The 72,089-nt window shown below is 32.5% G+C and overlaps 6 protein-coding genes, 1 non-coding gene and 1 pseudogene across 9 annotated transcripts; 6 read left to right on the forward strand and 2 right to left on the reverse strand.

The window, feature by feature from the left end:
- Positions 1 to 3,835: 3,835 nt before the first annotated feature.
- Positions 3,836 to 4,962, reverse strand: LOC129881412 (putative phytosulfokines 6). The gene is made up of 3 exons (XM_055955618.1): positions 4,752 to 4,962; positions 4,587 to 4,660; positions 3,836 to 4,144 (listed from the first exon to the last, which is right to left on the reverse strand). The coding sequence occupies exons 1-3, from the start codon at positions 4,849 to 4,851 to the stop codon at positions 4,034 to 4,036; spliced, it is 285 nt and encodes a 94-aa protein (XP_055811593.1). The 5' UTR covers positions 4,852 to 4,962; the 3' UTR covers positions 3,836 to 4,033.
- Positions 4,963 to 18,297: 13,335 nt separating this feature from the next.
- TRNAL-AAG (transfer RNA leucine (anticodon AAG)) lies at positions 18,298 to 18,378 on the forward strand. The gene has a single exon. It is a non-coding gene; the product is annotated as a tRNA-Leu (tRNA).
- Positions 18,379 to 20,409: 2,031 nt separating this feature from the next.
- LOC129882101 (gamma-tubulin complex component 3) lies at positions 20,410 to 23,913 on the forward strand. The gene is made up of 2 exons (XM_055956252.1): positions 20,410 to 22,980; positions 23,074 to 23,913. The coding sequence occupies exons 1-2, from the start codon at positions 20,483 to 20,485 to the stop codon at positions 23,381 to 23,383; spliced, it is 2,808 nt and encodes a 935-aa protein (XP_055812227.1). The 5' UTR covers positions 20,410 to 20,482; the 3' UTR covers positions 23,384 to 23,913.
- An 11,455-nt stretch (positions 23,914 to 35,368) lies between these two features.
- LOC129881413 (PAN domain-containing protein At5g03700) lies at positions 35,369 to 37,469 on the forward strand. Its single transcript, XM_055955619.1, has one exon. The coding sequence runs from the start codon at positions 35,576 to 35,578 to the stop codon at positions 37,049 to 37,051; it is 1,476 nt and encodes a 491-aa protein (XP_055811594.1). The 5' UTR covers positions 35,369 to 35,575; the 3' UTR covers positions 37,052 to 37,469.
- A 2,061-nt stretch (positions 37,470 to 39,530) lies between these two features.
- LOC129881414 (uncharacterized) lies at positions 39,531 to 43,065 on the forward strand. The gene is made up of 4 exons (XM_055955620.1): positions 39,531 to 41,136; positions 41,437 to 41,546; positions 41,892 to 42,095; positions 42,168 to 43,065. The coding sequence occupies exons 1-4, from the start codon at positions 39,531 to 39,533 to the stop codon at positions 42,960 to 42,962; spliced, it is 2,715 nt and encodes a 904-aa protein (XP_055811595.1). The 3' UTR covers positions 42,963 to 43,065.
- A 6,183-nt stretch (positions 43,066 to 49,248) lies between these two features.
- LOC129881965 (uncharacterized) lies at positions 49,249 to 59,553 on the reverse strand (annotated as a pseudogene).
- A 2,389-nt stretch (positions 59,554 to 61,942) lies between these two features.
- LOC129881416 (uncharacterized) lies at positions 61,943 to 63,612 on the forward strand. Of its 2 annotated transcripts, none has more exons than XM_055955621.1 (4): positions 61,943 to 62,016; positions 62,307 to 62,392; positions 62,484 to 62,645; positions 62,716 to 63,612. In XM_055955621.1, exon 4 carries the CDS (start codon positions 62,992 to 62,994, stop codon positions 63,478 to 63,480), a length of 489 nt encoding a protein of 162 aa, XP_055811596.1. In that variant the 5' UTR covers positions 61,943 to 62,016; positions 62,307 to 62,392; positions 62,484 to 62,645; positions 62,716 to 62,991; the 3' UTR covers positions 63,481 to 63,612. The 2 variants fall into 2 exon arrangements, with proteins under 2 accessions (XP_055811596.1, XP_055811597.1); XM_055955622.1 differs by having other exon boundaries at positions 61,949 to 62,016.
- A 2,096-nt stretch (positions 63,613 to 65,708) lies between these two features.
- Positions 65,709 to 70,808, forward strand: LOC129882102 (tyrosine-protein phosphatase RLPH2-like). Of its 2 annotated transcripts, XM_055956254.1 has the most exons (5): positions 65,709 to 66,267; positions 68,587 to 68,736; positions 68,808 to 68,883; positions 69,632 to 69,699; positions 69,929 to 69,950. In XM_055956254.1, exons 1-4 carry the CDS (start codon positions 65,739 to 65,741, stop codon positions 69,651 to 69,653), a joined length of 777 nt encoding a protein of 258 aa, XP_055812229.1. In that variant the 5' UTR covers positions 65,709 to 65,738; the 3' UTR covers positions 69,654 to 69,699; positions 69,929 to 69,950. The 2 variants fall into 2 exon arrangements, with proteins under 2 accessions (XP_055812229.1, XP_055812228.1); XM_055956253.1 differs by lacking the exons at positions 68,587 to 68,736; positions 68,808 to 68,883 and adding an exon at positions 70,365 to 70,808 and having other exon boundaries at positions 69,929 to 70,108.
- The last annotated feature ends 1,281 nt before the right edge of the window (positions 70,809 to 72,089 follow it).

The following is a 72,089-nucleotide window of genomic DNA, read 5'->3' on the forward strand; positions in this document are numbered from 1 at the left end:
ATTCAAAGATAAATAAATAATCTCAAATTTTCCCAAAACTGGTTGTCACGTATACAAGCCACTAATACATTGACGAAGTACGAAAGAAAAATACAGTCACAATGTCTTTGTCTTTAGAATAGGACTAAAAATATATTAACAAGTAAGAGGTGTCCGCTAGATGGATGTAACAGCTACCTCAACACTCGGAATGATAGCCGTGGATGTAGTAGAAAACAGTAGGAGATCAAGCAGGTCCGGGCTCACACAACCTACACAAGTGTAGAAGCAAAGGGTGAGTACCAAACAACACGGTAGTCAGCAAGTGGATAACTAAAACAAAGCAAAGCTTAATAGATACAAGTACTCCTGTCCTCCCAACCGAACCTCCTTAACTACAACCTGCATAAAACCAGCCCAACTCTACACTTGTACAATAACAAAAACAATATAGTCCACGAATACTCAACAATGACCTCATCAATGAATCATATCAAGTCAAGTCAACATATACATAGCAATGTAGGGATAAACACAAATTCACAAATATCAGAAAGGTGCAATGCAATGCAATGAAATGATACATGTCTGTCCTATCGGTACACATCCGCTGAATCATAGTCCGGAATCCATGGGGGACATTTCTGTCCATGTAACCTGCCACGGAACGTGTGGCCCGTCCCCTCAACATATATATCTTGCCACGGAGCGTGTGGCTCGACCCCTTTATTTCATAATACCTGTCACGGAGCGTGTGGCCCGACCCCTTTTGTTTCGTATCATTTTCAGTCTCACATAATATGTCAGAACCAATGCAATCAATTCATGTTCATATAATTCACGATAATAACATGACAACAATAATAAGTTTTCCTATCTCACATCAACATAGTCATTTCACATGTCCAAAATAAACCCACAATCACAACATATCAATTTCACCAATACATGTCATTAGATCACCATTTTATATCCCTTATCTCAATTTTTTAAGGCCAATCATATAGTCAATAACCCAGTCCAATTCTCATTACCCCCAATACATATAACACGGAAATACAAGCACCTACAAGCTTAAACTGAGGTTTAGAAATTCACTTGCCTTAATTAATCAAGCAATTACTCCGGTACTTGAGTCTTCCCTTTTCGTTGGGCCTCTAAATCAACGTAATCTAGTCAAATAAATAATCACAATAAGATTTTCGAAACTAACAACACCCTTATTACCATATGTCTAGCCTAGACCCAAAAACTCACACAAATCTATAATCACGTTCCTAATTTTGATGCCACTTAACATGTCAACTCCCATATTTTCTGAATTTCAAGCCTAGGGTTAGGTTCTAATTTGCCCAATATCATAAATTTAATGGAATTCATAAAATATAATATACCGAATATTTAATTATCTATCTCAATATATCAAAATTCAGGAACTAACTCATTCTATGTCATTGAAGTTAAATCTGAAATTTTCTTTCTGATTATGTTCACTCGTGATAAAATAAACTCACATGTCAAATTTCAGCTAAAACGGATCGTTATTCGACCCCCAAATCAAGATTTTATATGAAAAATCCTAGGGTCATATTTTCTTATTTCAACATTGTTTCTCCACCAATATACCCTAAAAATATGTTCATAATCACATGAAAATTTAATGGAAAAGAATGAGAATAATTACCATGACGCTTTGGAATGAAAATCCCTATTTTTCTCTTCTCCTTTATTTTTCTTTTCCCCTTTCTTTTCTTTCTTCCTCCGTTTCTATTTCTCGTTTTCTCGCGTCGCGTACATCTGATGGCATTAATTAAGCCATCAGATTATGTATCTATATATAATTATTTTTGTTCTTTTCTTTTATTATATTTTTTTTCCTTTTCCAAACTAATTATGTATTAAAATTTACAAACCCTACTAACCTATTTTATTAAATATAAGAAAAGTGGTATAACAACAACAACAACAACAACAACCCAGTGAAATCCCACATCGTGGGGTCTGGGGAGGGTAGAGTGTACGCAGACCTGACTCCTACCAATGTAGGACGGCTGTTTCCGAAAGACCCTCGGCTCAAAAAAAGATAGAACAAGGTCAGACAAGAATATTAAAGTAAATAGAGTAAATAAGTAGATAACGAAAACGGTCCAAACAATAGTATAATCAAAGCACAAAAACAGTAGATATTATTATTGGATAATAACATCAATACCATAAATAACATACAGCAGAGTACAAGTATTGAATAAATTAACACTTTAGCCCATCAGTTAAATTAATTCTCTAAAATTATCCCTTAACTAATTAACCAAAGTTATCGAAAGGTCCAAAATTTTCAACTTAAATTTACGAAAAGTGTCTTCTATGAAAGGAGGAAGACTCATTCTCAAAATGATCTAATGGGTCATTACAGTCCGTTTGACCAAAAAAAATGTGACTTCTTAAAATAGCAAAATTTAATTTGAACTTCTCATTTCGTTACAACAGTATGCATAGTGTAATCATACAAGTGATGTTTAATAAGGATGGTGTGGATGCCATCTTACCTTTATCTTTTTTATCCTGGGAAAGTAAAGAGACTAATCCGATATATTCTGCGTCCAAGTAAATCAGTTACACAATACTTGAAGCATTGACACTGACTATAGGGTAAACTAGTTAAATCTTGGCGAGTTTTATATGTTTTGATTTATAAGTAAGCATCTTTTATAAAAATGAGTATTTCAAACTCTTCTAGAACCAATATGATTGCATGTTTAAGATTATACTCCCTTTGTTCTTATTTACTTGTCAAATATTTTTTAATTTGATTTTCTTTTTTACTTGTCAATTTTGACAAATCAGAAAGATTATTTTTTTCTTTCTATTATATCCTCAATTTATTAATATTGAGTTAATGTCTTTAAAAAATGCAACGAGTAAATATATTTAAAACTCTATCAACTAGTAGGGGTAAAATGATAAACTCATTATACCAATCATTATTTTTTTTAATAGATGTACTAAATCAAAATTTAACAAATAAAAAGAAAACGGAGGGAGTATTTTACAAGTCTTGTCGACACATAAATATGTAGTAATATGGTATATTTAGATTCACAAATAAGTACTTCCTAATTTATATAACTCACTTCACTTTTCTTTTTAGTCCGCCCAAAAAAATGAGAAATTTTATATTAAGTAACAATTTAATTTTAAAATATTCATTTTATCTTTAATGAAATAATTTATAGCTACAAAAATATTTATCACTTATTTTAGATCACAAATTTTTTGAATAGAACAATAGAGGGAGTATTATTTTTTGAAAAATTAAAACTAAAAATTTCTAAATAATGTGTGAAATGCATTAGCAGTATGGCTCAATCATACAGCTGTGTTAAAAGACAAGACACTAATATCAATAGATGATTGTACATTTGGAGCTAAAAAGTAAGAAAAAGAGACAAAGGTGTAATAATTGAAGGAATCTGTCAAAGGTCAACTGTGGGTCTACAAATTTTCTCTTAATTGGAATTTGAAATTGACCCATTTTCTCATGTTCTTGTCCCCTTATAAAGAATTATGTTCTTTCTTTTCACCAAAACAATTAATAAAATTTTTTAATCCACCCTAAATAATGACATTGGGAATTGAGCCTTTGTGGTTAGTTAATATATATATATAATCTTTTTAATTTTTATTTTTTTGTATATATAAAGTTTTGGGTGGAAGGCCTCTTGCTCAACGGAAGATCACATGTTGATATCTTCAAAAAGCTTTTAGTAAAATTATCTTTTTTTATTTGTGATTCTTAAGAAGCGTGTACAACGAAAAAGTGAACAATTAATATGATAATCAAGACTCAAAAGAGTAATTAATTAAACTTTTGGCTAACTTTATAGCTCTCACAAAACATAGTACTACAATCTTATGATACATTGAAATACAAGTTTTACATAATTAAAGTTTCTTTTAGTACGTAATACTCTAATTTAAAGTTTTAAAAGTATTGAAAAACAGTACTAATTAATCATCCTTAAGATGAAAAAAATAATATTAATATAAAACTTCTTCAATGTTTTGGCTTGTGTTGAGTATAAATATAATCCAAATGAGCCTCTGCAATCATTCTTCTCTTGAAACAAACTTCATCTTTTTCTTCACATTCTTCTATTCCCATGAGCTATTCCAAAATATTCACCCAAAAAAAAGAAATTCAGTACAAATTAGAGTGGGATATATGAATTCTAAAAAATTATACGGTATATATATAATAAAATTATATATCATATATATAAATTAAAAATAACTTCTTTTACATACACATATATATATCATAAGAAGGAAAAATTCAATATGAGCTAGCTATAATTCAATAGGCAAAAGTAATAACTACCACTAAACACCAAAACAAATTGAAATTGTTGCTTAATTATTGATAGCTAACATAATTTTCTCATAATTCAACGCTAAATAGAATTAACAACAATTATTTTTATTTAGCTACAAAATTTATCCGTAGCTAATTTTTTTATTTTTGAAATAAGTAAAATTTTAAATCAAACTATATAAATTTTCACTGATCATGTTGATTCGAATTACTAAAAATAAGAGAAATAACTTACATCGTTCATATCTTCTTGTACTTGTGAAGAAATTGTATTACTAATAATCCCATTAGATTCAATCTTCTTATTCTCTGTGGAAAAAAAATAATACTAATTAATTAATTATCAGTGAACAATTTATCTTTGGAAATTTAATTAAAAAATAAATTAAAAAATCAATACCTTGAGAATTTGTTGCAGGCAAAAGACGAGCTGAAGTTGTGTAGGAAATTAGTAGTAAAACCATAAGAAAAAGAAAAAATACAATATTTTTTCGCTCCATTTTTGCCTTTGGTTTATTGATTTATTTATTTTTTTGGCTAAAATTTCTTCTTTTTATTGTGTCTATGTATGAGATGAGAAAGAGAGAGATGAGGGATAGAAGTTTTGAGATGTTGGGAGTTGTATAAATAGCAAGAATTTTGAGAGAATGCCAGCAAAAAAGTGTTAAAGTCAAAATTAGTGCCATTGTCATTGAGTTTGAACATATAAAAATTAATTGAGCTAATAAATAAATTAAGTGACTTTACAATAATGATATTGACGATGGGGTGATTATGAACTTTTGACCTCTTTCGCTTTAATGTCAAAAATTAAAAATTATTACTCCTTTAATTCATTTTTATTTGTCATACTTTTTTACTATATCACTCTTATTAATATTAATTAAAAAAATATTGAAAAATAAATAACATTAAATAGCAAAGATAAAATAGACATAAAATAATAAATTATTTCTTGATTTTTTAAACTGAACAAGTAAAAATGAACGCAAAGAGTAATTTTGAAGGTTTACCCATGGGAAAAGTATAGTTAAAAGTTTAAGATCATTTATTTCTGAGTCATTGAATATATGAATGAATTAATGATCTGCCCAAATGTTACTTGACTAAAATTAATAGGAACAAGATGAATCAAATAATGGGTTATTAATGAATTTTAGTAGCTCAATTGATTTATTATTTGAATTTTATTATATTTATTTTATCATATTAAACAAAAGCCAAAAGGTCACGTGAATGAAAATAAAAGAAATGAAAACAACTTAAAACCACTCATGTTCTCATTAGTTATTAGTTGCTATCTTATACTGTACATGAACATGGATATATATATATATATATATATATATGGCCTATCTCATGCAAAGAAAGAAGAATTAATTGAATTTCTTTCATTTGAAAAATTATATTTTATAAATAAAAGAAATATAGGTTCAAATTTCATATTGGCCTAATCTCATGCAAAGAGAGAAGAATTAATTAAATTTTTTTCTTTGAAAAATTATATTTTATATAAAAAAAAATATAGGTTCAAATTTCATTTCATCTTTTTTAATCTTCTAATCATTATTTTCGGTTTCATCACCTGCTTGAATTGTGGTAAAGTGGTGAAATTATTTCACCCATAATCAGAGGTCTCGAATTCAATTTCTGGATATGGAGAAAATTATATTGAGAACGCTACCCCTAAATGAACTCTGCAGTGCAGAATTCCAATTTAACCGGAGCTTCAATGCGGATTCTGAACATCAAAGCTTGAGGATTCTGAACTCCTATAGCCATTAAGGAAAATTAATTATTCATATATTATGATAATTAATTATAAAAATTGACTCATAACTTGAGAATTATCCAAATATATAGACATTCACACATTATTTCAATCGACATGACATACTTTAATACTTCTAGCACACTTGGGCCAACCAATAGAGCGTGGACAATATAATTTATGGTGTCCAACATTGAGAAGAAAAAAAACGTTAATAGCGAATGAGATTGACTCCAATTCTAATATCGTATTATAGTGAATTGAGAAATATGAAGTCTCATATTCGAATTTTAATAAAAATTTTAGAAATCAGAGTTATTTGTACCTATAATAGTGGTAGAAAACTAGTAAGTCAAAAGATAGTAAAAAAAAAATATGATTTTTGAGTTGACCACTTTTAATTTTTTTTTATATTCTAAATAAATTATTTATATATATAAATAAACTTTTAAATACAAACACAAAATTTAAATTTAAATTATTAAATTTTATTAAATTCGTACCTTTGTAAAATTAATCGAATTGTACATGCACTCAAACCATCAATCACCACAATTATAAAAAGAATGAACCTTAGGTCATAAGTTTCCTTTATTCAACATCATACAAGAAGATTGCAACTTATTCTTTCCATTCCATGTGAAATACTTTCACATTAAAAGTTTTCTATCTATTCTAAAATTTCATTTAAAATTTTGAAAAAGGGTCAAAAATATCTTTAAATTATATTAAATAAATAAAAATATTCTCTGTTAATAGTTTGAGTCAAAAATATTCTTGTCGTTAATATTTTAATATAAAAATATTCTTATTATTATTTAATAAATTAAAAATATTTATTTTTTCAAATTAATTTTATCAATTAAATAGCGATAAGAGCATTTTTATCCGATTAAACATTTTCAAAAAATGTGCAAAATTTTGAAAGGCCCAAACAAACAACACCTGTTGTTTGATGGTAAAAGAGAATCATGTATCAATAGCGGTTGTGGTGAAGTGACAAGTACTCATTTATTTTTAATCAAGAAGTCTCGAGTTTGAGTCTCCTTTGAATACGGAATCATCTTTGTTAGAAAATGTTTTACCACTTAATGTTAGATTTTCTAACTTAAATTTAAATTTAATCGAGCTCCAATATAATATCGAACACTAGATGAAAAAAAAAAGTGAGAGAATCATGTGAACACACTGCCAAGTCATAGAAAACAGTAATTACATATTGTCATTATTAGTGGTCCATATTATGTTGTTTTTTTTCTTTTTTTCATAAACAAACAAAGTCTACTGTGGGTTTTTCTCCTAGAAAAAAAACAGTATAATTAGAAAATAAAATTAATGGGCAAAAATTTACTGTGGTAATTACAGAAAGAGAGTGAACTAGTCAAAGCTTTGGACTTAGGCCAACAGCTGTTTCCAACAACCCAACTATTTCTGTTCTCGATATTCGTATGAAAATTTGATGAATTTATATATTATAAAAAAAAAAAAACGTATAATATTTATATTAAAATTTAATTAAATATAAAATTCTATATTATAGAATTTATTTTTAAAACGATGCTTTCAATAGAGTTTTATCTCTATTATTACCCTCCGAGGGACCATTTGGTTACATTGGTTAGAGTCAATATTAAATGTGGAATTAAATTTGTCTTCATATTTAATCACGGATTTTAGTTAAAATTAAAATAAATTTATATTAAAAGTTAATTCCTCTGTCCTTCTTTATTTATTCACTATATTAAAAATAGATATTCAATAAGAGTTGTTTAATTTATAAAATTAAGATATAATTTACACATAATTTCTAATTTATTTTTATCATTAATTAGCAGTCATTTCTCTATTATATTTTTCATGCATTGTATTTATTATATCCAAAGAATGTTATAGTAAAACTACCCTTCTATTTATAGTTTATTAAAATTGTGCAAAGTCAATAGTGAACAAGTAAAAATAGACGGAAAGAGTATAAGATTACTTATCGATCCCATATAGAAGGTGAAACTATTTATAATTTCCGATTATAAATCTAGAATTATAATTCTTGAATAATTTGGTTTTGAAGCAAACGACCCAACGGTTGTAGATTGGTACGAGAGTGGGGAAGGCAATCATCATGAATATCACTTATGAAATTTATTTAATTTTATTTTTATCATAAAAGTTATTTTTCAACATAATTTTTAAGAAAATTTAAATACTTTTGTAGAAATTCTTTTTTAAAAAATATCTAATTAAAATAAAATAACCAAGTAAGATTCTCTAGATCAACATTTCTTTTGTTTTTCTTAGTGTTACTTATACATGAAGGATATAATATCTATATGCATGTGTGTGGAATATAACAAAACAAAAAAAAATCAAAGAACTTTAATTTTGACTTGAACATTAAGGTAAACGTATAGTTTGTTTAATTAATTCCACTACAAAGTTATATACTTATGGTATTAATAGTCATGGTTTAATTTATATGATTTCTCTCTTTGATTTGTTTTTTTTTACTATTTAACTCTACCTAGAAAAACTTACTATTCGAATCATATAAAAAAATTGTGCTTGCTGACTTTCTAACCACTAACATGCCAGAATATTAAATATCTACTCCCTTTGTTTCTTTTCACTTGTCAAAAATTTTCTAATTTAATTGTTTATTTATTTATTGAATTTGACAAATCAAAAAATTGTAATATTTTTTATCTATTATACCCTCAATTTATTGAGAGAGTTAATATCTTTGGTATCAAAATATTTTGGAATTTGAATTATATCTTTTGTGATTAATAAGAATAAAATAATAAATTTACCATGTCAATAATTGATTTCTTAATAGGTGTTCCAAGTCAAAAATTGACTAATAAAAAAGAACGGAGGGAGTAAGTAATAAAATGTGAATGCTATTAATTAAGTTCATGAATTAAATAATACATAATAAAACAAAAACATATGTTTAGGTTCTATGCATGGTATTAATTACACAATCAAATTACTTTATTATGAAATAAAAACAAGTAAATTTTTATAATTTGTGTTAATTAATAACCCGATATAAATGATGTTTTAACAAACATGATCAAATTTAGCGGATGCAAGGATATTAGTTTTGATATATAAAGTTATCTGATACTTGTATAAGCGAAGTTAAAATTTTAATTTTATTGATTTTGAAATTTAGAATAATATTTTCACATATTAATAGTTGGTTTTAAATAATTAATAATATATATGTTTAGTAAATTTTTAATTAATTGGTAATAATAAAGAAACTCCCTTGCACCCAGTACAAGATATTTACGTGTAACTAGTGTGGGCATATCAATCTTTGTACATTATATCTCAAGCGAATTAACTATCACATACCTTTTGAATTAAAATTCAAAAAACAAATTTATGTGGATCAAAGTCCTAAGGGAGTATTAATTAATTAATTATTTAATAAGGGTGATTTAGTAAAATTACCTCTATAATGAATAACTACTGTCAGTAAAAGAGAGTAATAATTAATTAATATGAATATTTCACCACAATATTCATATTAATTGATGTATGGTTTTGGATCTTGAAAAATGATTCGGAGAATAAGTAATTAATGTTGAGAATAAAATAGAAAAAATAATTATCTACTCTTGATATGTTAAAAATAACAAATAAAAAATATATTTTTAAAAAACTATATAAATGAAAATGAACAAAAAATAAATTTGATATAACAAGTTTTAAAAAGTATCATTGATAATTTGAGACGGAGGGAGCACATAGAAGAAGCAGTTCTAATCCCAAGTTGATAGTATTTCTAGTAGTTATTCATTACTCCCTTAATTTCATATTAAGTGAATTTGTAAGGCTATGTACATATATTAAAAAAAAATTAAAGACATAATTTGAACCATACTTTCATTATTGCCCTTTGTAAAATCATAAATATAACTTTGCAAGTAGAGTGAGTTATCTCCTAAAAAATATAAAATTTTAATAAATAAAAGGACAAATATAAAAAAAATTCAAATATCTATCTTGAACTTTAAATAATTTAATTATTTTAAATAATAAAAAAATTCTCAAAAATTGACTTAATATGGAATGAAGGAAGTATTAATTAAAGTGCCTAAATTGTGTAAACTTTCATAGCTTTGACTTTCTTGAGACGAGCTACCCTATGCATATTAATTACAGTTTGAAAAACATAGTAATATCGAAAAACACATTTTAATTGTTTTTCTTTTCAAAAATAAAAAATAAAATAACACAAACAAATCCTTGATATTGTTAAATGTATATATCGATAAGATCAAACAATATATATGTATATCCTTCATCATAAAAAATTAAAAGAATAAGAAACTTTTTAAAAGTACTTGCCAAAAAGTCCAACATAATGACCATGGATAATTTAGAAGAGCCGTACAAACTTTATCTTTTAAAATTGAGAATTTAATGAGTCGATCCATCCACACGTCTTGTTTTTATTATATATATATATATATATATATATATATATATATATATATATATATATATCGATTCAATATATAGCCAAGGCATCATGTCAAGTGATCTATCTTCTCTTATTTTTTTTATTTTTTATCTGTCGTTCGAAATTCATGATTCCAATGTAATTTTTTTTATTTTTAGAATTTGAATTTGTTTTTTTTAATTAAAGATGAAACAATCACGTATTGCATGCACTACAGCCATGTTGTTCTATATATGTTCTCTTATTGATTCCTCAATGAATGCTTCATACTTATTTCTGACGAATAAATGTATAACTTGTGTCATCTGAATATTCTTGAATTTCTATTCGCCTAGTCTAATTTTGATGATGTGTTCTTGATCTATGTAGGATATTTTTATAATAATATTTTTTTATAATTATTATTTTTTTTAAAAAAATTATTTTATCATATAATGTTATAATATATGTATATTCTCTATAACAATATTTTATTATGACAATATAAAATTATTTAGACAAATGATACTATTATAAAAAGATTTGACCTCATAATCCTTGTGTATATAATTGAAATACGTTTCAATCTTTTTCATTAATTCTGGGAATTGAGTGGACCTTCGTCTCCATTAATCAATAGAAAAAACATGGTCTTCCTCCTTTCACTTTCATGGTAAAATTCAACCTTGTTTGTGACTCAGCATTATATATATATATATATATATATATATGTGTGTGTGTGTGTAATTTTTCACTAATCAGGTTAAGTTTGACTAATAAGAATACAATTAAATCTCTCTAAATTAATATTGTGGAACCATGAAATATTATTATTTTGTAGAGTTAGATTATCCGGATGAAAATGATATATGTTTAGACTTTCAGAGCTTAGAAGAAATAATGGATATCATAGAAAAAACAATGTTGACGATGAAGCGAAGAGGATATAATACCTTTGGAACCAGTTACGCATAAGAAAATACTAGGGATCTTTTGGTATAGTGTACTAGCAAAATTAATGCATGCATTAATTAGGTATTTTAGTAGTATCTTGTTTGATACACTTTTTCATATATATATATATATATAAATTTTCACTAATCAGGTTAAGTTTAACTAATGCTTGCATTAGTTATACACTCTATTGTGTATTAAGATGTGTATTACTAATATCATGAATTTTTAGGTATTAGTAATGCAATGGAATTTAATGCATGCATTAACATGATTAAGGACTCAATTACCTCTCAAAATCCTTTTTACATCTTTTCCACCATAATTGTTGAGGATATTTTTGTAAATAAATATTTTTATGCAATGCATGTTATTTTTAATACAATAAATCAAATAATGCATAAGAAATATTCTATCTATAATTAATGCAAGCATAACTAATACAAGTATTATTAATGCAAGCATTACTAATACACTCTATTTAGCATTATTTTTATATACTCTTCCAAACGACCCCTTATTGCGTGTAGAACTCTTTACAATTTTTGGAGAAGAGAACAACATAAATTTTTGGATGCAATAAGAAAAGTTAGATATGAGTTTCAACAATTTTAACAAAAAAAAAATTAAACAAGCAATAGAATCATATTTCACTAAATTATCTTAGATATTTTTATAATTTTAAAGAATTATTAATTTATAATAGTAATGAAATCATATATTTATATAAAAAAAAATTAAAAATTTATTATTTTATTATCTTATCAAAATCGATGATTCTTTTCATTGGCCTACGTCGAAACTGAAGGAAAATATTATCACTAGCGAATTTATTAATTTAGAAAGATTGTAATTTTTTATATCAAGTCATACGATATTAACCTAGAAAACAAAGTATGAACGTGATTTTATATTGGTAAAATTAATTATTACTCCACGAGATTTGACTGTAAACATTCTAGTTTAGTGGGTTTGGTTGTTAGAATTAATATTGTAACTATTTGCTTGGAAGTGTTTCATTTGTCAAAGAAAGGAATTTACCAAAAAGTATATCATCATGATTAGTCGTGGAAATTAGGAATTGTTTAGTACTATAGCATAAAAAATTTAAAAATAAAACTATATCATGATGTATATAATCTATTTGAATTTAAATTTGGCGTGTGTGAGTTTCCTCTCATCAGTCATCACCGTCCTAATATAGCCGAACATTCATTTGGGATTAAAACAAAAAAATTATGATTTGTTATGCTCTAAAATTATAAATATTTTTTTACATCTTTTATTATTTATTTATTTTGATTTGACATGTAAAAAAAACTTTTTGAATTTTTGATAGAAATAAATTTTGCTAATGAAAAAGCCTTTAATGTCATCCAATACCTCTTTCTTTTTCAAATATTTTTACAAATACGCTTTTTTGATGTTGAAGTGTCTGTTTTTGAAACTGTCATTTAGAAATTAAAAAGTTACTCATTGTTATAATTGGATGTGAAAGACATCTATCGTTCAAAACAATTTCTTTTTTTTACTATTTATTTTTGAGTTAATAGTGTCCTCCTCAAATAAAACAATTATTGAGATAGGCAAAAGATATGTGAAAATTGTCGAATATTGAAAATAAAAACGGAAGGCCAATATGTGTTAATAACTTCAATCGATAAAAAAATCTATCAAGATCTAAAACAAAGAATACAATCTCTCAGGGAGTCTTTTTATTTTGCATATCTCAAGTTTCGAATTCTAAGTTTAATTTAACGGCCATTATTTTTCAAGTTAATTATTATATCAAATTTGCTATAAAAGTTTACATATATTGTAAATAGTATAAATTAAACTCTAGGCTCTATTATAATGCAATAAATAAAATTCTATAGATGCAAATATCTTTAGATTCTGTAATTTTTTTAGAATTTTTTTTCTAGATTGAATGTCATCAAATCATCAGTTACCTCATCAACTTTGGAAATATTTTTCTAAAGTCAAAAAGTAAGACCCTTTTATTCATGCAAATATTACAAAAATAATAAAATACTGATAGGTCTCTTCCTCTAAATTTCTGTGTGGAAAACAATGTGAACAAGTAGTCTTTTCTAACAGCTTTATTTATCATAGGGAATAGACATATATATCATTCTAATGTGATAAGGACAAGAAAATAACTATTCTAAAGTTTGAAAATAAGAAATGCTTTTGGAAATTAAAAGATAAGACATAGGGTCACGTCTCATTCTTTTCACACCACACATGCCTTATCAAATGATACTACATTTAATTCCCTTTTTGTTATAGTGAATTAAGAAATATGGAACACTAAATTTTGATCTACAAGAAAAAAATAGTAGTGATAGAATTTATGTGTAAAGTCCTCTCTGGTCTAATGGTGGTACGTTCTAAAAATTCGATACTTTTTATTTTGATTTGTTTCTCATCCTAGTATTTTGCGATACTAATTGAGGTGTAGGAGCAGAGCTAGAGTATTCGTTTCGTATTCAACAAAAATTAATAATTTTGACAATTTTTTATATTATATTAAGAAATTCACTTAATCTGTATAATATTATTTTCAACTACTAATGAATTCATAAACTCAAAGTTTTGAATTTTCTCTGACTAGGTCTTAGCTTTTTGGTAACAATCTTCCTAATAATTGATATAGGAGTTATAGTCGTACACACAGAAGATGAAAGTAGCGAAAATGAGGATATTAAGATGAAGATGTGAACATATTAGGATACATAGGATTAGGAACGAAGATATCTGAAATAAGATGGGAGTGACCTCCTTGCTGGAAAAGATGGAAGAGGTGAAGTTGAGATAATTCATGCATGTAAAAAGAAGATGCATAGATGCCTCAGTAAGAAAATTTGAGAGATTGACTATAATGAGTATGAGGGGATATAGATGTAGGTCGAAGAAGTCCTTGGGGAGGTGATTAGATAAGACATGACATACATTCAGGGGCATAACCCTAGATAGGAAGATAGCAACATATGAAAGCTGAGGATTAGGGTAAAAAGTTAATAGGTAGTTGATCATATCTAGTTTCTTTTTCAGTTTTGTTAGTATTACTCTCCTACTATCTCATTCTTTCATTTTAGTATTACTTGTTGTTTCATTTGCTGCAGATATCGTATTTAATTGTTTGTGTTGATACTCTTCTCTTCACTTTAATACATATTTGTTATACATACTTGTTGTTTGATATACTTTATAACTTGAACTGATTGAGAGTCTATAGAAAATAACCAATCTACCCTCGAAAGTAAAAATAAGTTTGCGTATGTACACCATCCTCTTTCGATCCACTTATTGGATATATACACTGAGTTGGTTGTTGTTGTACTCACGAATGAGTGGTCTATTAGACTAATTTTTAATGTTTTTTTCTTAAATAATAATAATATTCTATTACTATCTACCAATTCAAGAAATACGATCTCTCTCACCACACACGCCTTATCAAATGATACGTATATGCATCTATTTCTCTTCTATATTTTTAAAAAATATTAAACAATAAATTTTAATCCTAGAAAAAAAATCACAATTTGAAAACATCAATTTCAAACACTTCAAAATCTTTTGACTTAAATTACAATTCTTTTTTTTTCAAACTTCTAAAATAATTGTACTCAATTTTGCACCATGGAGTAAAGTTAATTAGATCTTCAATTAATATTTTATTCTCTCAAAATATATATAGAGAGAGACAATACAAGAGTGATCCTCAAAGTTATAGCCACAACTAGGAAAGAATATAGAAGAGGGCAGGGGTAACTAAGGTTTCCTCAATTTTTAAAATTCCTTTGAAAAGGATGCAACATAAATAAAATCTTTTCTAAATAGAAAACTTTAATTAATGCTCTTTCCAAGCGTCCATCTTTACTTATTTAATATTGACTTGACACGATTCTTAAGAAGCAATAAATAGAGTGATAATTTTACTATATTATCCTTAATTATTACTCATTTCATTCATTTTTACTTGTCACTATTAGCATATCAAGATAATAACATATTTTTTCATATTTTATCCTCAATGTTAATTACTTATTTTCCAAAACCTAAAATTATACATCATCAATGTGGAAATTGTGATAAAGTCATCATATTAATTACTGTTTCTTAAAAGGTGTACAAAGTACAAATAAGTCAGAATAAATGAGAGAGTATTAATTAAGAGTCTGTTTGGATGGACATATTTTCAGTAACTTATATTCACTCCATTTAAGAAAAACATTTAAGGACATAATTTGAACCATACTTTTCACTACTGCCCTTTGTAAATCATAAATATAACTTTACAAGTAGTGTGATTTATCTCCTAGAAAATATAAAACTTCAATAAATGAAAGGGTAAATATAAAAAAAGTTTTGCACATCTATCTTGAATTTTGAACAATTCAATTATTTTGATTAATGAAAACCCCCTCAAAAATTTACTTAATATGAAATGGAGAGAGAGTTGAAAACTGCCTATAAGTTTTAAAAAAAAGTAGGTTCAGCCCAACTTATTTTTTTGAATTAAGCTGTTTTAAACTTATAAGCTGTTTAAAATAAATCAATCCAAACAAACTTAATTGTTTATTGGAGCTTATTTTAAGCACAAAATAACTTTTAATTGACTAGTCAAACACTCAAAAAAGCTGAAAACAGCTTGTAAGTAACTTATAAGCCAATCTAAATAGGATCTAAGTCATCTAGTATTGGGAAATAAATTGAATATAATTAAAAAATTAATAACAAGAGTAAAATAATAGGATTAAAATGAGAAAATATTTTTTAAATTTTTAACGGAGAGATTACATCTTTTCAAATTGTTATTGTCTTATTGATTTGTTTGACCATAAAATTATGTGAATCACATTGTGAGTGACATGTGTTGTATTGTCCTACATGCATGAAAGTGAAAGGCAACTTTGGAGCTTCATTTAATTCAAGAAATTAAATCTCTAGCATGCCATGGGAAGAAAATTATTTATATGAATTTATGTTTATATTCAAATATCAGGCTGATAAAGTTGAGAATTTTATATTATGATCGGTGATTTACTGTGATTATTTATAAGGGAGTGTGCATTCGAGAATTTGTTGCATTTATCAGGACAATTTAGTGTACAAAATATTTTGTATTTATATTTTTGTAGATAGTGTAATCATCTAATCTAAAAGATTAAAGTTAGCGATAATCTACTTTTATTTAATTCTCGCTTATATTCTTAACAGGATAGTTCGGTGCACGATATCTCACTTTAGACTTATATTGTTGATTCTTTATTATCCTTTAAAAAAAATCAAATGAATGACTTGCAATCTTTTTTAACAATATGTGGTCATATATATGTCACACAAACACAAAATTTTGTTACATTTGAAGAAAGTTTGTAAAGTTCAACGTGTTTTTTTTTTAATTTTAAATTTCATTTTTTTCATCATTGCATGTAGGACTTTGATAGTTCAATGGCCCATATGGTAAACATGCTAAAATATCTTGAATTGTTTGTACAAGATTAATGATTTCTTTTTTTGGTCTGAGAGAAAATTCAGTGCTAATTAGCCTAACTTAGAATTGAGCTTTATAGAGAATTAGAAAATGATGATGACCCCAAAATGGAGATTTGGATTTATACATGATTTCATACATAGTGGATTGGTCAATAATGACACAATTAGGAGGTATTCCAAGAATTTTATGTATCACTAGTGCTACATACACTAATTGGAGTTTTGAAACAATAAAAAAATTGTCAATATATGATATGAGTTTAAATCGTAAAATCAATTATTAATATTTATATTAAAATAAGTTGTTGATGTCATGTCTCTTTAAAGTGTGAGTGTGATCCTTTATCAAAAAATTTATTTAATCGTGAGATATTTAATTCACCAAATTATCTTTTACTCATATTACACAAATGGGAGAAGTTCACACCACAAAAAAAGAAAGAAAATAAATAAATAAAAGTCCTTCTATCCACTTTAGATGAAATGTCGTTGTTCTTATTAATCTTTTGGTGCTCTTGGACAAGCTTAAAATAGTTGTTGCTCCTGTTATTGCCTCTCTTCATTATTAATGTTAGAAATTCAAATATATATTTTTTGACTTGCTATACTTCACCTAAACAACAATAACATATACAGTGAAACCTCACAAGTGAGGTTTATAAAAGATAGAGTGCACACAAATTTTATCACTACCTCGTGAAGCCGTGAATGTAGAAAGACTATTTTCGAAAGTCCTTTGGCTCAAACGATCCCAAATACAAAGGAAACAATATAGCAAATCACAAGAAAATGATGCAAAGTTCACTAAAAGGAAGCAACAATCAACAACTAAGTAGTGCAATAATTGAAACACAATGAATGCTATTTGTAATACCTCACCTAAAAAAAAGGAATTAACTACAAATTTATGGCTAATCTATCATTAGATAATTTATAATTAAAATATAATTTTTTTGAGCCATTGTGGCTGTACTTCGAGTGAATGGATGAATCGTAATAATTCGAACCTTTTTCATGATTAAAAAAAAATATCAACAAAAATTGTGATGGAATAGTAAGTGTTTTTCATCTTTAATTAGTGTTTTGAATTTCAGGTCTGGTATGAATTTACATTTGTTTGAGAATGATTTACCCTCTAATATGGACTTTTCTGCGTGAATTCGAATGTAATTGAGGACGAAAAAGGGTACTGGACCCCGAGCAAGAAATCGAGGAAAAAATAATTGTTAGATTAAAAATATTACACAAAATAAATAACAAGTTGAGATGGCCGAGTTGGTCTAAGGCGCCAGATTAAGGTTCTGGTCCGAAAGGGCGTGGGTTCAAATCCCACTCTCAACATTCATTTTTTATTAATTTTCTTATTCCCTATTTCTTAAGAGCAAGCCCAGCCCAATCTGCAATAGGTTTAGATTTGGGCCTATATGTAGCCCATTACTACTTGAGTGGAGGCCCATTGACTAACCTGCTCTCAATATCAACTATTAAACCATCTTGTACTCGATTTCCAAACTACAATTTTTTTTTAGTTAAAATATTTAGAGAATGTTTGAAATTAAAAAAGATGTTCATTTTTGAAAAAATAATAAAATCACATAAGTGTATATGGAGTATTCTTCAGATATATGTATTTTTTTTAGAAACTACCTTATTAGACATATATACATATCATATATACCAATTTTATCTGTACTTTCAGATAATTACATAGCTTACCACTAATTAAGAGTCTCCTATCATATATTGAGAAAGATACACTTATATACATATATTTTCACTGACAGATACACTAAAAATAGGGAGAGAGGTGAGAAAGATGGTAGGGAGGCAAGCGAGATAGTCATGTATTCCGAATACATAGATACATGTATCTAAATTCCAGATATATAGGAGAGTGGCGAGCGAGATAAAAGAAGGCGAGAGAGATTTGTCTATATATCTCAGATAGAGACGAATCTACTTTTCAAGTTAATTTTAAGCTGATTAAACTTTTTCTTCACAAAAATGAATTGTAGCCCATGGAAAGCAAGGTCGTAACTCCCCTCAATTGGTAATCAACCTTAAATGGATAACCCAATCAATATAATATTTGGTATATAATTACTTTAAGAATTAACTTAGCAAGTGCAGCACTTTGTTCTACGTAGTGTATTTGCAATTCTACCATCATTATGGATCAAGTTTGATAAAATTCTAGATAGTTTCTATTATTTCATCCTTATTATAAAAAAATATTTTTGATTAGACTATGATATAATTTGCTAGATCAATGTGAAATAGTCTATATTGGATTTAACAAGCAACAACTTATAAAGAAAGATCAATTAACATTCAAAGGTTTTAAATTTTGAGTAAGAAGAAAAAAGTCATTATAGCAAGGCAAAAATAACTATAAATATGACCACAACAATAACATGTCATAAAAGGAGATAACAGGTGGAGATGACGATCCACTAAAACTAACCTACTAATCTAATTTATATATATAAAAATGATTAAGAACATAAAAAAAAAGAAGTCGAAAATATTTGACTATAAAATAAAAAAGAGACAGAATCATATGAAAAGATAAAATAGATATGCGATAATCATAACGATGTGTTGGATTGACATCAAGTGATTGATATTATCCCACTTAGACCAAAAACATATTGTATTTGAGAGAGAATATATCAAATTTAACAAAGAGAATTGCAATTCAAAAGTCGACTAAGTGGAAAAACTCAAAATTTCAATTTATAATACTTTTTCTAATTTATGTCATATGTATTCTCTTTTTTTTCTTCAAAATTGTTCAAAAAAAAGTTATACTTCCATACTCAGTAAAATTTAATTTTTTAATATTCCCACTAAATAGAACTTAATAAGATGATTTACAATTATAAAAATATTTGTGTCCTGCTAAGAGCTATAAGTTTTAAAAGTTTTTTATTTCTTTCTTAAATCATGTATCGTATTTTATCTATTATCCTTTATACCCCTATCAAATGGGAAATCAAATGTATCAAATTTGACGACTTTTTAAGAATTTTTTTTTGAAGTAAGAACATGTGCAACATCCATTCTTATTACTAAACTTCAAATGGAATCTTTGTTGGAATTTTAGAATTGAGTTTTAGATCGATAGACTTAACGAAATCCTTTCATATTGCATACTTGTTTTCTTTGTATATAAACACGACATGTAAATTGATAAAGAGAGAATAATATCAAATAATTGTTTATCGTACCAAAAACATGATGAAATTCGAAATAATATTAGCTTTAACTTATTTAAAAGTTCAAAAAATATTTTAATTGATTTATTTTAAAAAAATAAAAAATCTCATTTCCGCGCCCATATTAAATCAAAATTAAAATAAAAATAAAAAACAGTGCCTTTAGGCATATTCACCACCTTCTCACTTCACTTCACCATCTCCGCCGCGGCCACCGCAGATCCACCATGGACGACGGCGACCGAAGAGCACTAGATCTAGTCAAAGAGCTAGTACACCGCTTACTTTCCACTTCTCCGCCTTCCACCACCGCCGACTCCCACCAGTCCACTCCCTTAAACCCTAACCCTATCATACCTTCCGATCAACAGTACCATCAATCTCTGAGATACGCCATTCGCATACTCTCCAGTCGAATGACACCTTCAATTGCTGCAGATGAGTCCGCAATGGTGGAATCCATTAAGCGACGGTTAGCTACTCAAGGTAAATCGTCTGATGCCCTTACTTTTGCTGATGTATATACCAAATTCTCGTCGAAAACAGGACAGGGTAGTGTAAGAAACAAATGGGCTGTTCTTTATTTGCTTAAAACTGTCTCCGAAGACCGGAAAATTCAAAAACACCAGTCTACTTCTGTAGCACCTAACGGGTTTCTAAGCTCTGCATTGTCGGGTGGTTTACCGGAATTGGTTGGAAGTGAATCGAATTGTAATTTTGGGCTCAGAAATGATTGTTCTATGGTTTTGAACACTATGCAGGGTTACAAGGATAATAGTAAGGATTCTAAGGGTTTGGTGAGTAAATTGGGTAAAATGGAGAAGGGCTATAGTGATGGTAGTTTGAGTGATGATTTCCAGAGTTTGAATTGTGTAGGTGATAATTCGAGGGTTTTGAGGGCTAAAGGTGAAGTAGGTAAGGGATGGAGTGGAGGTGTTTTGATGGTTTCCAAGGATCCGGAAAACTTGCGTGATATGGCGTATAAGGAGTTTGTGAACTTGTCGAAGGAAGAAAATGAGGTATCTGAGGATGTTTTGGTGAGGGATGTGTTGTATGCTTGTCAAGGGATCGATGGGAAGTATGTAAAGTATGATAAGAATGAGGATGGCTATGTGTTGCCTGATTGGATGAAAGTTCCAAGGGCTACAAGAAGTGTTGTTAGGAAGCTTTGTGAGCTCGGCTGGTTGTTTAGGAAAGTTAAAGGGTACATCTCAGAGAGTATGAATCAATTCCCTGCTCAAGACGTAGGCACAGTTGGACAAGCGTTTTGTGCTGCATTGCAAGATGAGCTTTCAGAGTACTATAAATTGTTAGCGGTGCTCGAAGGGCAGGCAATGAATCCAATACCGTTGGGTTCAGAGGGGGCTTGTTCAGGGAATTATATGTCTCTAAGAAGACTGTCAGTTTGGTTTGCTGAGCCAATTGTGAAGATGAGATTGATGGCTGTTTTAGTTGATAACTGTAAGAGCTTAAAGGGTGGGGCAATGGCTGGTACAATTCACATGCATGCTCAGCATGGTGATCCACTTGTTAATGATTTCATGAAAAGGTTATTGCGTCGAGTGTGTTCCCCTCTTTTTGAGATGGTGAGGAGATGGGTGCTTGAAGGAGAACTTGAAGATATATTTGCTGAGTTTTTCATTGTGAGTCAACCTGTAAAAGACGAGTCCCTTTGGAGAGAAGGTTACCGGCTTCATGCTGCCATGCTTCCTGCTTTTATTTCTCAGTCTCTTGCCAAACAGATTTTAAGGACCGGTAAATCAATCAACTTTCTCAGAGTTTGTTGTGATGATCGTGGTTGGGCTGATGCTGCAACAGAAGCAGCAGCAGCTGTTGGAACTACAACCACGAGAGGAAGTCTTGGGTATGGCGAAACTGATGCACTTGAATCTTTGGTTACAGAAGCAGCAAAAAGAATCGATAAGCATTTACTTGAACTTATGCACAAAAGGTACAAGTTCAAGGAACATTGTCTTGCCATTAAGCGCTATTTGCTTCTTGGTCAAGGTGATTTTGTACAGTATCTAATGGATATAGTTGGTCCTGAGCTATCTGAGCCGGCTAATACTATCAGCTCGTTTAAGCTGGCAACCTTGTTGGAGAGTGCTATCACATCATCTAATGCGCAGTATGATGGTTGTGATATACGCGCTAGATTAAGGGTTAAGATGATGCCACATAACACTGGAGATAGAGGGTGGGATGTCTTTTCTCTGGAATATGATGCAGGTGTTCCTTTGAATACAATTTTTACGGAGTCTGTAATGACAAGATATATAAGAATCTTCAATTTTTTGTGGAAGCTTAGAAGGGTAGAACACGCGCTAACTGGTACTTGGAAGACAATGAAACCAAATTGTATCACTTCCCATTTCTTCTCCAAGTTGCCACAAGCTGTTAAGTTACAGTTGATTTTGACATCAAGAAAGTGTCAAGTTCTTTGGGACGAGATGAATCACTTTGTTTCTAATTTGCAGTACTACATCATGTTTGAAGTTTTGGAGGTCTCATGGTCTAATCTTGTGAAAGAAATGGAATTAGCTAAAGACCTTGATGATCTTCTTGCAGCACATGAAAAGTATTTGTTTTCTATTTTAGAGAAGTCTTTGCTTGGAGAACGTTCTCAGGAGCTTAACAAGACACTCTTTGTTTTATTTGACCTGATATTGCGCTTCCGAAGTCTGGCAGATCGACTATATGAAGGCATTAATGAGCTGCAATCAAGGTATTGATCTTTTCTCTCCATCTCTATGTTAAATTTGGACGTTTTCTAGTATTATAATGTTTCTAACAGCTTGTATCTCCTCATAAATTACAGGACTGCAGAAACATCAATTAACTCTCGTGATAAAGTCAGATCACGGGGAAAATCAAATGATAAATCTTCAGAACCAGGTTCATGGCTCGGTGAAGGCAGAAAAGCTTTGACTCAACGCGCTGGAGAATTCCTCAGAAATATGGGAAATGATATGGACGTGATTGGAAAGGATTATACAACCATCTTTGAGGGCTTCATTTCTCAGTTGCCCGTGCAGCAGCACATTGATTTGAAGTTTCTCATGTTTAGGCTCAACTTCACTGAGTTCTATAGTCAGCTACAGCCAATTACAAGAGGGAAACTTTTCTAGTGTTGTGTCTATTACACTTACTGATTTGCAATTGCTCTTTCATCACCTGCATCCAGTTATAGGGAAGCAGATCTATGGGGACCTGCATCTGTCGCAGATGTTTCACTGGCTTCTGGAAGTGTTCAGCATGTTTCCATTAGTCAAATCACTACCATGCACACGATGAAAGATAGCTTCTTGGCCACCCTAACACAGGTCTACCAGTTTGCGAGTTATTGCTTAACTTTAGGCGTCATATGGACTTCCCTTAAGAGTTTTTCTACGTCAAATTCTCTCCAATGTCAGTATACATTCACTGATACGTTTCTTCCTCTTCAGAAGGGCACTTTCAGCTTCCAAGACGGGTACTGGTTGGTGCTTTCTTGATTGAGGCCACGGGTATATTGATGTTACTAACCATCATGATGCTACATTGTAGTTCTGTTTGGGTTTCTATTTGTTTGGGTTTTTTTGTTCTTTTTTGGCTGCTATAGCAAGCAGCTCGAAGCTTGTATATCTGTAATATAGTGTTTGTTCTTCAATTGGTAAAATTTTGATTTCCTTTTCAATTGTTTGTACTGTCTTAGTGATTAGAAGATAATGTGTTGCTTCATTTGCCATTGCTTTGATGAAATAGATAATTTTGAGTTTTATCTTTTTTATGTAACAATATATAAGCCTCTTTAAACTCTCGTTATTTTCGTTTTTCGAACTGCTTAAGCTGAGAGTCTTTAGAAAATAACCTTTCTATCAGTTTGCATACACACTACCTTCTTCAGATTTCACTTGTGGAATTACATTGGGTATGTTATTGTTGTCCGAACTTGGAACAAACTAATCCAAATAAGTTGATGAAACAATTAACATAACAACTAAGTTGTGTTATATAGGTCTAATTTTGGCCAATTGTCCCTTTTTAGGATAATTATTTAGTAAATGGTCGTTTTTATTTATTATTTTTCTTGCAACTATGACCTTTCAAACTCTAAAGATTCTTTTGAACAAATTGAAAATCTTATGATAGAATCTTAAATTATTGTCAAAAATTTATATGTTTTTGCAAATGTTAGACAATAGTATATTATTTTGTCTTTAAGGATGAGCAAATATTACATCCGAGTCTAAAACTGTCTAGAAGGGTAATCTTTCAAAGGTTATATTTGTAAAACTTTTGAAAATAACAACAAAAGTTGTAAAACAATATTGAAAAAATTACGCGAATAGGCAAACAATACCAGTATATTATTTAATATAGCTATAGTTTCAAAAGATTACGTAAATTGGCTATAGTTTAATGAAATTGCTATTATACAAATCTAGGGGCTCATATACAATTCTGGAAATAAATATACAAATCTCTAAAGCAAATTTATATTTTCTTTGGTTTGTATATTTCTGAGCTCATATACCATCTGTGGGGGCACATATACTAATCTCTAAAGGTTTATATATGTATACAAAACAAATTTAGGAGCTCATATATAAATCTCTAAAGCAAATTCGTATTTGTATATACAATCTATTTGAAAACTCAATTTGTATAATGCAGTCAAATATACAAACGGAAAAGCCTAATTTGTATAATGCAATGAGATATACAAACGAAAATTGGTATAGCAACAGAAACTATAACTATGGAATGTAATTAGGCAAACTGTAGTTAAGGAACCTAATTATCTTTCAAATCTTTGCTATTTTTTGAAAGCTCCAGTATAACATTTTGTTATAGGGATAATTACTCCACATGGCCATTCGGTAAAAATAATTATCAAAAATTAGTCATTCACTGTATAAGCATGTATAGTCAGTATATATTTCATGTATAATCAAGTTATATTCAGTTTTTGAGTGTATATTCAGTGTATAGCTCATGTATAAGTAATCTATATTGTATAGTCAATGTATACTTTCTATAACTTTTGGCAAGCTATATTGTATAGGCACTGTATATTTCCTATGATTTTGGTTATTTTTTATGTAAATAAAATATGGCTATATTTGTTGTAAACTAATTAGTTTATTGTATATATTTGAAATTGTCCCTTTGTTATATTTACGGATCAACTCGAGTGGACGGCCCATTTTTGAGATGTAAGGCCCAAATAAGCCCATTGATTACTTACTGCCAGTTTAAACTTCTTTGAGATTTCCTTTTTTATTTTCTTTACACTAATTTTTTTTTTTTAAAAAAATTCAATTCATTGTGCATATTTTATTCATCAAGGTTTTCATGTCCAGAAAAAAAAACATATTACTCAAACAGACAATAACTAGTTGTTTATTGTTAATAATTAAAAGACAGTTCGGTGCACTAAACTTCTGTTATGTGCAGGGTGTAGTAAAGACCAAAATAGTAAGACTATAAAGAGTATAGTATGCAACTTTACCTTGCATTTCTAACCGAACTAAGTTTCTGCTATGTGCAGGGTGCGGGAAAGAACGAAAGAGTCAGACTATAAGGATTGAAAGACCAAAAGAGTGAGACTATAAGGATTTATAGTACGCAATTTTACCTTGCATTTCTAACCTAACTAAGCTTCTATTATGTGCAGGGTGCGGGAAAGATCGAAAGAATCACACTATAAGGATTTATAGCACGCTTGTATTTCTAACCGAACTAAGCTTCTTTTATGTGCAGGGTGCGGGAAAGACCGAAAGAGCCAGACTATAAGGATTTATAGTAGGCAACTTTACCTTGCATTTCTAACTGAACTAAGCTTCTGTTATGTGCAGGGTGCGGGAAAGACCGAAAGAGTCAGACTATAAGGATTTATAATACGCAACTTTACCTTGCATTTCTAACTGGACTAAGCTTCTGTTATGTGCAGGGTGCGGGAAAGACCGAAAGAGTCAGACTACAAGGATTTATCGTACGTAACTTTATCCTGTATTTCTACTAAAGGCTATTTCCACAACTTAACCCCATAACCTCCTAATCACATGCAAATAACTTTAGCAATTACGTTAAGACTACTCTTCCAAATTGCTAAATAGTTTTCAGAAACAAACAGTTCAAAACTACAAGTAAATAGGCAAGGAGAAGTGGTTTATATATTTTGTGTGTCACTAAAGTAGCATATTGTTATGGAACAGAATGACCATTAATCAATAAAGAATTTTTAATAAGCTTGATTAAACATTAGTTTATTGCATTATTAAGCATTTTATTGGAAATCCAAAAATATTTCAAGATAGTGTTTACCCTAAAAGTTATCAGTTAAATACCAATTTCAGAATCAAATATAATAAGTAACAATTAATAAAAATTTTGGGCAATTGGCACAATTTGCTAACATGCATTGAATTAAAAAAAGATAAGTCAACAACCACTTATGAGATAGCCAAGTTGAGCTTTATATGAAGAAAGCCATTGGTGAAAAGATATTAATTATTCAATAGTAGGTGAGTCACATAGCACAAACCTAAAAAGACAGGGTTTATATATTTTTAAATCTTTTAACATAAAATTATCATCTAAAAATACATCATAATATGAAAAGTTATAGGACATGTATTAAAATTGCATAAATTCAAAGAAGTGGTACAAAAAAATATTAAATATACAATTACAACATATCTAGTGAAATTTCATCAATATGATCTGAAAAGAGTGGTGTGTACGTATGCGGTTAGCCTTACCTTTATCTCATGAGGATAAAGATGTTATTTTTAATGGACTCTAGACTCGAGTAATTACAAAACAAGAAGAAAAAGAGAACACAATAGGAATAATATCGATAGTACCAACAAAGGATCATGTCTTTAATAAGCTAAGAGAATACAATAAAAATAATATCGATAGCACCAACAAAGGATCATGTCCTCAATGAGCTACCTTTATTTCAAGTCTGATCTAAATCACAAAAGTATTTCTTATAGAAAAACATATTGCAAAAGTTAAAATCAAACTACGCACTCAAAAAACTTTTAAAAATAAATGTTCCAATTCAAGTTCAACGGCTAATTAATTAAAATAAAATGGTTTAAGAAGTCAATTGTCACAAAAAGTTTAGGTTAGAAGCTTTGTACAATTTTTAATCTTTTTTTTTCTAGAGTAACACTAGTCTCTTTTCAGGTTAGCCAAACCCAACAATATATATATACACAAACATTTAGGTAGAAATTAAATGAGCAAGAAAATTTAATTGTCATGGCTGACTTTTTGTTACAATAGTCATAAATTTATTGAAAGGCACCGCGTTCATATACAATAGGCAAAAAAGTCAAAAATATTTTTGAATTATTTAAAATAGATCAAATTTATTCGGTGTAATTTCATAAATGAGATTTAAAGAGGATAATGTGTAAATAGTCTTATCCCTATCTTGAAAAGATATAGATTAAGTTGTTCTCGATCGACTCAAGTAAAACATATCAAAATTAAGTATATATGTAAAGCAAATGCAAGAGTGAAGAATCCAAAAATAATTAATAAGAGAACAATAACAACAACAAATAATATAATAATTGGAGCCAAGGAAACCATAACAACAAATAATATAAAATAATAATAGGAGATTAATAAAAAAAATATTGAGAAAAAAAATAGACAACGTTCAACTATCAATTAATCTTAAACCTCAAAATCTTTTTTTTTAAGAGCATGTTCTTAATAAACTCACGCTTATATAAAATTATTTATATCATACATATTTAATGTTCAACTATATATCTACCCAAAAACATGGGAAAAAAAGAGATGATTTTATGAGGGACATGCTACATAAATGATGGAGAGAATAAATAGTAACATGATTGTTTGACTATGTAACATTTTGACTTTTGGGATTATAATACTTCCTTCGTTTCAATTGACTTGTCAAATATTTTTTAATTTAATTTTCTTTTTTACTTGTCAATTTTGACAAATTAAAAAAGGATAATTTTCTTCTTATTATTATATCCGCAATTTATTAACATTAAGTTAATGTCTTTTAAAAATATACTCTAGTGAGTAAATATTTTTAAAATTCTATCAATTAATAGGGATAAAATGATAAAATTACTATACAAATTATTATTTTCTTAATAAATGTGTCAAATTAAAATTTGAAAAGTAAAAAGAGACACAGAAAGCGCTTATCATCTTGTTGGTTAAGTAGAATTTAATTCCCCAAAGAAAAAATCCATGGACTCCTCACATTTATGACATTATTGCCTTTATTAGCAAATAGTGATAACGTGTTATAAAATAAATTGAACTTAGCAAATTAATAAGAAGGAGAGATAATAATTTTACAACACTCCTCCTTAGATGTCCATAAAAAAAATTCTAGTGAAAGAACAAATATATATATATATATAGTTATTCTGAACACCCATAGATGTTGTGCCTCGTTAAAACCTTACTAGAAAAAATCCAGTGGGAAAAAGCCTAGTGAAGGAAAAGAGTACACACATCTGGTAATACGCCTTGAGTGCTGCCTCATTAAAAACCATGCTAGAAAAACCCAGTGAGACAAAACCTAAACTAAGAGAAAAAAAGTACAGTGCGTATCATGGGTAAAGAAGAATTCCAATCTTGTATCTCAATTTCTCAAAAGTGGAAGTTGGCCTTGATAAATATATCTGCTAAATTATCACTTGAACGAACTTGTTAAACATCTATTTCACCTTTCTTTTGAAGATCATGGGTAAAGAAGAATTTTGGTGAAATATGTTTAGTTCTGTCTCCTTTGATGTATCCTCCCTTTAATTGAGTTATACATGCAGCATTGTCTTCATACAATATTGTTGGAGTGTCTTTTGTCAAAGAAAGGTCACACGGTTTTTGAATGTGTTTAGTTATTGATCTTAATCAAACACATTCTCGACTTGCTTCATGAATGGCTATTATCTCTGCATGATTTGAAGAAGTGACAATCATAGTTTGCTTTGTTGAACGCCAGGATATAGCTGTACCACCACATGTAAATAAGTAGCGCGTCTGCGATCGACCTTTATGGAGATAAGACAAATGTAACAACCCCTAAAATGTTGTATGTCGGTATTTCAATTCTCGATAAAAATAATACATCCTCTGTATTTTGGGCATAACTTTTCATAGGTTGGTCCAAATTAGGTGATTCAAATTTCTGGGTAATCACAACATCCTTACCTACAACTTTCATGAAGAACATAACTTCAAATTCGGAGTATAAGTAGGTCAAATAAATTAATCTTTGCAAGATATAGTGCTGTGACGGAATTGAGTGTTAATAGAAGAAAATTCATATCTCACTGTAGGTTTCTCCAAATTGGTTGATTCTTGAACGATATGAAACTAGACTTCCATATCTACAATTCTTATGAAGAAACCAGATCCTAATAAGGAATTTATCTTATTCAAACGTAGCTTCGAAAATGAGTATTCTGTTAAAAAGAACTCATCTTACCTACCATGGAAACATCTAGAAGCATTTGACATCATGCATGACATAAATTGTCCTCCATTTAACATCATCCATGACATCAATATATTCCATTAAATTTTCAGATTTTTCTTTATAATTATTTTATTTATTGTTAGGTCCCTCTTTCCCACCTATAAATACCCACCTTATTTCCTCATTTTATTCATCAAGCTTTCCTAAGCATTTCTTCTCTCTATATACTTTTTCTCAAATATAGTTTTAGTTTTAGTAGTATAAAAATACTACTCCGGTTATTCTTATACTTCGGGTAGTACACAAAACGCTCCGGCGAGGAGAAAAGGCTAGAGATCCAAAAGTATTCCAATTCGGAGTAAACCTTCGGATTTAAGGTATGTAAGGCTTTCATAGCATTGGATTGAGTTCGTCCATGCGCCCAATATTTAAATTTATTATAATTGAGTTATAGTTGAGTTTTATTCAAATCTTGAATTCTAGATGAATTAATTCTTCTTCTATTGAGTTTGATATATTTATGCATTAATATTATTATTATTGTTATCTCTCATATTATTGGAATTATTGTTCATGGCTACTTTCCCATGAATCCTAATTGATTTGATGTTCATGAATATTTTTACATATGTTTTGAGTAAAGTTGTTGGCTTTTTATTATTTTTATTGATAAAAAGAGAGTTGTATGAATTAATACTATATATGTATTTTATTGAGTTTTGAAAGAGTAAAAGAGTTGAATTTGAATGAATTTGGGAAAATGATATTTTGAGCAAGATGTTTTGATGAGATGTAAATGATGTTTTTGAAAGTATAATGATTGATGAACATGAAATGAGATGAGTTTGATGATTTAAATTAAAGTCCAATGAGACTAGATGATGAGTTTAATATGAGCACATATTTTGGGAGTAGTATTGAGCACCGAGTTGGGTAAGAGTTTAATTGACTCAAACCCCAGAACTACGTAGCCAGCGTAGGATGGAGGCTATGCCTCTTAAGTCCCAAAAAGAGGACTTTGATGAATGGATCCAAGATGGTGATGTCCTTTACCCTGGCAAGGTATTGGATGGATGTGGCAACGACATCGCTTCGTTGTATCATCGCTAGCTCATAAGTGATGGTTGTCGGTTAGAGAAACTCCCAACTGAGTAAGCATTGCTTATTACTATTATTTTTATTATTATATTTTAAACTTGCATTACATATTCATGTTGAGATGATGTTGAGTTCTGAGCTGAGTTTTCTTGAGAAAAGTTTCTTGATATCTGTCCTTACCTTCCTGCCATTTTACATACTCGTACATTCCACGTACTGACGTCATTCGGCCTGCATCGTTTTATGATGCAGATACAGGTGTTAGAGATCCTCAACAGGCGCATCGTTGAAGATCATTTCTTTTCAGCTATTTGGTGAGTCCTTCTTGTATTCGAAGGAACTCCTTATCCTTATATTATTGTTGAGTGTGATGTTTCTTTTGAGGTAGCCATGGACATGTCATTGGCACCATCTAAGAGTATTAGAGGCTTCATAGACAGAGTCTGATGATGTAATCGAAGTAGTTCTCCTTAGAAACTACTTCTTATAAGAATTATCTATTTTTCCTTTGATTATGACAAGCCCACATTAGTATTCTTAAGTCTTCCGCTGATGAATAAATAAGAAATGAGACCAAGTGGTTCTCTCGGAAGCCAGAAATGGTTTCTGAGTGACGGCTACGCCTAGGGTACCCTCTCGGGGCGTGACAACAAATATCCTGCATCTGCATGACAATCAATTCTGACGTGGATTCATTTGAGTAAAACAATCTCATATCAATGGTCCCTTAGAGGTATCTGAATATATGCTTAATTCCATTCGAGTGTCTTCACATTGGAAAAGAACTAAATCTTGCTTACAAGTTTACTGAGAAAGCTATATCTAGTCTAGAATTGTTGGCAAGATATATTAATGCACCAATTGCACTAAGGTATGATATTTCAGCATCAACAAGCTCTTCATCATTTTTATGAGGTCGAAAGAGATCTCACAACCATTGGGGTACTCAGTGGGTGTGCTTTATCCATGTAAAATCTCCTTAAAATATTTTCTGTATATGTTGATTGAGGGACAAATATCTCATTTGCAAAATATTCAATTTGTAGACCAAGACAAAATTTTGTCTTTCCGAGGACTTTCATTTCAAATTCCTTTTTCAGACATTTTACTGCCTTTGAAAGTTCTTCAGGAGTTTCGATAATATTCAAATCATCAACATATACTACTATTATGACAAATTCAGATCCAAACATTTTCATAAAGACATAAGGTCAAATTGGATCATTTTTATATCCTTCTTTTAGAAAATATTCGCTAAGATGATTGTACCACATTCGCCTTGATTATTTAAGCCCGTATAAAGATCTTTAAAGTTTTATTGAACAAGTTTCCCGGGAATCTTTATATATTTCAGGCATTTTAAATTCTTCAGGAATTTTTATAAAAATATTTTTATCTAGAGAACCATATAAATAGGCTGTAACGACATCCATTAGATGCATGCCAAGTTTTTCATGAACTGCCAAATTTATAAGATACCTGAAAGTGATTGCATCCACCACGGGAGAATATGTTTCCATATAATCAATGCCGATTCTTTGCGAAAATTGTTGTGCCACAAGTTGTGTTTTATATCTTACGACTTCATTTTTCTCATTTTTTTTTCGCACAAAGACTCAATTGTACCCCACTGATTTTATACCTTCAGGTGTTCAGACTATCGATCCAAAAACTTCGCGTTTTCAAGCGAAGCTAATTCAATTTGAATTGCATCTTTCCATTTTGGCCAATCATTCCTCTGTCTACATTCATCGACAGATTTTGATTCAAGATCCTCATATTGTTGCATTATTTCCATAGCAACATTATAAGGAAAACTATTGTCGACAATTACATTATTTCGGTTCCATATTTTTTTTGATGAGACATAATTTATCAGAATTTTTTTATTATTTTCAGGCGCCTTAACCTCTTTCAAGGTTTTATCAATTGTTATGTCTCCTCGCTCTTTTGTTGAGTAGGTTCCGTCATATCATGACCATCTTGATTGTTTGTTCTTTTTCTTTTTTGAGGATTTTTATTTTTGGAACCGATCGTCTATCATATTGTAAATGTGGTTTAGACACATTTGCATTAATTAATTATCCTATTGGGACATCAATTTAAATTGGAGCATTAGCAGCTGTGATATGAGATTTAGTAACTCTTGATAGGTTAGTGAATGCATCTGACAGTTGATTTATAATATTTTGCAAATGAATTATCTTTTGAACTTTCAGTTCACATTTATTTGTACGAGGATCTAAATGAGATAGTGATAATGCATTCCAATCTATTTTCCTTTTCAGCTGCTTATTTTCTCCCCCTAATGCTGGGTATACTGATTCATCAAAATGACAATCAACAAATCTTGCGGTAAATAAATTTCAGTCATAGGTTCTAAATATTTTGTGATAGAAGGAGATCCATACCCAACATATATCTCCGATCTTCTTTGGGGTCCCATCTTTGTGCGTTGTGGCGGAGCAATTAGAACATATACTGCACATTCAAATATTCTAAGATGGAAAATGTTCGGCTCCTGACCAAAAGCCAATTGTAATGGGGAGACTTTATGATAACTTGTGGGTCTGATCCGCACAAGACTTGTTGCATGCAAAATAGTATGACCCTATAATGAAATGAAAAGTTTTGTTCTCATAAGCATTGGTCTAGCAATTAATTGAAGACGTTTAATCAATGATTCCGCTAGACCATTTTGAGTATGAACATGAGCAACCAGATGCTCAACTGTTATCCCAGTGGACAAACAATAATCATTAAATGTATGAGGTGTGAACTCACCAGCATTATCAAAACGAATTGTCTTTATTGCATAATTTGAAAATTGTGCTCTTAACTTAATTATTTGAGTAAGTAATCTCGCAAATGTCATATTACGAGTTGATAATAAGCATACATGTGACCATCTTGTAGATGTATTTATTAAAACCATATAATATTTAAATGGTCCACATGATGGGTGAATGAGCCCACATATATCACCCTGTATACGCTCCAAAAATATTGGAGATGCCCACTTTGATTACTGATGGTCTAGTAATCAATTTGCCTTGAGAATATGCAGCACAAGAGAATTCTTTAAATTGAAGAATCTTTTGGTTCTTCAAAGAGTGTCCATGTGAACTTTCAATTATTTTGCGCATCATATTAGAACAGGGATGACCCAACCGATCATGCCAAATAATAAAATCATTTGACTTAGTAAAGGTTTACTATTACACGTGTTTCAACCATGCTAATACTTGTCAAGTATAAGCCGGATGAAAGAACGGGTAACTTTTCAAGTATAATTTTTTTGCCCGACATCATTGTAGTAATGTAAAAATATTCATTCTTTTCATCATTTGTAGTCTCAATATAATAACCATTTTGACGAATGTCTTTGAAACTTAATAATTTTCTTTGAGACTTACTACAATATAATGCTTAATTAATTGTTAAATTTGTTCCTTCGATAAGTACAACTTTAGCTTTTTCGGATCCTTCAATTAATCTTGTAGTATCAGATATTGTATTAATATTAGATTCTTTCATAATCAAACAAGAGAAATATTTTTTATCTTTTAAAATAGTGTGTGTTGTGGCACTATCAATAAGACACATATCATTATAATTAATAGTATCACCAAGACCTTTAGCATCAATGTGAATTTCAGTATCAAGGATCCATGATAAATAATTTTTTCCAGAAATGTCAAGTGCCACAAATTCAAGTTTTGATAAATTTGACATGATAAAACTAAGATAGAAATTAATTTAGAAAGAATAAAGATAGCTAAAATTAAAATTTTTCAGTAGATATACCTGATATAAGAATTAATATATTTGGAGAAAATTAAAATTTCATGCTGATAACGTGTTATAAAATAAATTGAACTTAGCAAATTAACAAGAAAGAGAGATAATAAGAGAAAGAGAGAATTCAGATTTTTTATTTTTTTTTATATATTTCTTTTCATTTTGAGCTGCCTAATTTATAGGCAGGAGATAATGATTGGGAGAGGAGACAACGCGTGAAGAGGGAAAAGAAAGAAGAAAACGTTACAGCAAACTTTTACAAAAGAAAAAGTAAAAGTAAAAGATGAAAGGGACTTAAAGGGACATCCACTTTTTTTAAAAATAATTTTACAATAGATACACCTTTTAAAAAATATATATATAAACAATACCAATTAATTTGAACTATATTGTATATTCACTGCACTATCGAATCATATTTACATCTATTTATATTTATAATTTTATTTTACATATGGTAAGGATAGAGTAAAAAAATATTGATTCATTTAAGTCAACAACTTTGATATTCAATAATTCAAAAAAAATTTTAAATTTTAATATATACAAGTTAAATCATAAAAAATAAAAAAATTCATAATAACTACGCTTTGAGTGTGTGCATCGAGTAAATGCACTTTTGTATACTACTAACTTAAAAATTACAAAAAAAATAAATATAAATCATATTAGATAAAATTGATACAATATATCGACAAGAGAAATCATTCTCGATTTTCTCTAATACGATACAAATGTTATACGACTTATTAAACTTCTATATAACCATTATATATATTCATTTGATTTTTCAAGATCTTCATGATCCTCTTCCACAATATAATACTATTTAACATAACCTTTTTGCTTCTTATTTAAACCCCCAATCTTTTTTATACCAAAACAAAAACTCAAGCATTTCTAAAAATTTCTTCATGCATATTTCTTTTGTCTTACAATTTTCATTTTCATGGAACTGATTAAGTTAACTCAGTTTATCATCTTCTTATCAATTTTTTTTCAAATTAAAGTTGAATCTGAAACACCCAAACAACTTTTCAAAGGATTTAAAGCAAGCCCAGATCCCCAAATTTCGAAAATCCAGCTACTTCTTAGTGATTATTCTGGAAATTACTCACTGAGTTTCCTCCGAGTTGAAGAAGATAAACTCAGTCTTGCTATTATCCATGTTCAATCTTCTGAGTCGATATGGGTTGCTAATTTGACCCGTTTTGCTAAATGGGCTGACCCGGTTGAGCTCTACTTCAATGGCAGCCTTGTTCTGTCTGATTCAAGTTCAGGGGTATTTTGGTCAACTCACACTGATGGAGACCGTGTTTGGCTTTCAAATACGTCGAATTTGCAAGTTCAGAAGTTTGATAATGGAGTGACGTCACCTACTGTTTTATGGCAAAGTTTTGATTTTCCCTCAGATACCCTTGTAGAAAATCAAAATTTCACTAGTGCCATGACTTTGGTTTCTTCAAATGGGCTTTATTCCATGAGATTGGGCTTTGATTTTTTCGGGTTGTATTTTAAAGATGAACCGGGTTTGGGTTCGGATTGGCAACCGGGTCGGATCTATTGGAGGCATAAGGCATTAGAAGCTAAAGCTGATGTGATTGAAGGTCAAGGACATATTTATGTTGTACTAAAGTCAAATGGTTTTTTTGGTATGTACCAAAATGAGTCGGTCCCAGTTGACATTGAATCATTTAACAGCTTTCAACAATCCGCATCCGGTGTACGCCGGATCCGGATCGAGCCAGATGGGAATTTGAAAGGGTATTTTTGGGATGGGTCAAGTTGGTTATTGGACTACCAAGCGATAAAGGAGACGTGCGAATTGCCTAGCCCCTGCGGGGCCTACGGACTTTGTCGACCAGGGAAGAGCTGCTCTTGCCTGGACAACAACACGGATTATGGTTTCGGCAGGTGTGCCCTGCCGAATAATCAGGACTCCCGCAATTTTTGCGGGGTCCACAACAAGTACAAGGGGTTGTTAAGAAATGGTGTTGAGTTGCCTAACAAGGAGTTAATGGACTATCAAAAGATGGATTCTTTTCAAGAATGTCAAAGTGCATGTGAAGGAAATTGCACATGTTGGGGTGTGGTGTATACTAACACATCAGGATTTTGCTACATACTAGACTATCCCATACAAAGTTTAGTAGGGGTAGGGGATGAATCCAAGATGGGATTTTTCAAAGTGAGGGAGGGTGTAGGAAAAGATAAGATGGATGTGGGGTTAGGGGTGGGGGTAGGGTTATTATGTGGAGCCATCTTGGTATTAGGTGGGGTCATAGGGTTAGGGTATTATAGATATCAAAAAAGAAAAAAAGAAAGAGGAGTTAGTGGTTATGTTGATGAAGATGGAGTAGTAGTTGGACCATATAAAGATTTGGGAAGTGCAAGTTTTAGGTCAATTGAACTAATTGAAAGATGAGGTAAGGGATGACATCTTTTGAGATAGAGACTTCATCATCAAACAATATAATTTTTTACAATATGGTGGAGGTGGGGCCCATTTTGGTTTTTTTTGGGGAAGTGGGGCCTACTTCTTCACACATGTGAAGGTGCTTTTGGAAATGGAAATTATCTTATCAGGGGTTTGGGGGGGGGGGGGGGGGTAGATTGATGGTCAAAGGACAAAAAGATTGCTAAATTTGGCAAATGATATTGTATTATATTCTTGCAAATGGAGAAAAACTACTTTTTAGATGTTTTTTTAGTTATTTAAACGACAATGACTTGTAAATTGTACTTATTTTCTTAGTGACTTTTCTTATCTACATGACCAAAGTAGCCAAACTTTATTGGAGCTTTGTAAGGAAATTAGAGTGTGATTTTTTGATACAAATTATCTTCCATAATTTCATAGTTCTTTCTTCCTTGGAGATATGTCACATTTGTCAATGTTTCTATGTTTTTTTCTCAAGGTGTCACACTATTGTCTTTTATACTATTTTATTTTTAAGATTAGCTTATAGCAATTTAGATATATCAAGAAGAGATATTTATCTGATCACTGATATAACTAATTAAGATATTTATGTAGTGATAACTTTAAGTATCTACTTATGTATTTAACCTTTTATTAGTGAACATTGATCTAAAAGCAAAAAGAATTTAACATTTATTGGATATAGTATTTGGACCAGAAAAAATATAAAATTTGAAAGGAAAAAATAAACATGTAAAAAAAAGCTAAATACTCAAGAGTACATATACAACGTGGGTCAACCCACATTGGAATTGGATTGGGCCTCATTACCTCAAGGCAATTGTAGTTGGGTTGGGCTTCGTAGCCCTTCACAGAGAATCACTTTATGATTGTTATATAAATAGGTAACTTTTAAAAATAACAAAGATTTGAAAGATAATTATGCTCCTTAGCTACAGTTTGCCTAATTACATTTTGTAGCTATAATATCAGTTGTTATGCCAATTTTCGTTTGTATATCTCATTGCATTATATAAATTAGATTTCCAGAGAGGTTGTATATACAAATACAAATTTGCTTTAGAGATTTATATATGATCCCCTAAATTCTTTTTCTTTTCCTTAATTTTGTGTCAAGTCAAGTGGTGTCACATAAATAAAGACAGAGAAAATTATGTTTATGCAAGCTAAAATACGAAATAAGAATACATATATATTAATAATACAAAGATTAAATTATAAAAAACAAAAATATTATTTTAAAACAACTAATTTATGTATAATAATCTTTTCTTAATTAATTAATGCATAACAATTCTTTCATTATCAATACTCATCTAACGAATACCAACATTGAACCAAAATATACACACCATCGAACCCTAGAATGAAAAAAATCATATTAGAAAGTGTTGAACGGCAACCTATAATAGTATTTATTTATTTAATTAAATTATTTAAAATATAAGTTTTTTTAATTTTTTTTTGTCATCAGTATAAGTTGTTCTTCAGTGCAGTAAAATTGAGCCCATTAAGTGGACACGTGTAAAACAGCAGTCATCTTCTTATACTTCAATTTTATTACTTTGTGACAACTTTTTATTCACTTTGGAATATACACTAAAAAGAGCTCTAATTTTCAAGAACCAGAAATTTCAAATTATGAAAATCTACTAACTCATTAATTGGGGTAAGTTCTTTTTTCTTCAATTAGTTATTTCCAATATTTGTTTTACATTATGTATGTTGTACTTAATTTGAAGTAATTTATGTTAATTCAAGATGTAAATGTTTTGGTGGATTTCAAATTGAATCTACTGTTTTCTTGATCTTGTCTTCAAATTAAATCTTGCATGAAAATTATTTTCAGCATGACTTCTTTACTACTGTATTCCTCACTTGTGAAATATTACACTGAGTATGTTGTCGTTTCATGAAAATTGTTGCTTAGTTTGGAATGTTGTTCGCCTTTATGGTTCTTAAGGGAGGAATTATGTATTAGAATTATGTAATCTTCTCATCTAGAAGTTTAATCGGTTTAACATAATATATTTTTATTTACTTAATTATATATTCAAACTTATATGTTGCTCAGACTCTTCAGAAATATTGTTGGGTGTGTGTATTGCATTTTTTAATTATCCGATATGAGTACGACATCATTATTTTTGGAAAGTTGAAGCAACATATAGGGTTTAGAAAATGAATCTTAGGCTTAACTCGACTCTATAAGCTGGCTCATGAGGTGAGGATTGTCCGCGACCATAAAAGACGATAATTACTCATTCTCTCAACCAATGTAGGACAATCTAATAGCTTGGAACAGAGGAATAATCATTTAACAAAAATTAAATGAATGAAGGTTCTTAAATAGTGTGTTAACAGGCACTGTGGTATACAAGTTATGTGAACAGATGATTGGATTAAGTGTTGGTTTCTTTATTTTTCGTGTTAACTTGATCCAGTGAAGAAAAACTTAGAAATGGAGGAAGATAAAGTTGCAAGCGTAAGTACTGAAGTTTCCGAGACAGAGAAAAAGTTCGTTGAGAAAATGCACGAGTTGAAAAGAAAGCTGATCATTGATGAGATTTTTGTTCGTACTCTTCGATCGCCTTCTAAAATAAAATTAGGCCCGTGTTTTAAGAATGTGATCGCTCCAGAGCTGTCTCCTCATTACCCATTGGCTGAAGGAGAAAAGCTAGTTCTACACTCCGCGGAACCTGATTGGTTGAAAGATAAGACTCTGAAATCATGGCCTAATTTAAGTGGAATGTGGATTGATTGGGTAGATAGAGTCGAGAAGGCGAAATGGGAGGTCTGGAAATCAGCTGATATATATGACGCCATTCAGTTGTCGAAACATGATCTCCCAATGGACAAAAATCTTCTTTATGCTGCCTTGTGCTATTGGTCGATCTCCACAAACTCGTTTCACTTCAGGTTTGGTATGATGGGGCCAACAGTACTAGATATTGTTGCCTTGACAGGACTTAGGCCGCATGGTGAGGACATTAGCGTCCCACTCGGGATGGCTAAATCGGCTCGTGATTTTCCTGAGTATGGAAAAATTAAAGAATGCTTGACTTACTGCAAGTTTCTTGACGTGTCAATGGGAGCTATGGCTGTGACCGAGGAAGAACATATATCCTTTCTGGTTATGTGGCTCTGCAGATATCTCTTTTGTAATTCTTCGATTACCATGATCGAGCAATGTACAAAACTTGCTCTTGTTCTTTCTAAGGGTAGAAAGCTTGCTTTGGCGCCTTTTGTCTTGTCGAATTTATATCATGCTTGCACAAACATTGTTACGGGTGGATTTGATGATGCATGGGGTCCATTCTGGATCTTGCAACTCTGGCTACAGGCTTACTTTCCGGAACATCAACCTTTGACCTCGGATGACGGTAATCCTCCCACCTATGGGCACACCTTGGCTGACGGTGTTTTGAGACCTAAAACGTTCAACCAATACTTTCTCTTCTTCAATAAATGCTCATTTCGAACAGCCAGCCAATTCACGCCTTTTTCGTCCAGGAAATTTGGACCTGAATGGTTTAAGAGGTCACTTGATCCTTACTTTCAAAAACTTAATAGAACAGAGTTAAAAGACATTTGGGCTAGTTATGTTATTGCTCGAGACCTCCCTTACAGTATCCTTGTGGACGAATCTTCTAAGTGCAAATGCGGGGTCGAACATTATTCTCCGAATCAGTTCGCTCGGCAATTTGGCATGACACAGGCTATCCCCTTCCACCAATCAGCAAATGATTCATTCAGAAGAGAAAATTTCCGGGATTGCATTGAAGAAACTGAATCAAGGTTCTCCCAATTAAAAAGGAAGTTCTCATTTGTTCCATTTAGTGTTAATCCGAGCTCTACTGAGTTCTTCGATTCCTGGTGGTCAACTTATATGAACAATCGGGATAAAACTACTACTGCTACTGATGTCCTCAGGAAGTTCTCACTGTATGTTACGCCTCACGGTCCATCTGAAAGGCAAGAAGTTGCTGTTCACAGGTCCAATGGTATTAAAGGCAATTCTCAGTCCACGGGAAAATTCGGCCGGAATATGAAGAGGAAATATAAAGGTATGATAACCTTCTTGATAGAACAAATTATAAAATCCCTATTTGGCTGGTATAATCATAGAGTTCTATATTTGTGTTAAATGGAGAAGGAAAATGTTGGTCAAGGAGGGCAAAAAAAGATTGTCCTTCAAAAATGTCGCCAGGTGTGCGTTGGATCCTTCAAAAGTAATGCATTTTTTTGGAGGATCCGATACCGGTGCGTATTTTTGGATAGCTCTCAATGTTCTTTGATTGGTTTCTTTTTTCCCTGCATTTTGATATCTAGTATTGCTCCCTTATTCATGCCTTAAATGCTTTTAGGGTATAGTATTCCATCACGATCGTTTGTACAGCAAGATGACGAGCCCAGACAACAAAGGAACTCGTATGAGGTGACTGAAAAGATATCTAAAAAAAGAACAATATGCAAGGTAAGACTTTCCCTGCACCTCCCATACAAAGGCGGATCCAGGATTTATTACATATTTTGTAGATTTTCTTAACACGTATATAGAATCTGAGCCAAAGCTACTAAATTCGACCGAACCTGTAACTTCTATTGTACATCTGGTCACTACCAAACAGGCCCCTGGGATTGTAAGGGGAATGTATGGCCTGATTTATTCCTTCACTTCACTGTTGCTTGACTGTTTCAGAAGATGAAGACTTACGCGGTGAAAATGCCACTACCGATGACAACTTCTAGCATACCTTTTGCATCAGCCTTCCGGACAAGTCGTGCTCCTGCTGATGAAGACGGGAGTAAGGACGACAAGAAAGTTTCTGATGATGATGATACATCAACCTCCACCTCATCGGCGATGAAAATGCCGCTACCGAGGACAACTTCTACCATACCTTTTGCATCAGCCTTCCCGACAAGTCATGCTCCTGCTGATGAAGATGAGAGTAAGGCCGACGAGCAAGATTCTGCTGCTGCTGATACATCAACCTCCGCCTCATCCTTCACTTCTGAAAAAGTAAGTTCTAGTCTTACTCGTGGCATAACGTTTGATTTACTCCATCTAAGTTCTATATCTTTTTGTTTTCAGGAAGGCGAAAAATATACAGTTTCCCCATCATTAGCTGAGACCGGAAGCAAGACATCTGATGTATGTGAACCACCTGACTGTCCTGTGAAATTTGACAATCTAGAAGACTTCTTTGCTCGAGTTAGCGGACAGATTAAACGAGCTCAATCTCTCGGATTTTCTGCTGATCAATCTTCATCCATAGACGAAAAGACATCCGCCACGCGAAAGTGTACACCATCAGCAGAAATGCTTGCCACAGCGAAAGACGACATTGAGAGATTACTAATCATGCCTTCTCAAGACTTGCTTCAACCCGAAAACTGTTCAAAGTTAAATGCAGCACTGTCAATATACACTGCATCACCAGATTTATCGGTTGAGAGAGCACTCGCGTTTGAGAAACTCAAAGAGAACCTTCCACACCTTTCCTCAACATATCATAGAGCTAAGAAGGAGAAAGAGGATTATTACAAGAAGGCTGCCAAGAAAGTGATCCTCATCGACGAGCTCACAAAAGGTCAGGAACACTATGCCAACCTTAAAGACTACAGCGACAAACTTGAATGTACAACGTATTCCATCAGAAACCAAATCCGCAAGTTGAAAACAAGCTTGAAGGATGCAAAGACGAAACGAAAAGCCATCCAGGAACAAAAATTGAGTTTGGCTAAGAAGTGTTTTGAAAAGTCTAATGCACTTGATGAAATGGAAGCTGAGTCTCCTGAGATGAAGGAGGTAGCCGATTTGGACATTGCCAGAGTGGAAGAAATCTTGACAGAGTTGAAGAGTAAGATAGTCGAATCGCGTGTGTAAATCGCTCTTTGTGTGATTTTGCTAGCTAGTGATCCAGAGTATAAGAGCATGTAAATGTAATTTTTGTGATATGTGTAATCTCACTTTTGAATGGCATCCTAAAGTATAGCCTTGTTGGTCCAAACTTGTATAGTGAAATAAGAAGTGTAGACATACTTTCCAAAACGTGGTTTCTGGATGATTCAAAATAGCACTAATTTTGGCATGATGATGGGGTAAAAATGCATGGGCGGATCTAGGGCTTGTTGCCTGCTTTTAGCTCGAACTATGTATATATGAAGAAAGAAAATGGATATATGTAACTTTGTAAGGTCATGCTCATTCTAAACTTAGTGACTTTAAAGTTTTAATTCGTATCTGGTTATAAAAAAAAGTTAACTATTTAAAATATATCACTTTTATTAAAGATAAATCCGAATTTTTTTTATGGCTTATTGAAGCTAATGCAATTGATATCCGCACTAATATTAATAACACTAGTTTCAAAAGCTTTTACTTATTTCTTAAAGAACATGCACAATCAAATATAGTGTAATTTAAGTTGTTGTAACAGGCCACATCCCTTATTTTTCATGTACTTAATTTCTCTTATTATGAACAGTTATTTATAGTTAACAAGGTGACTTCATTTGGGTTATAGGAAAGTGTAATAAATCTTTTCCATGAGAGAACTTTGGTAAGCAAAGTTTTACAATTTTGTGTGCATTCTTATATGTCTAAGTCTTGGTAGACAAAGTTTTACAATTTCGTATGTATTTTCATATGTCTAAGCCTTGATAAGTAAAAGTTATCAAATATTTGTGTTAGTGGAAGATAATAGAAACCTGATAGAGTAGTTGATAACAGTGCCTAGACAGTTACTAAAACAAATGTAATGAAACCTACAGTTAGACTAGAGATCAAAGGGGGTACCTATTTACATTTTTTACCCTGTCATCATATCAAAATTAGTGCTATTTTGAAGCATCCATGTGTGGGGTCCAGTCCCTTCTTTTCTTAAGTCAAATATTGCTTCAAGGGTGGTAGCAAATGTCAAAAAGACATTGCAGTAGACATCTAACTTTGAAATATAATTTGCCATTAATGTCATCAATGGCATTAAATGAATTTTTTTTTCTCTATATAAAGAGCTTAGCAGCTCATTTGCAAAACACCAAGATAGAGAGAAAAAATATTAGAAAGAAAAGTGAGGTATTCTATAGACTATAAAAAAATAATTTGTGAAGAAAAATAGAGTGTGAGCAATATTTTAATAAGGTGGGAAATCAAAAGAGTGCTATTCTTTTTGAGTGTGTTGTGGTCACTTTGAGTGTTGTACTCTTGAATACCTAGTGTAAAATTCTTTACTATAATGATATCAGTTGCTCCTCATATCTTGTGGTTTTTCCCTTATTTAAAAGAGTTTTCACATAAAATTCTTGGTGTTATTGTTTTCCCATTTAACTTTCACTATTTTGATCATATATATTTTTGTGTTAATCCGCATTTTTCCCAACAAACTGGTATCAGAGCAAGATTTTATTTGAGTATGCTCTGTGGTTGCAGCATAGTCTGAATTTCCATATCAAAAAAGATTTACTTTAATTTGTAATAATTATATATATTTTGGGGGAAAACGATGGAAGCCAACACTAATATAATGATTACTTTGAATGGTGTTAATTATGTCATTTTAAAGGGAAAAATGGAAGATTTGCTTTATATCAAGAATTTTTATCAACCAGTCTTTACTACTGTAAAGCCTAATAATAAAACAGATAAAGAGTCGAATCTGTTGCATAGACAGATTTGTGGATTTATTAGGCAACAGATTGACGATAATGTGTTGAACCATATTTCTAGGGAGACACATGTTCGTACCCTATGAAAGCATCTTAAAAGCTTGTATGCTCGGAAGACTGGAACAATAAAATATTCTTAATAAAGCAGATGTTAAGTTTAAAATATTATGATGGTTCTCCGATGACAGATCACCTGAATTATTTTCAGGGAAGCATGAACTAGTTATCTGCTATGGGTATTAAATTTGACGAAAAAATTCAAGGCTTGCTTCTACTTAGTTCTCTACCAGACTCCTGGAAAACATTTAGAACTTCATTGTCAAATTCTGTTTCGGATGATGTGATCTCTATGGATTCCGCCAAGAATAGTGTCTTGAACGAAGAGATGAGAAGAAAATCTCAAGGTTCTTCTTTATCGGATGTCCTGGTAACTAGCTTCAGGGGGAGAAACAAAAGTCGTAGTTCTCAAAATAGAGAACATAATAGGAGCAAATTCAGAGGCAGTCTTAAAGATATTGAGTGTTATCATTTTGGCATGAAAGGAAACACAAAGAAGTTCTGTTGGAAATTGAAGAAGGAGAACAAAGACAGAGAGGATAATAAAGAAGATGATAATGAAAATTGCCTAGCCACCGTCTTCACCGAATATCTTTTACCATTTTCGATGCAGGCATGTTAAATATTTATTGTGATGAGTCAAGCTAGGTTGTAGACACTAGTGTCGCATCGCATGTGACATCAAGAAAGGATTTTTTCTCATCCTATACTCCTGGTGACTTTGGAAACCTTGAGTACGGGTAATGAGATAGTATCTAGGGTGGTTGGTGTTGGAACAATTTGTTTGAAAACTAGTGTTGGAACTAAACTAGTTTTGAACAAATAAAATATGCACCTAATGTTTGTCTGTACCTAATTTCTTTTGGTGTTCTAGATGACGAAGGATATGTTTGTACTAATGGCAGTGAAAAGTGGAAACTCATTAAGGGTTCCTTGGTTATGGCTTGTGGTAACAAACATTGTGGTCTATACTGGAATACAATTTCTACTTGTGCCAAATTGGTGAATGCAGTTAAGAGCAATAACTCTTCAACATTATGGCACAAAAGGCTTAGCCATATCAGTAAAAAAAGACTTAATGTTCTAGCCAAGAAGCAATTGTTGTCAGATTTTCAAAGTGCTAAATTAGAAAAGTGTGAGCACTGCTTGCCTGGAAAATAAAAGAGAGTCTCCTTTAAGTCTAACCCTCCTTCGAGAAAGACAGAGTTGCTTGAGTTGGTGCACTCTGATTTATGCGGTCCAATGAAGACAAGGACTCTGTGTGGTGCACTTTACTTTGTCATTTTCATTGATAACTGCTCAAGAAAGCTTTGGGTCTCTTGAAGACTAAAGACCAAGTGTTAGGTGTCTTTAAGCAGTTTCAGACTTCAGTTGAAAGAGAAACTGAAAGAAAACTGAAATGTATTCGTACTGATAATGATGGTGAATATTGTGTACCATTTGACGAATACTGCAAGCACCAAGGTATTAAACACCAGAAGACTCCTTCTAAGACTCCTCAGCTTAATGGGTTGGCTGAGAGGATGAATAAGACCTTGATGGAAAGAGTTAAACATTTACTTTCTGAAGCAAAGCTGCCGAACTCTTTTTGAGGTGAGGCCTTATTGACCGCTGCACATGTTATTAACTTATATCCTGATGTTGCTTTGCAAAGTGATGTTCCAAATAAAGTTTGGTATGGAAATGATGTTTCCTATGACCATTTGAGAGTATTTGATTGCAAAGTTTTTGTACATGTCCTGAAAGATGAGAGGTTAAAATTAGATGCCAAAATAAGGCAGTGCATCTTTGTAGGATATGACCTTGATGATTTTAGTTATAGGCTATATAATCCAATTGAGAAGAAGTTTGTGAAAAGTCGCGATATCGTCTTCATGGAGAATCAAACCATTAAAGATATTAACAAAGCAAAGAAGCTAGAATTTTTAAGTTCTGATGGCGTAGTCCATCTTGATCAAGTTCCTCATACAAGTGTGTATGATGTTGGTAGGATGGATGATCATGGTGATTCTCAGAATCAAGTCCTAGATCAATATATTGATGTTGATGATAATAATGATGTTGTTATTGATGATACTCCTACTCATAAAGTCGTGGACGAATCAAATATTCCTCTTAGAAAGTCCATAAGACAACGTATTTCTTCCTCTCGTTATTCACCTAATGAGTATGTGCTACTCACTGACGGGGTGAATCTGATTTTATGAGGAGACTATGAAAGATGAGCACAATGATCAATGGATTAAAGCTATGCAAGGTGAAATGAAATCTTTGTATGAGAACCACACTTATGAATTAGTGAAAGTGCCTAAGGGTATGAGAGCTTTGAAGAACAAGTGGGTGTTCAAAGTAAAAATTGAAGAACACAACTTGAAGCCCAGGTACAAAGCTAGATTAGTTGTTAAGGGATTTGGTCAAACAAAGGGTATTGACTTTGACGAAATATTTTCTCCTGTTGTGAAAATGTCTTTCATTTGTACAGTTCTTAATTTAGCTGCTAGTCTTAATTTGGAGATTGAGCAGATGGATGTGAAGACGATTTTCCTTCACGGTGACCTAGAAGAAGAGATTTATATGGAACAACCTGAGGGCTTCAAAGTAAATGGTAAAGAAAATTTTGTGTGCAAACTCAAAAAGAGTCTCTACGGGCTAAAATAAGCTCCTAGACAGTGGTACAAGAAGTTTGAATTTGTTATGGGAGAGCAAGGCTACAAGAAGACTTCCTCAGATCACTGTGTGTTTGTACAAAAAAATTCAACAATGACTTTATCATCCTCTTACTATATGTGGATGATATGTTAATTGTCAGCAAAAATATTTTCAAAATTGATGAGTTAAGAAAGAGTTGTCCAAGTCTTTTGCTATGAAAGACTTAGGTCATGCCAAAAAATATTTTGGGCATGAGGATTACCCGTCTTAGAGAAGAAAAGAAGATTTATCTGTCACAAGAGAAGTACATTGAATGTGTACTAGAGAGCTTCAACATGAAGAATGCTAAGTCTGTAAGCACACCTCTTGCTGGTTATATAAAGTTGAGCAAGAAAATGTATCCTACAGCTAGGGAGAAAAAAGAGAGCATGGCCAAAATTCCATATTACTCCGTTGTCGGAAGTCTAATGTATGCAATGGTATGCACTAAACCTGATATTTCTCACACAGTTGGTGTTGTCAGCAGGTTTCTCAACAATCTAGAAAAACAACATTGGAAATCTGTAAAGTGGATACTCAAGTATCTAAGAGGAAGCTCAGATAAATGCTTGTGTTTTGGAGGACCAAATCCAATCTTAAAGGGCTATACATATGTGATATGATAGGTGACCTTGATAACATAATATTCACTATTGGATATTTGTTTATTTTTTTAGGAGGAGTTATATTATGACAGTCGAAGTTGCAGAAGTGTGTTACACTGTCTACAACTGAATCTGAGTATATTGTGGCTATTGAAACTGGCAAGGAGATGATATGGCTCAAGCAATTCCTTCAAGAGCTTGGCCTGTACCAAAAGGAGTATGTCGTCTATTGTAATAGTCAAAGTGCAATAGACTTGAGCAAGAACTCTATGTACCATGCAAGGAAAAAATACATAGACGTGAGATATCACTGGATTCGAGAATAGATAGAAGACGAATCTATGCAGGTTGAAAATGTCTCTACAAATGAGAATCCTGCAGATATGCTGACCAAAGTGGTAACAATGGACAAGTACAAATTGTGCAAAGAACTTGTTGACATAAGCTCTCTCTGATAAGACGAATATACTTTCTTCTAGTGAATGGGACTGGAGAAGGAGATTTGTGTGGTCCAGCCCCTTCTTTTCTCAAGTCAAATATTGCTGTAAGGGTGGTCGTAAATGTCAAAAAGACATTGCAGTAGACACCTAACTTTGAAATATAATTTGCCATTGATGTCATCAATGACATCAAGTGGATTTTTTTTTCTATATGAAGAGCTTAGCAGCTCATCTGCAAAACATCAAGATAGAGAAAAAAAATATTAGAGAGCAAAGTGAAGTATTCCATAGACTATAAGAAAATAGTGTATGAAGAAAAATAGAATGTCAGCGATATTTTAGTAAGCTGAAAATCAAAAGAGTGTTATTCTTTTTGAGTGTGTTGTGGTCACTTTGAGTATTGTACTCGTGACTACCCAGGATAAAATTCCTTACTATAGGTTGCTCCTCTTGGTCCGTGGCTTTTCCTTTATTTAAAAAGATTTCCACGTAAAATTCTTGGTGTCATTGTTTTCTCATTTAACTTCCACTATTTTGATCATATATATTTTTGTGTTAGTCCGCGGTTTCCCCAACACCATGTTCCATCAACTTGTGTCACCAGAAAACATAACTAGAAGTACATTACTGGTTTCACTTTACATGTTTGGATTAGCTTGGCTATACTTAGGTATGCCATTCAAAAGAGAGAAAGTTAGTACATAGCAAAATATATTTACATGCTCTTAGTAGCCAGCAAGTTTACATGAAGAACGGTTTATACAAGCGATCACTCGATTATCTTACTCTTGAAGTCTCTCAAGCTTTCTTTCAATCGAGCGATGTCCCAATCATCTAGCTCATTCATCTCCTTCAGGACAAGAAACTCAGCTTCCATTTCATCAAGAGCATTAAACTTTCCAGAACACTTCTTGGCCAAACTCAATTTTTGCTCCTGGATTGCTTCTCTTTTTGTCTTTGCATTCTTCAAGATTGCCTCCAGCTTGCTGATTTGGTATTCTAGTTTGTCGTTGCCGTCTTTGAGGTTAGTATAGAGTTCCTGATCTTTTATGAGCTCGTCGATGAGGAGCACTTTCTTGGCAGCCTTCTTATAATACTCCGCTTGGTCCTTATTAGCTCTACGCAAGGTCAAGGAAAAGTGCGGAAGATTCTCTTTGAGTTTCTCCAAGGCAAGCGCTCTCTCAGCTGATAAATCCGATGCTGCAGCATGTGTTGATAGTGCTGTACTTAATGCTGAACAGTTTTCTAGCAGAAGCATGTCTTGAGAAAGCATGATTAGTAATCTCTCAATATCACCTTTAGCTGTGGCAAGCATTTCCGCTGATGGTGTAGACTTCTGCGTGACGGATATCTTGTCATCTATGGGAGAAGATTGATCAGAAGAAAAACCGAGAGATTGAGCGCATTTAATTTTTCCACTAACTCGAGCAAAGAAGTCTTCTAGATTATCAAATTTCATAGGACAGTCGGGTGGTTGACTAATATCAGATGTCTTGCTTCTGTTATTAGCTAATGATGGGGAAACTATGCCTTCCTCACCATCCTGAAAAGAAAAAACTCTCAAAATTAGATGAAGTAACCAACTAACCGGACATAAAGACACAAGTAATAAGAAGAACTTACTTTGTCAGAAGTGGAGATTGATGTAACAGCGGAAACTTGGATGGTTGCCTTAGTCCCTGTCTTCATTAGTAGGAGTACAACTTGTAGGGAAGGCTAATGTAGAAGGTATGGTAGGAATTGTGCTTGGTAGCGATATTTGAAAAGTCAAAGAAAGCTGGCAAGAAAGCACCGAATTTTTCACAGCAACTTTGTCAAAAGTTGTTGCCCAGCACCGAAAATTTGGCAGCAAGTTGCTGCCCCTTTTTCTTTTTGACTTTAAGAAAATTAATGCGTATAAGTTTGGCAGCAACGCGTTTTCATCCCTTATAAATAGAGGACATTCTGCCTTCATTTAAATCATCCCAGAAAGAGAGAGTAAGAATACAAAGAGAGTTATACACCAAGATAAATATTGTAGTCTTGAGTGTCCTTTTTAGTAATTGTTCCTTTTACAAGAGAGAAGTGTTAATTGTTGTTTTCTCCTTGTATTTGAGAGCTGTGTACTCCATATTTTTATAGTGAGATCCTTCTACCCCGTGGTTTTTCCCTTTTACAAGTTAGAGGGGTTTCCACGTAAAATTCTCGTGTCTAATTTATTCTCATTATTTTCATCATATCAAACTTTAGTTGTGGTGCTTTCTCCTCCAAACAGTGGTATCAGAGCCCTCGGTTATTCTGTCTATTTTATGCGAAGGTACTATCTGTGAATAGTAACTTTTCATGAATAGTAAAATTTAGTGAATGGTACTATTCACGTGAATAGTAATTTCGGTGACGATACAGTTTGTCACGATTGTTCGCAAAAATATTCAGAAATGATCTAGAGGGTGTGAAACAAATAACAATGACGAGTATAACAAAGTTTGACGTTGAGAAATTCAATGGGACTAATTTCTCATTGTGGAAAATGAAAATAAAAGCAATACTGAGAAAAGACAATTGCTTAGCTGCAATTGAAGGCAGGCCCACAAACTTTGTTGATGACAGCAAGTGGAACGACATAGACAGCAACGCAGTTGCTGATCTACACTTGACACTAGCTGATCAAGTGTTGTCTAGTGTGGCGGAAAAGCGGACGGCGAAGGAAATATAGGATACCTTTACAGGGTTGTATGAGGCCAAGTCTTTGCATAATAAAATATTCTTAAAAAGAAGATTGTATACTCTTCGAATGGCAGAGTCCATGTCAGTTACTGAATACATCAATACTTTGAATACTCTATTTTCGCAACTTACAACAATGGGTTGCAAAATAGAGGGTACTGAACGTGCGGAGCTTCTACTTCAAAGTCTTCCTGACTCGTATGATCAACTCATCATCAATCTGATGAACAATACAGACAGTTTAGTTTTTGATGAAATTGCAGCCGCTGTCTTAGAAGAAGAAAATAGACGCAAAAATAAGAAAGACAAACAAGCAAGTTCGCAGCAAGCTGAAGCTTTGATGATGGTGAGAGGAAGACCAATGGAACGTCGCCCCAGTGGGAGTCACAATCATGGCAGATCTCAATCAAGAAGTAAGAAGAATATCAAGTGCTACAACTGTGGCAAGAAAGGGCACTTCAAGAAAGATTGTCGGTTCAAGAAGAAGAGTGAAAACCCTGAGCCATCAAATGCTCAAGGGAATGTTGCATGTACCTCGGATGATGGCGATATTTTATGTAGTGAGGCAATATTAAATAATGAAGGCAGAAAACGTTTTGCTGATATCTGAATCATGGACACAGGAGCAACATGGCACATGACTTCCAGGAGAGAATGGTTTCATCAATATAATCCTATCTCAGGAGGGTCTGTGTTCATGGGAAATGATCATGCTTTGGATGTTATTGGTATTGGGTCCATCAAAATAAAGATGTATGATGGCACGGTTCGCACCATCCAGGAGGTACGATATGTAAAAGACTTAAAGAAGAATCTATTATCTTTAGGACAACTAAATGATAATGGATGTTCATATATGACTCATGGTGGAGTCATGAGAATATCCAAATGAGCGCTTGTAGTGATGAAAGCAGAAAAACTTGCTGCAAATCTATATGTGTCACGACCTAGCCCCGTGGGCCGTGAATAGTGTCCGAATTGGACACTCATATACACACATATTATCTATTGTCAATCGACAATTAAACACGATATAGAATTTATATGGGTAGCACGTCGTCTCAAACGGTCACTTATATATATACCAAAATCAGCTATTTCTTGGGGAGTCTTAATTGTCAAAAATAAGATAATAGAATATGTAAGCCGACAAGACTTCCACTCCGAATGTAAACGTCCAAAAACATAAGCCATACTAGTACACTAGACAATATCTATATACAACCCACTCATGTGTCTACAGACCTCTAAAATGATTAACAATAGCATATGATGGGACAGGACCCCACCGTACCCCTAAATACACAAATATATACATTATAAGGATTAGTGCCAAAAGTTTAGGCTCCGAGACAATGGAGCACTTCAACCCGTTGAGTAGAATCCTAAGGTGGCGGCTCTCCAAAATGAGTATTTGTACCTGCGGGTACGAAACGCAGCCCCCCGAAGAAGGGGGTCAGTACGAAATATGTACCAAGTATATAAAGCATAAAATATCGTAAAGGAGATCACATCTGAAATAAAGATTCAGGAGTCAAGTATCATAATCAATAAATCACTGTACCTGTGTCTTATAAAATGAAGACATACATATCATCATCATATATTGTACCTGGCCCGTTATGGGACTCGGTGTCACAATTATATCAATATATCGTCATATGTATATATATACCATACCCGGCCCTCTACAAAGGGACTCGGTGAATAGAGTAGTGTACACTGATACCGTACCCGGCCCATTATGGGACTCGGTGCCATAATTATATCGTCATATCATCATAATATTATATTATCATATCACGTACCCGGCCCTCTAGTAAGGGACTCGGTGAATAATGTAGTGGAATCCATACATGATAACATACCCGGCCTATCGTAGGACTCGGTGAATAATACCATAATAATATGCACGAATAAGGTATCATTAGCAACCTTGTGAAATTTGATCATTATCGGAGACTTAATAGAATAAGCAAAACAGTCCATCATTTGAAAACCAAGACAATAGTCATTATGAATCACACCAATTATGGATTATACTAAACTATGAATTATACCACAACATGAGTTATACCAACTAGGATGGCTGGAATCATACACATGAGTCAAGACATAACAATATAAATTTTGAAAATCAAGAACGGTAGCCATCCGAGTATATCTACGAATAAGAGTTTCTTTGGAATTTAAGCATACGTCATTCGTTCGTTTCATATGGATCATGCCAAAAGAAGAAAATGTTAACTTTACATACCTTTAGCATTTATACGTATATGCTGTCCAATATTGTCTCAACCTATATTAAAACGTTAAGCACTATGGTTAAGCTATGGACAAGAATAAAACATAGTCTATCGTTAGTAGGTTATTTCTAAAAAAATTGGACAACACCTCCCCTATACCGCTCACTTTTTCCACTTTCAAACCAGCCATATAATCATCAATCAACATCAACAATCCAAAATATTGACACAAAATAAGGTTTATTATTGACAATAAGCCTAGAATATTTCCACCTGACTCATGTTACCAAAGCAGTAAATTCGGAAAGTCAAGTACCTCACGTTGTATCTATATTTTGAAAATGAAAAGGCAAAACTGGACTTTATGACCTTCATGAAACATTTAGATCTCTGTCTTAAGTTTCCAATGCAAAAGAAATAAACTCAAAAATCATTTTCTACAAAGAGATATCATCAAAATACGAACAGCTATACATGAAGGATTTTTCAATCCAGAATCTGGACAGAATTTGTCTTATGATTCATCCTCAGTTTTTGACATAATAACAGCAGATATAGACTAAGACATAAACATAAGAGTTGTAGGTACGTGTATTAGATTTCCAAAACATGTTTAATATCTAAAATCGAAGGTCTACACAATGAGATATTCCAGAATTACTACCAGCTACTCAATTCCAAAAACGGGTTTGAACATTCACAATCTTCATACACCTTTTTCCTCCAAATTCAAGAACAACAACTCATCAACAACATCAAAACAATATCAACCATTATTATACATCATCACTAAGTTAATTCCATCCATTTAATCTACCTAAAACAACCCTTTAACCTGTAAATCTCAACAAATCACCAAACTAGTTTATAACACTATTTTCTCCGTTCTAATCCGTTAAAACTCTAACTAAACTTGTTAACAATGAAAAGGAGACTTTAATATTACCTTAAATTTGCAGCACCACATAAAATCTTCTCCTTATTGGATGATATCTAGCTCAAATTGAAGCCAATGCGACGTACAACAATTTTCTCTTCAAGAGCTTTGAGATTCGGGGCTTTAATTTTGGTCGGATTTGGTTTTTCTCTCAAGAACTTCCCCTCTCTCTCTCTCTGAAAATTTTTCTGGATATTTTCTTAGTCTAAAGTATGAAGGAAGAGATAAAAATTAGATTAATTTCGTGGGTATTGGGCCTGACTCGAATTAGAATTGGGTTGGGCCGAATTCACTATTTAGTTTGGCCTGTCAGACTTAAAACATCTATATCTTATTACTCCAATATCACATTTCGTCCCACGACCTATGGTTGGAAAGATATTTCAATTACCTACAACTTTCATTTTGAGAGTTTTCCCAAATTCCCAAATTATAAAGAGGTTATGGCCTCCCAAAGTCAGCTTACCCGAAACGTGACTTTAAGAAAAACATATTTGATGGCTTCTATTTTGATTTGGCTTAAGGGTCCTTCTTGAGATGTATTTTACTACACATAAATTATTCATATAACTTGGCATCTACAACAAATCATGTCCTTTTAAAATTTAAAATTAAAAGTCCTTGAATTTATAATCGTTAGCTTACGAATAATCCAAAATGCAAAAATACGGAATGTAACAATATATGCTTAAAGGTGAAACACACCAAGAAGGAGAAGCATCAACCGCGTCAGCAAGTTCATTTGAAGAATCAACGATGATGTGGCATTGTAAACTTGTCCATATATCGGAACGAGGTTTGAAGATTCTTGCTGAGCAAAAACTTCTTCCAGGGCTCAAAAAGGTTTCACTACTCTTTTGTGAGCATTGTGTTACCAGCAAGCAAAATAGACTGAAGTTTAGTAGTTCCTCTGCTAAAAGCAAGGAAATACTAGATCTGGTTCACTCTGATGTCTGGTAAGCACCGGTGGAGTCTCTAGGAGGAGCGAAATATTTCGTGTCATTCATCGACAATTACTCCAGGAGAAGTTGGGTATATCCAATCAAGAGAAAGGCAGATGTTTTTCCAATTTTCAAAGAGTTCAAAGCGCGGGTGGAACTTGAATCTGAGAAAAAGATCAAGTGTTTGAGGACAGATAATGGAGGAGAATCCACTGGTGATGAATTTAATAACTTCTGTAAACAAGAAGGTATTAAACGACAGTTCACGGTGGCATATACTCCACAATAAAATGGAGTAGCAGAGCGGATGAACAGAACCTTGTTGGAACGGACAAGAGCTATGTTGGCAACTATAGGGTTGGAAAAACCATTCTGGGCAGAAGCAGTCAAAATCGCCTGTTATGTGATCAATCGGTCACCATCAACCGCAATTGATCTGAAAACACCAATGGAGATGTGGACAGGAAAACCAGCTGATTATTCTCGCTTACATATATTCGGAAGTCCTCCTTATGTTATGTACAACACCCAAGAAAAATCAAAGTTGGATCCAAAATCCAGGGAATGCATTTTCTTAGGGTATGCTGATGGAGTCAAGGGGTATCGCTTGTGGGATCCCACAGCCCGCAAGGTGGTAATCAGCAGGGATGTTGTATTTATTAAAAACAAGATACAAGCAAAAGAAGGTAGTACTTCAAAAGAAAAATCAGAGACTACTACAGTTGAAGTTGAAGAAATAGAAAAAGTTTCAGTTTCTTCTGAAGCAGCACCAAAGCACGAAGAACAAGAGCAAGCTGAGATCGAAACTCCAGAAGTTCGACTGTCAACTAGGGAGAGAAGATAACTAGCTTGGCACTCAGATTATTCTATGGAGAGTAATATTGCATACTGTCTATTAACAGAAGATGTAGAGCCTTCAACCTTTCAAGAAGCTATGAAAGGCCAAGAATCATCTCTGTGGGTGACAGCAATGCAAGAAGAAATTGAAGCTCTTCATAAAAATAAAACATGGGATCTTGTTCAATTACCACAAGGAAGGAAGGCCATTAGAAACAAATGGGTCTACAAGATCAAACGCAATGGTAATGATCAAGTGGAGAAGTATCGTGCAAGATTGGTGGTGAAAGGATTCGCTCAGAAAGAAGGCATAGACTTCAATGAGATATTTTCTCCAGTGGTTCGACTCACAACAATTCGAGTGGTCCTAGCGATGTGTGTTATATTTGACTTGTACTTGGAGCAGTTAGATGTCAAAACTGCATTTCTTCATGGAGAACTTGAAGAAGAAATTTATATGCTCCAACCAGAAGGTTTTGAAGAACAGGGAAAAGAGAACTTGGTTTGCAGGTTGAACAAATCTCTATACGGTCTCAAACAGGCGCCGAGATATTGGTATAAGAGATTTGATTCCTTCATTATAAGCCTCGGATACAACAGACATAGTTCAGATTATTGTGTTTATTACAAGAGATTTGGTGATGAAGATTTTGTTATTTTGCTGTTGTATGTTGACGACATGTTGGTAGCAGGCCCCAACAAAGATCGTCTCACAAATTTAAAGGCACAGTTGGCTAGAGAGTTTGAAATGAAGGACTTGGGACCAGCAAACAAGATTCTAGGGATGCAAATTCACCGAGACAGAAATAATAGGAAGATTTGGCTTTCTCAAAAGAACTACTTGAAGAAAATCTTGAGATGCTTCAAGATGCAAGACTGTAAGTCAATTTCTACCCCACTTCCTATTAATTTCAAGTTATCCTCAAGTATGTGTCCTAGCAATGAAGCTGAGAGGATGGGAATGTCTCGAGTACCGTATGCATCAGCAGTGGGAAGTTTAATGTTCGCTATGGTATGTACAAGACCTGACATTGCACAAGCAGTGGGAGTGGTTAGTCGATACATGGCTAATCCTGGTAGAGAGCATTGGAATACTGTTAAGAGGATCCTGAGATACATCAAGGGTACCTCAGATGTTACAATGTGTTATGGAGGATCAGACTTTACTGTTAAAGGTTATGTTGATTCAGATTATGCAGGTGATCTTGATAAAAGCAAGTCCACCACAGGTTATGTGTTTACTCTTGCTGGAGGAGCTGTAAGCTGGGTTTCAAAATTGCAATCTATCGTGGCAACATCTACGACGGAAGCAGAATATGTAGCAGCTACACAAGCTAGCGAAGAAGCAATATGGATGCAGATGTTACTAGAGGAGCTCGGGCACAAACAAGAGAAGATTGCTCTATTTTGTGACAGTCAGAGCGCTTTGCATCTTGCAAAGAATACGACATTTTATTCAAGGACAAAGCACATACGAGTTCAGTATCACTTTGTTCGTGAGAAGGTGGAAGAAGGCAGTGTGGATATTCAGAAAATTCACACTAATGACAACCTGGCAGATATGTTTACAAAGCCAATCAACAGTAACAAGTTCATATGGTGTCGATCTTCTATTGGCCTAGCAGAAACGTAACATTGCAGTAATTGGGTAGAAAGGATGGTGTGAAGACTTAATTGATTCTCAATTAAATCTTCAAGTGGGAGAATGAAAAGTCAAAGAAAGCTGGCAAGAAAGCACCGAATTTTTGACAGCAACTTTGTCAAAAGTTGTTGCCCAGCACCGAAAATTTGGCAGCAAGTTGCTGCCCCTTTTTCTTTTTGACTTTAAGAAAATTAACGCGTATAAGTTTGGCAGCAACGCGTTTTCATCCCTTATAAATAGAGGACATTCTGCCTTCATTTAAATCATCCCAGAAAGAGAGAGTAAGAATACAAAGAGAGTTATACACCAAGATAAATATTGTAGTCTTGAGTGTCCTTTTTAGTAGTTGTTCCTTTTACAAGAGAGAAGTGTTAATTGTTGTTTTCTCCTTGTATTTGAGAGCTGTGTACTCCATATTTTTATAGTGAGATCCTTCTACCCCGTGGTTTTTCCCTTTTACAAGTTAGAGGGGTTTCCACGTAAAATTCTCGTGTCTAATTTATTCTCATTATTTTCATCATATCAAACTTTAGTTATGGTGCTTTCTCCTCCCAACAACATTTTCCTCGAGTAAGTCTTCATCTTCTGAAAAGTCAAGAAACAGTGAAGTGACTCACTTCAAGTGAAGGATTCAGGCCAAATCTATCCCATTATAATCCCAGAGGCTTGTTTAGGGGGGTGGGAATTTTTACCTTGCATGATGGTGTCGTAGGTATCTTTTAAGCTGCCTCATGTGAGTCCTTTTGTTTTAAGGGCTCATCTTGCTGTGCCAAAGATTGTGATGGAATACTATCCCCTGAAAGCAATTAAGGAGGCAATACAAGACATCAAAATCAGAATCAGAAATCAAACTGAGAAAAGGAAAAGAATCAGAGAGAACATGGAAAGCTATCACAAAATCTAATGCAATGGTATATGCAAAAATCGCCAACAAGTCAAACCCATTTTGACGGCTCTATCATTTGTTCAGCAAAATAGAAATCTTATAATTTGATCCATCAAGAAGGTTATCATACCTTCATATTTCCTCTTCATATTCTGGCCAATTTTTCCTGCAGATTGAGAATTGCTTTTAATACCACTGGACTGGGGAGCAGCAAATTTTTGCCTGTCAGATGGATGGAGGGGCATGACATGCGGTGAGATCTTCCGGAGGACATCAATAGCTGTCTTGTCCCGAGTATGGATATAAGTGGACCACTAGGAACCAAAGAACTCAGTAGAGGTAGGATTAGTATCAAGTGGAACAAATAAAAACTTCCTTTTCAATTGGCAAAACCTTGATTCAGTTTCTTCAGTGTAATCTGCAGACTGGAAATCTTTTCTTCTAATCGGAAGTTTATTGGTTGATTGGTGGAAGGGGACAGCCTGAGTCATACCGAACTGTCGGGCAAACTGATTTGGAGAATAATGTTCTACCCCATATTTGCACTTCGAAGATTCATCCAGAAGGATACTGTAAGGGAGGTCTAGAGCAATGAGATAACTGGCCCAAATATCTTGTAGCTCTGGCTTATCAAGTTTTTGGAAGTCAGGATCAAGTGACTTCTTAAACCATTTGGAATTCTACAATCAGAGAGACATAAAGTTCCCTCCTTTCCAAGAACAAATAGCAAAAATATATCTATAAAAGTATAAAACTAAAACATTTGGAATTCTACAATCAGACATAAAGTTTTCTTTTTTACTCTACCGTAGGAGCTTTCACCATTTTTGCTCACTTAGTTACTCAAACTCACAACCATGAGGATGAATATGAAGGGTGCTTACCACCTGAGCAATCCCTCTTGTCCCGTAAAGGGTGATATATACCATTACAATTTGAAAAACAAATTTCATGCAATCTCAAGAAAATCATAGTTTTATAATACCAAGCTCACCAAAAAGAAATTACATCTTGAATTAACAATCTACATTACTTCAACTTAAGTACACAACATAAAACTAAGAGTAAACACTCAAATATGGGTTGTTCACTTTTTGTACCTGAAATATCACCATTATTTCAGGTACACTCAAACTCACTCTCACACACACAGTGAATTAGTATAAACTAAATGCTTAGAAACTGAAATTTTCATTACTCTATTTTGATTGAAATGTATTTTACGTATAATTGATTAATAAAATGAATTTTTTTATAGTTTCTTTTGAATATATATTTCTACATGTGTAATGTGTTGGTATGATACAATTGAAACCTTTTTTTTGAATTGTAGAATTTATAATACTCTATTATACAAGTATATATTAGTTGAAATTGAACAAACTATGATTACCGTTTTACCATATCGCAAAACACCAAAATCAAACTTCAAAATAATTGGTATGGTACGGTATAATAGTTTTAAAAATCGAATACAAAAATTATAGTACCGAAATTTCAAATACCGTACCATACCATACCATGCCTACCCCTAGTTGTAATGGTGAAGTTGGTTTATGTTAGTAGTTGGTGGTGTTGATGATAGTGGCTAAAGAATGTGTGGTGGTTGATGATGTGTTTGTGGTAGTTGGTGACGGTGTTACTTATGATGATGGAGGTGGTTGGTAGTAGATATTGACCATAATGGTGGTAATGGTTAAGGCTGTTCAAAATTGAACTGAAACAATAAATCGAATCGAAATCTTTTATTAATTTATCGGTAATGAGTTATTGATTTAACGATATCGATAATGATTTTAATTTTTTATTATGGGGTTATTGGTTCTTAACGGTTTAAATTTTTTTCTTAACGGGTTACCGATAACTCGACATTAACTTAATAATTTATATTTATCACCATTCGGTGTATAAAGTCATTCACTCAGGATTTAGTTTTCATACTTTTATTTCTTGTTGTCTTGAACTATTGGTTATTATACAATGTTTTACATTTGCTTTTAAGCACGACACAATTTATCAACTCATGTACACGGTTCATTTGGTTTGTCGCCTTGTTTGTAAGTGATTTTTAATTTTTTTTGTATCAAATCTTAATGGTTAAACCGACAATCGAACCGATAATGATCCGTACATAGGTTGTACTGAAACCATATTTATAAAAGTACTCTCAAGTTCTACTGTCCTATGTCTATGTTGAATTTAAAACACCAATAATAGAAACAATATCATTTGGGTAGATATGATTACAGCAAAAAAACACAAAAGCAAGATGTTCAGTTTGATCTGAACTCCATTCTCAACGTTCTCAAAGCATCTGGAATTCCTTTCCTTCTAGATTGTCCACCATATGCAGGCAGGGACAATTCTCCATCTACTCTTGTCCTTTGCATGTAAGCATGTTTCCTTCTAACTAATTAGAGTCTCTGTAACCTTACTAGGCATAGTCCAGGATATGCCTTTGAGGTTTAAGATAATTCTCCATAGATGTGTTGTTATCTTCCAGTGAAGGGAAAATGGTTAACTGTCTATTTTTCACCACACAAAAAACACCTTTAATACAATGAGAGCCCTCTTCTCATCAAATTGTCTTGTGTAAGGGCTGATTCTTTGGCTAATAGCCACACAAAACAAGCTATTTTGTGTGGTATTTTAGTTTTCCAGATTTGTTTCCATGGCCAATTAGCTAATCCGTTGATTAGTCAGATTCATCATTTTGTAAGTTGTATTAACCTTGAATATTCCTTTGTTGTTGCCTAACCACCAAAAATATCTTCCCCTATTTCTAGCCCACTAAACTGCTCAAATGTGCTAAAGAAATCAACCACTTTTTGTACTTCCAGTCATTGACTTGTTCCAACCTTGAGTGTCCACATTTCTGGATGCATTTGGGACAGTGGAGTGACATTTTAATAAAAACTAAATGGATGGAGATTCCTAAAGAAATGAGGTAACAGGGCTGAATCCATTTATCTACTACTAAGTTTCAGAATTATACAAATGGTTTAGAGCAACAGCCAATAACAAGGGAACTTCTTTGAAAGCATACAATACACTTGGGAGATTGCTTAATGTGAGAACAGATTATGAGTTATTCAAATTTGTGAGTAGATGATTGAATTCAGTCTTGGTTAAACAACTTTCAGCATATGTTTCCTTGCTTTCACCTAGAATATAGTGATTCTAATAGTTTAAAGAAGTCAAATTACGTGTTCAAATTTCCAGGTTTTTCCCTGAGGAGTTTACAATCTGCAAGAACATTTGGCCAGCATATGAAGAGGGAATATGAAGGTATGATATCCTTCTTGATGGAACAAATTATAAGATTTCTATTTTGCTGGTATATCCCTAGATAGAGCCGTCAATATTGGTTTGGCTCATTGGCGATTTTTTCATATACCATTGCATTGGATTTTGCGATAGCTTTCAATGTTCTCTCTGATTCTTTCATATACCTTTGCATTGGATTTTGTGATGGCTTTCAATGTTCTCTCTGAGACTTGTCCTTTTCTCTGTCTGGTTTCTGTTTCTGATTTTGATGTCTTGTATTGCCTCCTTATTCATGCCTTAATTGCTTTCAGGGGAAAATATTCTGTTGCAATCTTTGGCACAGCGGGATGATCCCGTACAACAAATGAACTCGCATGAGGCAGGAACACTATGGAAGGTAAAAATTACCATCCCTTAAACGAGCCTTTGAGTTTATAATGGAATCGATTAGCCTGATTCCTTCACTTCACCATTGCTTGACTTTTCAGAAGGGGATGACTTACTCAAGAAAAGTGCTGCCAAAAGGCACAACTTCTACCATTCCTTCCACATCAGCCTTTCCTACAAGTTCTACTCCTGCTATTGAAGACAGGAGTAAAGCAGAGAACCAAGTTGCTTCTGATGATACACCAATCTCCACTTTTGACAAAGTATGTTCTCCCTTATTACTCGTGTCGTTATGTTTGATCACCCCATCATTTTGAGATCTTTTCCTTTCAGGATGGTGTGGGAGGCACATCATTAGCTAATACCAGAAGCAAGACATCTGATGTTATTGAACCACCCAACTGCCCTGTGAAATTTGAAAATCTTGAAGACTTCTTTGCTCGAGTTAGTGGACAAATTAAACGAGTTCAATCTCTTGTTTTTTCTGCTGATCAATCTTCTCCCATAGATTAACAGATATCCGCCATGCAGAAGTCTACACCATCAGCGGAAATGCTTGTCACAGCAAAAGGTGATATTGAGAGATTACTAATCATGCCTTCTTAAGACATGCTTCTACCAGAAAACTGTTCAGCATTAAGTGCAGCACTATCAATATATGCTGCAGCACCGGATTTATCAGCTGAGAGAGCGCTTGCCTTGGAGAAACTCAAAGAGAACCTTCCGCTCTTTTCCTTGACTTTGCGTAGAGCTAAGAAGGACCAAGCGGAGTATTATAAGAAGGCTGCCAAGAAAGTGCACCTCATCGACGAGCTCAGAAAAGAGCAGGAACTCTATACTGACTTCAAAGACTGCAACAACAAACTTGAATACAAAATCAGCAATCTGGAGACAACTTTGAAGGATGCAAAGATACAAAGAGATGCAATCCTGGAGCAAAAACTGAATTTGGTGAGGATGTGCTTTCAGAAGTCTAGTGCGCTTGATGAAATGGAAGCTGAGTTTCGTTTCCTGAAGGAGATGAAGGAGCTAGCTGATTCGGATGCTGCTCGACTGGAAGCAAGCTTGAGAGACTTCAAGAGTAAGATAATTGAGTGATCGCTTGCATAAACCGTTCTTCATGTATATTTTCTGGCTAGTAAGAGCATGTAAATATTACATGCCAAGTTAGTCCAAACATGTACTGTGGAAGCAAAAGTGTACAAGTTATGGTTTCTGGTGAACTTGTGGATATTCTGAATATATTGTTTGCAACTTTGTTGTTAGTGTTCCTTTCTTTCAGAATGCTATGTAATGTTTTTCATAATATTTGTCATGTACTTTAATAGTTTCTTCTTCTATAATTGTTTTGAATTGTTTTCCTTGAGTCGAGGATCTATGAGAAACAACATTTTTATCTACACAAGGTAGGGGTAAAGTTTCCGTACACACTACTCTCTAGTCTCCCAAGATCATACCTGTGGGATTATATTAGAGTTGTTGTATTGTTTGCAACTTGGGTACATGACAATGTTAAGAGTTATTTCTCTCTCTTCTTTTTTTCTTTTCCTTCCAAATTTAAGTATTCTTCATGCACTTTTTTGTTTTTGCATCATCTCCATTTTCTCTAACATTTCCTATGCATTACTTGAAAGAATCCATGACTATGGTTGAATTATTTGTATTGATTTTATTTACTTTCTACATTGTAACATTATGAAAACATTTTGTTAAATTTAACTCATTTTCTTATTGATTTGTTGCTAGGAGAAGGATGGTGTGAGTCCCTTCAATTTACCAACTTATTGAGTAACTAGAACTTTCATGCATTATATTATTATGGGAAAATTATAAACTAAGATACATTCATGTTTCTCAGCAATCTAGTTATTCCAGGTTTTGTTTGAGACACACTTTCAACAAGTGATATGTGCAAGCACACATATATCAGGTGTTTGCGTTTTTTATCTGAATTATCATAAATTATTTACCAAAACACACATCGACTATTTTCTAATGATGTGTGGTGTTCATCACTCTCTCTTTTTATTTTAAAAATGGTGCCAAATAGTACGCCATGCAGATAATTAAAATAATTATTTGGAAAATTTTAAAAACAAAATTGACAATAGTAATAAACACTCCTGAAGTATCACATTTTTATAGGTTCTTACCTGAACAGTTCAGGCTGAACTATCACTAACTATTTATCAAATCACCCCTCGAGTTTCTTTAAGTCTCATTTTCTACTTTTTTGGTGTTTCTAAAGGATTTCAAAGTTCCAGTTTAATTAGCAATATCCGATGGAGACCAAAAGTGCTCATTTTTTTTTGGACAAATTTAAAGGATCAAAAGTGCTATATTTTACGAATTTAGAGGACTAAAATTGCTTAGGAAATACTTAAGGGACTATTGTGAACGTACAACCAAAATTAAAATACCATTTCTGTCATTTTCTTGAAAAATATAGAATTATGCTGTGTGTAATTCAATGAAAAAAATAAACGGAAAAGGGTCAAAATTACTCCTGAACTTTGAAAAATAATTTATTCATGCCCTTCGTTATACTTTAGGGCCAATTATACCCTTATTATTATACTTTGAGCCAATATATGTCCTTGAGTATAACAGAGTGCCACGTGTCGGCCTCTCAGTGGACAACTTATTTTCCCTTTTAAATGTGTTTTTTTATTTGTTTTTAAATCTGTTTTTTATTTGTTTTTAAATATGTTTTTAAAATTTATTTTTTTAAATCTATTTTTTTATATATGTTAATTTAAAAAAAAAACATATTTAAAAAAAAAAAGATTTTAAAAACAAATAAAAAAACATATTTAAAAAAATAAATTTTAAAAACAGATTTAAAATCTTTTTATTTTAAAATCTGTTTTTTAATCTTTTTTTAAAAAAATCTGTTTTTTATCTTTTTTATTTAAAAATCTGTTTTTTTATCTTTTTTTTAAAAAAATCTTTTTTTAAAAATCTGTTTTTTATCTTTTTTAAAAAAAATCTGTTTTTTAAAATTAACATATTTTAAAAAATAGATTTTAAAAAAATAAATTTTAAAAACAGATTTAAAAACAAATAAAAAACAGATTTAAAAATAAATAAAAAAACATATTTAAAAGGGAAAATAAGTTGTCCACTGAGAAGCCGACACGTGACACTCTGTTATACTCAAGGGCATATTTGGCCCAAAGTATAATAATAAAGGTATAATTGACCCTAAAATATAACGAAAGGTATGAATAAACTATTTTTCAAAGTTCAGCTAACTTTTTTCCGAAAAATAAATCAAAGCATCTCGACCTCCCAAATTTTACTCCATCAACAATATATATGTCTATATAGAGAGAGAGACACAAAAAATCAAAACAATGGAGGACGATAACCCACGCCCCACAAAACCAAGGGTGGTCTGTTGTATAGGTGACATCCATGGCCACATAACAAAACTCCAAAATTTATGGTTAAATCTTGAATCTTGTATCGACCCATCTGATTTTGAGACTGCCCTTATCATTTTCTTGGGTGATTACTGTGATAGAGGTCCAGATACTAGTAAAGTTATAGACTTTTTCATTTCTTTGCCCTCAAAATACCCAAAACAATCCCATGTTTTTCTTTGTGGGAATCATGATTTTGCATTTGGGGCATTCTTGGGTGTACTTCCAAGTCCACCTGATGGGTCTGAATTTTGTGAGACATGGAAAGAGTATGAGATGAGTGAGGAAAGAGAAGGGTGGTATAAAGGTGAAGGCTTTGAGAATATGCATTTGCAAGCGAGGAGATGGGCTGGGAATCATACTGTTAAGTTTAATGCTGTGAAGGGTATTGATTATAAAGGATCTATTTATGATGCTGCTCCTACTTTTGAGTCTTATGGTGTTCCACATGGCTCTGCTGGTATGATTTGGCTTTTTGAGTCTAAAGTTTAATGTTTCCTTTCTTGGTATGATGTTGTAAAGGGTATTTACTACTTTTTGTTCCTTGTAATTCAATTTTCGTATTACTTTGTTGTAGTTATTGTTCTGCTTTGTTCGTGTTATTTTCTTGAGCGGGTCTACTAGAAATAATTTGTCTGACCCTAAGGGTAAGGTCTGCTACACACTACCCTCCCCATACCCCCACTTTTAGAATTACACTGTCTAAGTTGTTATTGAATAGGTTGCTAGTTCTATGTTGGACAAAAAAATTGAAAATTAAGTATGATTTCTGATTTTCCCTTACTAACTGATGGTGATATTGGACTACTGTGCTAGTTCTTGAAATGGTTTATAATGATAAGTGATTTTGGATCATTCTTTTTAGTTGATGGTAAGTTGAGATTTTGTACTGGTGCTTCGGAGTGATACCATTTATCGCTAGCTTGTCTTTAGTCTTGGGCATGATGCACGGTGATCCCCCCACCTCCACCATTATGGTTCATAAGTTCATAATGGACCGGTGTAGTACCAATAGTATCAAACAGAATGCTGATGAGGTTCCAGTGTACATACTATTTGCAAATGATATTGTTCAACTTACTAAATCTAACACGGGAGTTCTCCAAAAGTTGGGATTATTGTTTAACTTACTAGTTCTGAAAATGATTTATCTTTATTTTTCATTTTCTGGTCTTCTGTATTGAAGTGTTTCATTTCATGACTGTTTCATCATTCATGTAATGATAGTGATCTTGGATCATCTGATTGCAAGTTGAGTTTTTGTTCTGGTGCTTTGGTCGTGAACGTGATGCACTATTCCCCCTCCCCGTCTCCTCCTCATATTATGGTTCCTAACTACACAGTATTTGTTTACTCTACTTATGGATGGGGTGGCACCAATAATATAAATGATGATGTCCCATGATACATGCTATTTGTAAATGATATTGTATTATTGAGAAATGTAACGAGGGAATCATTCAGATGTTGGAACTACTTAGAAGTACTATAAAGAGTAGGGGTTTTAGGATAAGTCGAAGTAAGACAAAGTGTAAGGGTTTTAGGATAAATCGAAGTAAGACAAAGAGTAAGGGTTTTAGGATAAATAGAAGTAAGACAAGGAGTGAGTTTTTGAATAAGTAGAACCAAGAAATAATGTGCACAATTTTAGCTCCGTAAGAAGAGCGAAGGTGAGGTAAGATTAGACAGGATTGTGGTGCGTAAATGAAGACAATTAAAAAAATCTAAGTTCAATCTTCCTGGAGAATGACATGATAAACGAAGATGTAACAAATTGAACTAAAATTGGATGATTGAAATGAATAGTTTTATTAAGTGTTATATAATTGGAAGATAACTAACAAAGTGAAAGACAATGTCTATAGAATGCTTGTGAAGATAGTAATACTCCCTCTATCTCAATTTATCTGACACCATTTGACTTGACATAAAGTTCAAGAAATTTGTGGTCTAAAACACTTTTTGACTATTTGTGTGACTATAAGTCATTTCATTAAGTGAAATTTTAAAGTTAAGTTGTTTCTAATTATAGAAAAGGGACTTTTTTTTGAGACGAACTAAAAAGATAAGTGTGCCACATAAAATGGGATAAAGGAAATAGTATATGGAATGTTGGGGCTCTATAGCCCACCATATCTACAAATTGAATGTTGCAAAATGCAAGTGGTAAAATGGATCTGAGATTGGACAAGATCTCCAACAATGGTGCATGTAACACAAATAGATTATAAATGAGAAAAAAGATCACCTACGATTGTTTGACCATATTCTACATAGACTTCCATATGCACCTGTCTGAAAGGTACGACACTATAATTACTTAAGGTGATAAGAGGAAATGAGGTAGCACTAAAATCACATAGAGAGAAGTTGTCTCAAAGACATGTCTCGAAATTGATATGGATTTAGCTAAGAATATAATACATGGAGCGTTATCAATTAGCTAGATTAAGACTTAGTTGCTATTGCGCTTACATTAGGTTTGATGTTTTCCGGGAGGCTTCTTATTATAGTTATGCTTAGCCATGTAGAAATAAGTGTGAGATTTTTTATTTTTTTTGATATTCGAGAAGTGTGAGATTTAGAACCCTCTAATTTCAAAGAACTACTAATTTACTTTAAAATATAAATCATGTAGTATCGGGAATGAAATGAGTTTTTATTGAGCACAATGTATACATAAGATTAATATGACTGACTCTATCTAAGTTTGGATTGCAACATATGTCATTTATTGATTGATTGACTATCATAATGTGCTATCCCGATTTTGTATCAGCGGATTATTTGTATCGATTCCTTGTTGGATCACTTACTCCAAATTGGGTGGTGATCACTCAATATTTTTTTGATAACCGTGGTGTCCAGACCAGCTTTCGCACACCTCGACTAATTCCACGGGATACCTGTCACCTCCTACCAACAATAGGTACCAGGTAACTCTATCCACCAAATCTAGAACAGATAGAAGGAAATCACCTAGTGTTTTGTCTTTGCTAGGATTTGAACGTGAGACCTCATGCTGCTCAGCCCACTTCAGTGGCCAACTAGGTCACAACTCACACCCTTGGATGCGGTGATCACTCAACTCAATTTTTTCAAGTTTTGTTTGGTTTCTCTTGTTTATCATTTTGATGTATTCTATAGTTTTCATATCATAAAGAAATGTGTTGTAGTGTGAAATGCAGCTCTTGTTGAGTAGGAATGCTCATCTAATATAGGCACTATTCCTTCCTGTCATGCTCAAGATTGTCCCTTTTTTCATAAGGCTTTGGATGGACCTCCAGAGAACTTTTGCTGATAGTCCATTCTATAGTTCTATTACAACAACATACTCAGTTTAGTCCCACGTGTGGGCTTCCCGTGAGGGTAGTGTGTTTGCATACCTAACCTTGTGAGGTAGAGAGGTCGTTTCTGATAGACCCTCGGCTCAAGAAAATAATGGGTCAATAAGCCAAAACAAAATACTACACAAGGCATGACAAAGCATACTGAAAAGGGAGCAGTAACTACAACAAAATAATACGATAAACGAATTATAAGGGACAATATATAGTAGTAGAAATCAAAGGAACAAGAACCTACAAAAGTTATACTACAACTACTAGTATGGATGGGTTAGTGAGACTACCTACTAACGTTCTACCCTAATATGTGTCTTCCATAATCTCCTATCTAAAGTCATGTCCTTGGTAAGCTGAAGTCTCACTATGTTCTATTACCTGTTACCCAAAAAACTATGAGAATTCTTAATTCTTCCTATTGCAATATTACATAGTCACATTATAATCCTTATGTTAACAGTAAGGTTTTACTCTTTACAGATCTTATGAAGGTAGTTCCTGATGAGCACAAGAAATTCCTTGCCAATTTGGTTTGGATCCATGAAGAGGTAATGCTCTTTTGCCTTTATCACTCTTTTGTTTTCAACTTTTTTCTTCCTTTGATCCGTTCCTTCACTTTTCCATGAGCACTTTAAGTAAATTGCTTATCTAGAAAAGATGCTTTACGTTTGATTTATGCTTTATAAATGAACTAAAGAGTGCTCATTGAGCATGTCATTTCATAGCCAACATGCAACACTAGATTTAACAAGTTTGTCTTGTTCTTTTGCTTTCTAGGACGATGTTACCATAAAAACTGAGGAAGGAATTAAAAGGTGCAAACTAATCGCTGTTCATGCTGGCCTGGAGAAAAACAAACCTGTTGAACAGCAGATTAAAACCCTGAAAGCAAAGGACACAAGGATTCCTAAAGTTTCTGCCCTTAGTGGAAGGAAGGACGTATGGGAAATCCCTCAGGTCACTTCTCTTTAGTCTTTAATGCTTCATTTACAAAATTTTCAATGTGACTGCTAGTCTATGTTGCTTGAAGTCTTCAAAAGTGCCATTTGGTGCATGTCTTATCCTCCAAAAGCATCCGATCCTGGTTTTTTTTGAAAAGTTTGAGCAATATAGTTGACACTATTCATTATATCATGTCCTATGCTTTCAAAGAACATCATGGAAACCGATTCTTCAACTAAATTTGATTGTTGTTGCATTATTTTGTTAATAGGAACTGACTAAAACTCCAACGATTATCGTAAGTGGCCACCATGCAAAATTACATATTGAAGGCCTAAGACTTGTAATAGATCAAGGTGGTGGATTTGAAGATAGGCCAGTGGCTGCAATAGTGCTTCCTTCAATGGCAATTGTAAGGGATACTGATCATTTGGTGAAGTAGATTATGTTTTTTGTGTCAAGTTATTGACCCTTTCTGTTTAAATTAGAAATAATCAAATTAAATTGGAAAATTAAAAAAAAGAAGCAGCTAAAATAAAGGTAACTTTAGGATCAGCTACCAAAGTCTCTAGCACCATATTCAGTTATATTTGCTGTGTGATTAATCTTTATTGATGATGAGTTTATGAGTAATCTCTACCTCTTTCATTCTTCTTTGGCTGGACTTTTGTTGAATGTAGGTCAGAGATTCAATAGAGTATCATATTATGTTGTAGATTCTCTACTTTTTGATATGCTACTCGTGTACGAGAGATCTTCCTGTTAGTAATGGATTTATTTACCGTTATAAAAACTATGAACGTCATTTTTTTTTGGTTGAAATTTGTAGCATTTAAGTTAAATTTAAACTAAGACTCAATTGAAGGGGGGAGTCTTGGAACAACTATAAAGTTGTCTCAGTGTGACTTATAAGTCAACGGTTTAGAAGCAATCATTAATGTTTGCATTAAGGTAGGTTGTCACATCATACTCCTCGGGGTGTGGCCTCTTCTTTAGACTATACCAACGCGAGATTTTTATACATCAAGCTACTCTTAAAATAGACTCAGTTAACTTCTGCAAAGTCTTGATGGTATGTTCTATTTTAGCTTGTGTCAAAATAAATTGTGCTAATTAGAACATAGATTTTTCAAAAAGTTGTCATCAGACTTTGTTTGTCCTAAAATTCAATATGTCCATCCCAAATGGCCTGGACATCGTCAGGATATGAAATTTTTGAGAAATTGTCTTCGGAGGGTCCATCCTAAACAACCTATGCTACGCTATGACTGGTGTATCTTTTATTTTTTTCCCGCATTTTGAGGTCTTGAAACGTGAATCTTATTAAAGTTTTTGGTATGTATTATTGTATTAACATATGAAATTTTTAAAAGGGTTGTCATCGGACTTCGTTTGTCCTGAAATTTGGAGGGTCCATCTCAAATGTCTTAGACATTGCCATAATTAAATATGCTTTTTTTTTTTTGGATTTTGGGGCTTGGAAACGCAAATTCATGTTTATCAAATTTTTTTGTGTATTAGCTCATGAATTTTTTGAGGAATTGTTACTAGACTTCATTTATTTTTTTTAAATTCGGAGGGTTCATCCCAAACGGTCTACGCTTTGCCATGACTGGCACAGTTTGTTTTTATTATTTTTTTATTTTATTTTTATATCAGCATCCTGAAATGTAAATATATGATTATTGGAGCTTTCGATATGTATTAGCATATGAATTTTTCAAAAGGTTGTCATTGGACTCTATTAAATGTAAACCTCTAAGGATCCATCCCAAACGTTCTGGACATCATCATGATTAAAGTTGCTTTAATATTTTTTGCAGTTCGGAATCATGAAATGCAAACTTATGATTATCGGAGCTTTTGTGCATATTAGCACATGTTTTTTTTTTTTTTGAGAAATTATCATTTAATTCTGTTTTTTCCTAAAATTTGGAGGGTCCATCCCAAAAGATCAAGGCCTATTATCATTGGCGTAGCTTTTATTTGTTTTCGC

Source organism: Solanum dulcamara, chromosome 3, assembly GCF_947179165.1.
Source record: "Solanum dulcamara chromosome 3, daSolDulc1.2, whole genome shotgun sequence".
NCBI classification, from domain to species: Eukaryota; Viridiplantae; Streptophyta; class Magnoliopsida; order Solanales; family Solanaceae; genus Solanum; species Solanum dulcamara.

Coding starts and splice junctions, on each gene's coding strand:
- LOC129881412 (XM_055955618.1), bottom strand. CDS start 4,851: ATGGAGCGAAAAAATATTGTATTTTTTCTTTTTCTTATGGTTTTACTA. Junction 4,661..4,751: donor GCCTGCAACAAATTCTCAAG/GTATTGATTTTT, acceptor TTTTTTCCACAG/AGAATAAGAAGATTGAATCT. Junction 4,145..4,586: donor TACAAGAAGATATGAACGAT/GTAAGTTATTTC, acceptor ATTTTGGAATAG/CTCATGGGAATAGAAGAATG.
- LOC129882101 (XM_055956252.1), top strand. CDS start 20,483: ATGGACGACGGCGACCGAAGAGCACTAGATCTAGTCAAAGAGCTAGTA. Junction 22,981..23,073: donor ATTAATGAGCTGCAATCAAG/GTATTGATCTTT, acceptor CATAAATTACAG/GACTGCAGAAACATCAATTA.
- LOC129881413 (XM_055955619.1), top strand. CDS start 35,576: ATGGAACTGATTAAGTTAACTCAGTTTATCATCTTCTTATCAATTTTT.
- LOC129881414 (XM_055955620.1), top strand. CDS start 39,531: ATGGAGGAAGATAAAGTTGCAAGCGTAAGTACTGAAGTTTCCGAGACA. Junction 41,547..41,891: donor AAAAAAGAACAATATGCAAG/GTAAGACTTTCC, acceptor AAGGACGACAAG/AAAGTTTCTGATGATGATGA. Junction 42,096..42,167: donor CATCCTTCACTTCTGAAAAA/GTAAGTTCTAGT, acceptor TTTTGTTTTCAG/GAAGGCGAAAAATATACAGT.
- LOC129881416 (XM_055955621.1), top strand. CDS start 62,992: ATGCTTCTACCAGAAAACTGTTCAGCATTAAGTGCAGCACTATCAATA.
- LOC129882102 (XM_055956253.1), top strand. CDS start 65,739: ATGGAGGACGATAACCCACGCCCCACAAAACCAAGGGTGGTCTGTTGT. Junction 69,700..69,928: donor TGGTTTGGATCCATGAAGAG/GTAATGCTCTTT, acceptor TTTGCTTTCTAG/GACGATGTTACCATAAAAAC. Junction 70,109..70,364: donor ACGTATGGGAAATCCCTCAG/GTCACTTCTCTT, acceptor TTTTGTTAATAG/GAACTGACTAAAACTCCAAC.